This window comes from Sceloporus occidentalis, unplaced genomic scaffold, assembly GCF_023333645.1.
Source record: "Sceloporus occidentalis isolate IW3139 unplaced genomic scaffold, rSceOcc1.0.p SCAF_3, whole genome shotgun sequence".
Lineage (NCBI taxonomy): Eukaryota > Metazoa > Chordata > Lepidosauria > Squamata > Phrynosomatidae > Sceloporus > Sceloporus occidentalis.
In genome coordinates this window covers 67,710,638-67,763,100 of record NW_028316983.1, presented here as the reverse complement: position 1 = coordinate 67,763,100, position 52,463 = coordinate 67,710,638, and the positions used below count along the sequence as shown (strand labels likewise).

Here is a 52,463-nt window from a genome sequence, read left to right as displayed (position 1 = left end):
TTCAAGAGTCCTTGCGGGGGGGGGGGGTGTTGCAGGAGGGGGGGGGACTCTACATATTGAACAGTCTTCCTCTCCATCCCCTGTAAATTAAATAATAAATCAATAATCAGTCAAGTCTTCTTGCAGACCTCAGGTTTTTTCCTCTTACATGCTGTACATGCTGGAAAAACATTCCTTCGGATGCACCATTACTCGAGACTCAAACCAAACACAAATTGATTGTGACTGCATGTTATTTGGAACAGAGTACACTGAGCACTAGTCAGCCACTATGAATAAAGTTTAAGCCATGTTGATTGCACAGAAAAAAAATTAAGCACACATTTAAACTCATTGAAATCTCCCCCATTTAAACGTGTTTTAGTCAATTTATGCCACTTATGAGTAGCATTAAAAGTCTTTCATACTGAAAGTAGTTCTAAATAGAGAAACACATTGGCTAATATAAGCAGACTTCCAGATCAAAATTCCAAAACTAGAGGACTGAAAGAGATCTGGTGTATGCCCTATAAAGTTCACTGAAACTGCTGGATTCTGAAATAGAAAACATCCATCAAGTATTATAGAGCTGTCATATTCTAAAGTATGTCTTTTAGCAGCCATAACAGGAGATAAAATACATCCCAAATTGGGGGGGGGGGAGGGGGGGACAATTGCAGCCTCACCATACCAGCTGTTAATGCACAAAAAAGGGGGAAAATATACTATTTGAGCAACTGCAGAAAATTAGAAGTATACTGCGTTTAATTGAACAAACTTGAATAGTAATATTGTATTATGAAGACGGGCCTGGAAAAGTGGAAAGCAACATCCTGTCTAGTATCTTAATTGCCAGGAAAACAAATGGAGCTCAACTCAACAGGTAAATGTTTTAAATCCTACACCTTTCTGTGGGCTACTAATGCTATTGCCATAAAGCCAAAACAAGTCCTCTAGAAACAGTTATCAAGTTCACTCCCTCTTATACAACTGGACAGTAGAAAAACTAGATTTGCTTTACTTTCTAAAACACAGATTAATTGTGCTTTTAAAATATTACAAAAAAAATTTTTCCACGAATAAAAACCAATAGAAAAATATGTTTATCATCCAACCCATTCTTCCATGTCTAATGCATTCAGATGTCACAACTGTCTTCAGCTTCTTAGCTCATTTACACCGCATGAAAATGAAAGAAAACATGCTTGGAACATGTGCAAATCAGCATGTGTTTGGTGAAACGGCAGTGTCTTTGAAGCAGCTCCAAAAATGATTAATTAAAGTTTGGCAAGTGTATATTTTCTCTACAGTATATGCATTACTTTCTAAACATAGGTGGAAAATGCTCTTCAGTCTAAAGGTATTAGAGCTGCATCACAGAAAACTACAGGTATCCTCTGGAGTTTGGTCCCAGGATCCCCAATCCCCATGGACACCAAACTACGTGGATACTCAAGTCCCATTAAATACAACAGCACAGTAAGATGGCATCCCTTTTATAAAACAGCAAAATTAAGGTTTGCTTTTTGGAATTTATATATTTTTAAAATATTTTTAAACCATGGATGCTTGAATCTGTGGATAAAAAAAATCAGTAGATATGGAAGGCTCAGAAGCAAGCTAGTAAACCTGTTCAGAAATTTGCTTCAAGGAAACTATTAAGCAATGTGCAAATTAGAATTGCAGTTCTGTGTATCCACTTGCAAGGGTAGATGACAGTGAGGACAAGACAATTCAGGATTGCCACTATGGACATGTCAGGACCACATGCATTTGTAGCCTGGAGAAAAGAAGGTTAAGAGGTGATATGATAGCCCTGTTTAAATATTTGAAAGGATGTCATATTGAAGAGGGAGCAAGCTTGTTTTCTGCTGCTCCAGAGAACAGGACCCGGAGCAATGGATGCAAGCTACAGGAAAAGAGATTCCACCTGAACATTAGGAGGAACTTCCTGACAGTAAGGGCTGTTCGACAGTGGAATGCACTTTCTCGGAAGGTGATAAGAGTCTCCTTCCTTGGAGGTCTTTAAACAGAGGCTGGATGGCCATCTGTCAGGGATGCTTTGATTTGGATTTCCTGCATGGCAGGGGGTTGGACTGGATGGCCCTAGTGGTCTCTTCCAACTCTACGATTCTATGATTCTATGATTCTATGATTCTTTACCCTGTCTGCCTCCTTTTGATTGTGAGATGCTAATCTGAAGGTTTCTCTTTTCTACTACCTTTAGCTCCCTCTGAAGAAACTTGCCAGGAAAACCCCACAATAGGGTTGCCATAAGTTGGAAATGACTTAAGGCACATAACAATAACAACAACCCATTTGCCTGCCCATCATGCCACACATTCATTAATCTAGATAAGCCACTGATATGGCACCTCTTCTGTTTTGCAAGTGTCCACTTTTATTATACAGAAATTTAAATGAGGCAGAATGTCATTTAGCTGGAGACGATTACACATTACTCTGTAGTTATTTGACTAAATTACTACTAGCTGAATTCCAGGCAGATATATATTCAAGATCATTTCACACAGAGTAGTAATCCTGTAATGTCTTTAGCCACCATATCACACTGCACATACTCCATTTGTTATATCATTAACTACCTGCCAATCTTACAGACATTAGAATTCTCATCATTCATATGAAGACTTATTTCAAGACAGGTGTTTATTAATTGCTGTCTTGAGCAGTCTCAGTATGTGGATGTATTTTAGAAATGTTGGGTTTATATTTGCATTATTGTTAGGGTGTATTTACTGTTTGCTGCCTTGTGGAGTTTTATCTTCTAGAGAAAGTGGTTTAGAAATCTATACATAAATAAACAAGCATGCAGGTTAGAATGGTGGTGGAAATCCTTTTTTTAAAAAACATTGGGGTGGGGGGAGTTGAGAGAACAAAGTGCTTTTCAGGTATCCAGGACAATGTTTAAGTGTTAAAGGATACCTGAGACCATGCCATAATGATTACTAGAAGAGTCACAGTGCTGAAAGGTGGCAGTCCTGTTTAAAAAAAAAAGAATGATTTTCTCCCCAGAGGAAAAATAAACATATTACACATAAATCCATGCAGTCTTTATCAGTTTCTGAGTGGACTGGATCTTTTCTTGTTCAAGAACACTGCCCTTATCATACTCTCACTAAACTGTTTCTTTATAGTGTACTAAAATGGCAATATCCTAAGTTGTATACTTTAAAAAAAAGACAACACTTTAACTTTCTTAGTTCCAAATATGCAATGTGAGAAAAGGGCAAAGGAAGCAACACTTCACCTGCAAACTTGTATAGAATTCGTTCTCTCCCTACCTACCATTTCCATTCTCCAACTCTTGTTAAAGTGGAAAGAATGTTGATAATTAGAAGCCTGAAACAGGAGCCAAGTAAAGAAGTATAAATCCAGAACAAGAAGGAAGGATGCAAAAGGATGCTGCCTGCTCCTTCTCTCTGTTTGACACCAAATGTCAACTCTTCCTTTGGAACCACAGAAATTTGCCAGGAACACTACACCCCATTTCTGCCCAAAGGGATTTGTTTAGGGAGCAATGCTTTCACCATCCATTAGGATGTCACCTGGCGCGATCTGCACCCACTGTCATCCTCTGAGGCTGAGAGGTCACGCTCTCTCAGCCACAGAGGATGACAATGGCAAACCCTTCTGATAGAACATTGCCAAGAAAACCCTATGATAGTGTCGCTGTAAGTGGGACATGAGGCACACAACAACGACTAGGGAAGGAGAGGAACCCTGTGGGATAGGTCCTCCCTTGGCACTGCAAATGTGGAGGGTCAACTGTATACTGAAGGTAGATGTGATTTATGCTTCTGAATTATAAACACTTGCTTCTGACAATAAACCACACAAGTAAGCAATGCTTGGCAAAATTCAAAGTGTTAGTCTGTGGAATCAGTACATAGAGGGGTCTTGTAACACCTTTGAGACTCACTGAAGGAAAGAAATTGGCAGCATGAGCTTTCATAGATTTCAGTCTACATCTGAGGAAGCAGACTGAACTCTAGGAAAGCTCATGCTGCCCATTTCTTTCTTTCAGTGAGTCTCAAAAGTCAGTGGCGTCCCTAGGATTGAATCACCCGGTGCGGTAACTCATGGTGTCACCCCCCCTCCATTGACCTCCTCCCATTTCACACCATACAGAATCCTTAGTAATCCTTAGCCCTCCTCCGTTTTGGTAGTTGTTTCAGCCCAGGATTTCCTCTGCCCCATCTCGGATTCGCCCCTTTTCACTTGCTGCCCCTCACTCCTGGAACCTTCTTCCCCCACAAGCAAGAGCCATCACTTCTTTAACCAGCTTCAAAACGGAGTTGAAGACCATCCTGTTCTGAGAAGCCTTCCCAGGCATTGTGTGATTATCATTTGCTATTTGATGTTCTTTTTTGTTGCCTGTTTTACTGAACCATTTCCTATATTGCTATGTGTTTTATATGTATTATCCTATTATTTCTTAGATTGTACACCATAGGCAGGCTTACTCTTATATATTTATTGTTTTATGTACAGCGCTTTTTTACACTAATGTCACTTGTAAATCACAATTCCCATATATTGCTGAATGTAATGCTAATAGTTGTGACATAAACAACTAGCAAAATTAAAATTATACCTTCAAATTACAATATCACACGTGGAACCTAAATGTATTTATATATGTGCAGTGAAGATTTGGTTAAAAGGGGATGTTGTCAGAGAAAGTTTAAAAAGAATAAAAATTTCATTTTTTAAAAAAAATTAAGTTTTTAAAATTTGACATTTTAATTTTCAAAAAATTCTGGGGCTACTCCTTTCTCCTGCCACTGAGTCCCCCACCCCACCCCATCCCACTCCATCCCACTCCACTCCCACCATCTCCTAAAGCATGTTAAAGGGAAGCAGATGAAGGCCACAGCTGTTTCTGTCAAAAGGTAGGTGTTTGAGCAGCAATGGTGTCATTCTGCTTCAGGGTGTCACCTGGTGCAGTCCACACACACACTCCTCCAATAGCACTGTCAAAGGTGCTACAAGATCCCTCTATGTAATGCTTGGCAATGTTCCTTTTCTTGGACTACAACCCCCAGAATCCTCCACTGGCACCCCCTTCTCTTCCCTCCTCTCCCTCCCCCTCCCTCCCAGGGCATCCCCTGGCCAGAGATGGGGACTCACTGGTGCCTGGCCTGGAAAGGAGCAGAAAGAAGCCAGCCATGCCCAGAGCCAAGAGGTGGGCCAGGAACCACCAGCCCCTGCGCAGCCACCGCAGACCAAGCCCAGCGCCCCCCGGCATCAGTCGAAAGGCAGCCACTCAGGTGCACACACCTGTCAGGGAGGGGCGGAGCCTGGACAAAGGGGCGGGGCTTGGCTCAGGTGCCACCTGGGGAACTCCTTGGGCGGGGAGGCGGTACAGACATAGAGCATAATAGAAGAATATTTGTCCATAGGGAATCATTGGAGAATACTTGCCCATAGGGAATAATAGGAGAATGCTTGCCGCTAAAGAATATAGAAGCTTGGTTGCTAAACCATTCAACATCAACACCTAAACAGGAATTCTTACATTATTCTCTATGGGCAAGTATGGTTTCCCTATGTATGCGCAAGTACTATCACTTTTTTCACTAGGTCCCATTTTCTTGGCAAGTTGCTTCAGAGGGGGTTTATCTTGGCCATCTTCTGAGGCTGAGAGAGTGGGACTTGCCCAAGGTCAGCCAGTGGGTTTCCATGGGAGAGATGGGATTCGAACCCTGGTCTCCAGTGTCGTAATCCATATAGCAAAGTACAGTAAACAGAGTAATCCACAAAACGGAAAGATCTTTATTCGGATAGCCAAAATGCATAAAAGACATGATGCATCCAAAACATATATCACATATATATATATATATATATATATATATTAAAAATCCACAAAACTGAGGCACCTTTATGTAGATAACTACAATGCTCAAAAGACATGATGCATCGTGCATTTGGTGCATTTTGTTGGTTGGCCAAATAAAGGTGTAGTTGTTTTGTGGATATTATTATTATTATTAATATATCATTGTTGGATGTTATTATACTTTCCAGCTGGGTGGGCCTGTCTTCTGTGAAAGTAATTCCCAAACTTTGGGCTTCTAGGTATTTTGGACCTCAGCACCCAGAATCCCTGAATATCAGCCAAGCTGGCTGGGACTTCTGGGAACTGAAGTCCCAGACACCTCAAGGACCAAACTTTGGGAACCACTGGTTGACATCTAATCTCTTAGCCCTTGAAATAAGTGAAATTACCAAAAGCGGGGGAGAGAAGGTTGGAATATATTCAGAGTTCCTCCCCCAGCACCTCGCCTGGATATTTTTATTGTATGCATGTAAACCCACTGGATGACTTTGGGGAAACACTCTCTCAGCCTCGGAGGGTGGCAAGGGCAAACTTCTCTTTGAAGAAATTTGCCAGGAAAACTCCATGATAGGGTCACCATAAGCTGGAAATGACATGAAGGCACACAACAAGAAGCCGTCATGTCCTTTCCATTCATTGTGACCCTGAGATGAAACCTATCATGGGGTTTTCTGAGAGTGTGACTTTCCCAAGGTCACCCAATAGGTTTCTATGGCCAAGTGGGGCATCAAGCCACTCATCTCAAGTCAAAGTCCAGTGCTCAAACCACTAGACCACATTTCCCACCTTCTTACTAAGGCAATGGCAATAGCAATATTGCTCTTGCTAAGGGGCCTCTAGGAATAGTTGTCAGGGGAGAGGGCATGGCAGTCATCACACACTAGGGACCATATTCAGGGGCAGCCCTGTCAGCCCTATAGCAAAGTACAGTATCACCCAAAATCCACAAAAAAGTGATATCTTAATGGGACCAACCAAAATGCATAATGTTGTATTTTGCAGGCTTTCAAAGCTCCTCTGGCCTCTTCATCAGGCCAAGGTGTTAACCAGACCTTAAGCGCTGGCCCTACAAAAGAGGTGAGGACTGTTCCTCCTGTTTGTGAGCATTTTGGGGGGTTTCATCCAGAGTTTACTTGTGGAACTGAGTAGCTGACATCCTCTTGACCCACCGAGGGTCAGGCTTGGAAGGAGGCATTTGTCACTGTGTTGTTCTTCCAAGTTCATCCACATGAACAAATTGCGAGAGAGGCCCCTTAAAACGCAAACTAAACACATTGTGACCAGTCATCCTCCTTTCCCTGGACATGTCCTAAATTTCAACCTTCAGTCCAGGAGGAATTTTACAATGTCCTCTGTTTGAAGCAAGACTAAAAAGCATTAACTTACATTTCTGTTAATGTTGGTGTTTGGTTCTGTCCTCCATTTTTCTTGAATGTCCTACCTTTTGTGGTGTCTTGTCCTCCTTTGCGGTGAGGGGAACATCTGGTCACCCTGAACTAAACAGATTCCTTCACAGGCCTAACCATCACTTCTAAACAGTGTGCAAGTCTGTGTGTTGTTTGCCTTCAAGTTGCTTCCAACTTATGGCGACCCTAAGATGATCCCATCATGGGGTTTTCTTGGCAAGTTTCTTCAGAGAAGGTTAGCCATTGCCATCCTCTGAGGCTGAGAGTTTGATTTGCCCAAGGTCACCCAGTAGGTTTTCATGGCCAATTGGGGATTTGAATCCTGCTCTCCATAGTCCAATGCTCAACCACTACACCATACAGCTCTAAATATTTAGGTTTTACCATAATACAGTACTTGGGGCTTGGCTGATTCTTTGATACTATTTGATATTTACTTTCCATTCTGAATGCCTGCCAAGTAGCTATATGCACACCAAGGCAAAATATTATTTACGTATATTGTCCGAGTATGACCAGCTGCATTTTCCTGCCATTGGTGACAAATGTGTCACACTCTATAGGAAACAGGGGGGCATTATGGCTCTCCTAATCCACAGATGGCAAACAAAGGACCACCAGATGTTGGGCTACAACTCTCATGAGTGCTCATTAGCAGCTATGCTGCCTAGGGCTGATGGGAGTTATATATTCTGTCTAACCTCTTAACAAAGCAGTACAGATTACTACATAGTCGAAATAGTGCAGCTCTCTAGAAGTAATTGTCCTGCCACTCATAGTATGATTCCCTATTGGCTATGCTGGTTACAGCTGATGGGAGGTCAAGTCCAACATCTCACTCCATCCCCAATATGACATCCCTTCAAATATTTAAACATAGATATCATGTCACCTCTTAACTTTGTCTTCCCCAGTCTAAACATAGGCAGCTCCCTAAGTTGCTCCCTCATTGGGCATGGTTTCCGGACCTTTAACCGTTTTGGTGGTCCTCCTCTGGACATGCTCCAACCTGTCAATATTCCTCTTGGCCAGAATTGGACACAATATTCCAGATGAGGCCTCACTATTACTTCCCTCATTTTAGACACTACACTCCTATTGATGCAACCTTTTGACAGTCTATGCATCCCCAAAGTGGGCTGCAACCTTTGACTCTGCTGGCTGGAATTGTGGAGGGTGAGTGCAACAGCTGTGGAGTGCAACAGCTGGGAGAGCCCCAGGCCCATCACCTCTTGTTCTGTGTTTTGTATGGAGGCTGGATACTGGAAGGCCTTGCTCTCTCTTCTCACCTAGATGTACTATGAAAGGCTAAGAATGAGGACAAAAGCTGTGGTTTCAGACTCTGCAGCACACCACCCAGTGCTGCACAAGAAATGCTTCTCTTTCTTCTACCCTTCAGATCAAGAACCACTTAAAGGCTGAAAACCCAGAGAGAAAAAAGGAGGGACAGTGTGTGAAGCCTTACTGGTGGTTTCAGTGAATGGCAAAGGAAAAGCAACAGGGAAGCAGGCAGGCACCACACAGCAGTTTACCACAAAGCTGTGCTAATACTCATTGACACTCCTAGCAAAGTGGTTGACCTTGTCTCACAAACTAATTGGTACCAGGGTCCCCTTTTCCCAAACTTTGGAATCCTTTTTTAAAAAGTTAAAAACAACCCCAGAAAAAAAATTTAAAAAGAAAAAAAAATCTGTCCTAATTTCATTATGGAGCTACTGATTCTGGCTATTTCATATGCAACAAAATTCACAAACTGGGAATCAGTTGCATTTATATCAGCATTCCTCATGCTCTGTTTCCCTCTTTCCTTTGCCCTGCTCCTTCTCCCCCCACCCACATCCTTTTTTAAATTTAAGCAGAAAAAGAATAGCAGGAGTCTTGAGTTATTTTAGAGGATTTTTTTCTTTTAAAAAAATACTATAAAGTTATAAAAAGCAAAGAGGCTTTGAATCGGGCCCAGGGGTAGAGTTCGCAGACTGCTGGCTCCTTCTGCAGAACGCAGGCACTTGCCGTTAATGCGCTTTTGACTGTAAAGAGAAGAGACAACAGGGTGTCAGTCCAAGTTTGTGTAACACCATTCACAGAAAAGGGGGCTCCATGTCGGCCCATACTGCAACCAGCACCTCTTTGAAATGACAGAAGAAAAAGCAAACAGCCATGTCTGTTCCTTAATACAAAAGCCGTTTATATGACAATCTTCGATTCATCCAAAATGGTCTTTATATAGCAGAGATGGGTGTGTGTGAGTGTGGTGCTCCGCTTATTGTTGAAGTACAATTCCCACAATCCCCTTTTATTTTCTTTGCTGAATGATGCTGATAAGAATCCAACAACCTCTGTAGGACTACAGTTCCCCACCCTTGTTGTACAGGACTGCAAAACACTACACCAACAGAGTGTGTAAGTGCATGTTAGTTGTTGTTGCTGTCCAATGCTGTCATGTCAGGCTTTGTTTCGTGACAGCCTTATGAATGAGAGACCTTTAGTAGATCATTTAGAACTGCGATTCCCAAACTTTGGTCCTTTGGGTGCTTTGGACTTCAGTTCCCAGAAGTCTCAGCAATCAGGAATTTTGGGAGTTGAAGTCCAAAACATCTGGAGCACCAAAGTTTGGAAACCACTGATTTAGGTGTATTAACTTTCTAACAAGAAAAACATGGCAGTTACACCTTCCACCCTCCAGTACAAAGTGAACAGAACCACAGCTGGAACCATACATGAATGGCACCAATATATCCTCCCAAGTTCAAATTTCCATAGGAAAATAAAAGCTGATCCCAGTTAGTGAAAAAGAGATGACTACTCCAGCATAGTCAGGATATACACTAAATTTTCCTTTCTGGCTTTGCATCAGTTGATGGTTTCTAGATAACCTGTGTGTGTAATTTGAATATAAGTCATAGAAAACCACACCACATGCACATGTATATAAAATAAAGTATAACAAGAGTAAACAGAAGCAAGATTTAAATGTATAACACAGATGATCTTGGGATCCAAATCAGAAATAAGAAACTAGGGATGCAGGGGTTGCATCCAGACCACAGGGCCACTACCCCCAAGGCCTAACCCCTTCCTCCTGTGACTTAGGGGGCCTTTCAGAGTACACAGTTATAGTGCTATGATTCCACTCTAACTGCCACAGCAACATCCTAATGAATGCTGGAATGTACAGTGCAGGGAAGCATTTTTTTCGTCTTTGTTGAATTCTCGACCAGAGCTCCAACGCCTCACCAAAAGACAAACCCCAGGTTTCCACATGATGCAGCCCTAGTAATTAAAATAGAACCGTAATGCTATAATGATACAGATCCAAAACACACTGGGTCAGTGCTAGGGAATCCTGGGAATTGTAGTTTATTGTGGCACCAGAGCTCTATAACAGAGAAGGCTAAATGTCTCACAATACTACAGTTCCCAGAATTCCCTAGCATTGAGCCAGAGCAGTCTCAAACAGGATTATTTCTGCATTGTGTTTTGGACCACAGTGTGAGTGAAGTCCTGGTATGGGTTACTGTTGCTCTCAAGTGATCACCAACACTGTGGTTGGTGGAACCTCCTGCATACCACTGCTCTTGGTCAGGATCTGCTCTGCAGTACTTGGGAGTGCTTTGAAGTTGTCATTTCTAGAAGTCTGAGTTCTGTTTGTGCATTTTCAGAAGTGCTATTCCAAGCACTTTTCCTAGAGACACATAACACATTAAAAAGAGAGGGAGAGAGAATTGGAAGCAGGCAGATAAGTGTACTTGCAAAGTGTGGTGGAAGGAGAAAATAGAGATAAATACTGAATATTTGCTGAGCAAGAACAAAGGTGGAAGCAGTACTGTAGTAGTGGTACCTTGTAATTTGCTGGTAAACACAGAGACGATGCAACAGCCCTGGTCTCCAACATAGCTGTTGATTTTCACTCTAACACACTGTGAACTCTATTATGAGACCCAATGAATGCACAATCTGGTAGGCTTTACTGAGATGTAGTGGGATGAAATTCATAATTGGAACACAGCAACCAAAGCATTCAAAAGGAACCAAATGGATTCCCATGCATATGAAGAAGACAAGATTCCCCAGCCCTCCTAAAGGAAAAGTAAAAAAAAAATGTATACATCTGCACAGAAATTCATGCATATGAGACAAGAAGTCCCACTGTAAGTATCTCAGTAAGAACAAAAGGAGAAAGAAACATAAGTGATATTGCTATTGGCAGTCAAGAGACCAGTCAGTCAGCTGGAAGATCTGGATGAAGACTTTCTGAAAATAACTGTAAAACTTTAACAGGTGCAAGCCATAGTAGTTGGTGGGGAGGGATTTCAATGATGCTAACAATCTGTTACAAGTCTAACTCTCCTAGAATGCACACTAAATTATTGATTTGCCTTGTTGTCAACTTCATCTGTCAGAGGATGAATGAAAAGACAATGAGCTCTGCTACCATCGACCTAATTCTGACCAGCAGAAAAGAACTGGTTGATGAAGTGATGACACAAAAACATATGGGGAAAGAAACCATGTTTTATTGGTTTTTGTGATAGCAGAGGGATGTGAACATTGTTGTTGTTGTGTGCCTTCAAGTTGTCTCCAATTTATGGTGACCCTAAAGCAAATCTGTCAAAGAGTTTTCTGGGGCTGTGACTTGCCCAAGGTCAGCCAGTGAGTTTCCATGGCTGAGGGGGGAATTGAACCCTTATCTCCAGAGTCACAGTCCTGTGCTCAAACCACTATGCCATGCTGGCTCCCAATCTGAACATAAGTGAGTATAATCAAACATGTGCCCTGAACTTTAGAAAAACCAATTTCAAAGAACTCAGATAAAAACTGAGTAAGATTCCATGGCTGGAAATTCTGAAAAAGAAAATAGTTCAAGAGAGTCTGAAAAGAGAAAACTAGAAGGCACAACCACTAGCTATTCCACTGGGAAGGAAAAACATGAAGGAGATTTAACGAAGGCTTTGCTGCTTTACAGGGAGCTCTCTGATGAGCTAAGACATGTCTAGGACATGGAATGAGAGACAGGTGACCAAGGCGAAGCACATAAGAGTGGCCCAGAATTTTAAGGCCCAGCACGACAGATGCTAGAAACAACAACAGCAAAGGTTTGTTTGGCTGTGCTTGGTGCAAGAACCAGCAGGAAGGCACAAGCCTGGGGAAGATGGTTTAGCATTAGCAGGTGACAGAAAAAAGGCAAAAATATTTAGCTCCAATTTTGCCTCAGTTTTTTTTATTACAGGACGCTTTCTGTTTATGGGAAAGGAAAACAAATCATACCAAGGACTGACATTTATGTGTGAGTGTATGCATGTGCAGTCTCTAAGATACAAATATCAAGTGAGGGAGATATGGCATGGCAGTAATACACACTAAACAGCTCTGGATGTTTCAATGGATCAGGAGTTGAACATGAGCCAGAACTGCAGTGTGGCTACTAAAAAAAACCACCAGTGCAATTGCTGCTGTGTGTCTTTCTGAGGTATGTTGACCCTAAAGTGCACCAATCCTGGTGTTTTCTTGGCAAGACTTGTTCAGAGGAGGTTGGTCATTGTCTCACTGCTACACTAAGGCCGTGTTCCCACTATGATTTAAAGTGAATTGCTGATCGAGTTATATGACCGTGAATCCCATTTGAAACCGGTTCCGATCCTACTGTGATCAGTTTCAATTGCAATGAAGTGAAGCAAATGCAAAAACCCCGCTCTTTCCTGACACTAGTTCTTTGGCGGTTCTTTTGAATAAAATCAATTCTAAAGCATGTTCAACAAGTGGGAATGATGGATCTGAATCACATCATTTTGGAGGGGAGAGACTAATGGCAGAGGGGTGTTTACCATCCCTCCTCAGTTTTTGGTAGAGCCATCATTTCCCTACCTTTCAGCTCTGCCTTTGTGCTTGTGGTGTGACCTATGAGCATATGATTTTTTTAAAAAAATTGACAGAAGATTCGATTCATTGATTTTACAACTACTTGTAATTACTCGGACGGCAAGCTGGGCGATCGGACCAACGGCAGCTCAGCGAGGCAAGTTGTTGCAAAACCAGTGAATCAAATCTTCTATCAATATTTTTTAAACTATAGTTCCCAAGCCAGGCTGCTGCTTACGTCATTGATGATGTGCAGATGACTGACATGCATTCTGAAGTGGTGCAAACTAGTGGGGACAACAATTGTGCCAAAAAAGAAGTGATTACAAGGGGATAATGAAAACATCCACTTTCATAGTGGGAATGGAACAACGGACCTTTTGGAACTGATTCACCAACAGGGAGCAAAGAAGAATTGCAAACCGGTTTAAATGTAAGTGGGAATGGGGCCTGAGAGTGTGTGATTGGCCCAAGTGGCTTTCCAAGACTGAACAGGGATTCAAACCATGGTCGCCAGAGACTTGTTCCAATCTCTAAATTGTTACACCCTGTCTCTCATCAATCATAGGCTGCATTAAAAGAAGCATTATCATCAAGATCACAAGAAATTACATTTCCATTCTATTCTGTATTGGTCAGGGCACACCTGGAGTACTGCACCCAGTTCTGGGTGCCACATCTCAAGTTCATTGACTAGGTGGAGCATGTCAAGAGACATACATATGACAATGGCAGACACTATGTCTGAAAGTGATGGTGATGGGCTTCTCCCTCAAATAGGATGAATCTGTTGGTGGTACTGTAGCTGCATGCTGCATTTCAAAAGCTGAGAGGGTGCCTTCCAACTGAATGATTCTAACAATGTGACAGACCGATTCATATGTGAGAGTCAAAAGACTGCCATTTTGTCAGTTCAGAAGTGTGTGCCCAGTGCAAGCAAGGATTAATCTAGGAAGCAATAGCCATTTTTAACTTCCAGCCATCCATGCTCTGTTTGTCTTCGGCAATGCACTTCTACTGTTAGTTTTGGAATAGCCAGTCAGAATTTAACTCACACCCATGTGTAAAACCTCTATAATTGGATAGAGCTGCCTTGGATTCTCTATTTATTCTTTTTCATTTTAAAAAGAGACAATTTAGCTCTTTGGAATGCAGAAAGGAATGCAAATTCAAGTGAGCTCTGCCTGATGAAACCAGAAAAGCCAGAGGGCAGAAGGGTCAGGAACTGTTGGTAGTTAAATGGCATCCCGCCTGACACATATCCTTTTTAAACAAATTGAACACATTCACATTGCTCTAACAGCAATCAGTCAGGAAAGTGCAATGGACCTTCCGTGTTCAAAGAGAAAAAGAGAGATTTGTTGATTATTGGATTCTGGATGGGAGGGGGGAAGCTGAGAGAAGTTACTCTTTTGGACCACTTGTTCCCAAAATCCTCCAAACCAACATGGCTACTGGCTATGTGAACCTGAGTCTTGAGGTCCAAAATAGTAACTTTTCCAAACAGTAACAAAAACAAGTATTACTATTTTGCTTACACCTTGGTGGCAAACTCTCTGGGACACCTAGTATTTAACTGAAGAATCTTTGAAAAATGAATTGCTTTTCAAAACTAAAAAAGACAACAAGTAATTATTTAATCAAGGATGGAGAACCATAAGTGTTTTGGGCTTCAGTCCTAGAGGGGATTATGGGAATTACAGTATAACACATCTGGAGGGCCAAAGGTTCCCCACCCTTGTGTTAAATAATGTATGTTCATAACCATTGCAAAATATCTCCCAACTGGAGGCAATGGTCCCTTTCACAAGTTCAAATCCCAAAGCATTGCAATATTTATCAACAACATTTTTCATGTAACCACCAGCAGCATGTTTCACACTGGGATGGTGAATCTGCTTCAAGTTTTAGTCCAAAACCAAAACTTTAAATGAGCCATCCATGGTGCTGAACCTGTTTGAGGGATAGGGCCCATTAGCATGGATAGTTGTTGTTAGCTGCCCTCAAGTCAACCTTAACTCATGGCAACCTTGTGGATGAGACATCTTTATGACCCCCGTTGTGCTGGAGGACCTAGATATTCCTAGGAAAGTGTTCACTTAGGTTAAAAAAGTATTTTTTTAACTTTAATGAGGAGCCCGTGCCCCTAACTCTAGTGAATGTGAAGGACTCACTGTACTTGCATATTTCTGCCTGATATGCAGCTCTCACAGGCACAGAATCTATAGTAAGTAAAAGGATGCATCCTTAGTGCAGGCTAAGTGCCAAGACTGAAGAAACAGGGAGTTTAGTTTTAACCTTTAGAACATTCAGGACTGGACTAATGCTCTATGTAGCTCAGAATTTTGCTTCTAGCATTTTCAACACTAGTTATCTTAGCCCAATAGAAACACAGGCTTACTTAATTACACAGGTCCCAAGGCTTTGAAAAAAGCTAGAACTCTCTACCAACAAAATAATTTTTAATTGAGCACCTGACGTTTCATTAAATAAATACATTTATTTAAATTTAACAGTTGTCAAAATCTCAGTATTATATCCATTCTTTTAAATAAATGAAAGTTATATGAGATAACTACGCAAAGATTTGGCACTGGTTCAGAAATTTAATCTGTACCTTGTAATTTAATAAATTTAATTTAATAAATCAAAGCTAACATTTTTTATTAGGAAAAAACTGTCCTTGAATGTTTTTCATTCTCTTTTACAACAGAATCTAAACAGCCTTAAGTAGATCCTTCTCCCCCTACATTATGTGGGTCATTAATTTACATTGGAAGGGTTATTTTTTGGGCTACAAAAACCCTCTGTCCATGTTGGTTGAGGGATTCTGGAAGCTGGCATCCCAAAAAGTGACATTTCCAATTTCTGGTCCTCAGCTCTTAGACCTACAAATGACAACTGGCCCAATCAATTAATCAGTTCAGACTTTAGGTGACTAATCTATTGAATAAAGCTTTAAAATGCAACTTTAGATATGATGGCAAGAAAGAGAGAGAGAGAGAAAAGGCAATGTTTTCAGGGCATCCTCCTTTGTTGTTCCACTATTTTACAAACATGTGAACAAAAGGAAGCATATCTAACGAAACATCTAAGTTGGCACACTTATTACCAAACACTACTGTATTTTATATTATGTTCCTTGAAATTCTTCTAAAATTCCTCATTACAAACACAGCAGTGGCAGAGTGGTCCTTATAAATTGTTCCTAACTATAAATCCTAGCTTTGAAGGCATAACCAAAGGTGTGTTACAAAATGCTCCATGCCACAGATTTTGTGGCATAATGCTGCCAAGGGAGCAAGAGCAGCTAACATAATCCCCTGGAGTCTCCTTCCTTAGAGGTCTTCAAACAGAGGCTGGATGGCCATCTGTCGGGGATGCTTTGATTGTGATTTCCTGCATGGCATGGAGTTGGACTGGATGGCCCTTGTGGTCTCTTCCAACTCTACGATTCTATGATTCTATGAGGTGGGTGGAAAAGCTGAAACACACAAATGTAGGATGTGCAGGGCAGTAACATACCTTCATTGTGTTCTGCTTCTCCTCAAAGCCCAAGGAGACAACTGGCTTCTTCCTTCGGATGGAGCCACTTAAATCAGATGAGGAAGAGGAAGGCAAGGGAGTTGGGGAGTGCTTGGCTTTCACAGGTCGACAGTAAGTGGCTGTATTCTTGCGTCTCTTAGCCTCCTCATCAGAGATGCAGTTGGCCTGTAATGCTTTGGGCCCATTCAGTGAAGAGGCTCGGTTTTCCAGTTGTGAAGCTTTGCCGGATACATGGCTAGGAGCCCGGCAGTCCAGATGGCTGGTCCTCTTGAATCTGGCACCTGCAGAGGCTGTTCCGTTCAAGGAAAGAGTGGAGGAAGAGATCACAGATGGCTTGGCCTTGGCAGAAGGGTGGGAGACCTGGCAGCCAGCTGCCTTGCTCTTGCCCAGATCCAGGAAACAGGTCTGTTTGTATGGCGGGCTAGCCGGGGCGCTGGGAGACTGCTTGCGCTTCCGGGCCAAGGCCTCTGGCTCCATGCTGCCAGCCGTCTCCTTGGCTTTGGAGGACTTGCTGGCCTTGGTCAAAGGCAACTTGCTGAACGAGGGTGAAGGTGTGTTGGCTGGGAGTGGAGAGGTGATGGACTGGCTCCCACCCATGCAGTCTGACTGGCTACAGGCGGCTGCAGCATGGGGCGAGCCCACTGCATAGTTCATACCGTGGTGGCTGCGGCTGTCCCTGGAAGCCACTGTGGCTGAAGCTGCACAAGACACAGAGGTTCTGCCTGGGATGCTGTGGGGCAGGCTGCAAACCAGGGAGGAACTGCAATTCTGGGACGTACTGGATGCGGAGAAGCCCAGAAGTGTCGGGGATGGGGTGGAAAGGACCTGGTGATCCGCAGCTGGAGGAATCCTTCTGAATGTGCCAATAACAAAGAAGGGAAACATTTAGAAATGGATCCTATCTCCTTCCAGTTCTTCAGCATTCAATCTGCATTGACTCTTTAAATTTTTCAGAATGTTAGAAATTACATAGCCTTCCTCTGTCCCCTTTAACTTTCAGATCCATAAACTGTTCCCTTAGCTGTCCAATTTCAAGGACTTTACAGAGACAAATACACCTACAAATACACCTCCTTCACCACTCCATCACTGCTTCCCCTCCGTCAGCCCCAGGGGGTTCAATTTTCCCTTTGTTCAGATATTGTGTTGCTGGCCATAAAGCATGTACCACCAAAACCTGTAGCCCAGTGCCACCTACTGGTGAAAGTGAGATTGAGAGCCTCAGTAAGACAGCAGGGACTTAAATAGGGGGCAGGAAGGCTTCAGCTTCTGAGAACCATAGAACAGCCTCTGCACACTGACATAAAACATATGTATTTAGAATTCAGTAATCCTGAGTGCATGAATTTGGTTGACTTAATACCTTAACTGAACACAGGTCACAGTCCATCCATCAGAAATTTACTTCCAGCTTTCTTCATTTCAACAGCACAGTGATGGAGTGAGGAAGGACAAGTCATTTTGTTGCTGTTATTTTTAAATAAGTAATCAGGAGTTTGTAATTCCTTATTTGGAATTTTTGCCAATCTACTGAAAACTCCCCAGAGACCTACAAGTAGATTTCCTTCTACCTCAAGGGCATAGTTACAAATAAGAATTATTTCCCTCCCCCCACCCCTTAAATTTTCCTTCAGTCCCCATATTTCTAACATTCTAGCAACTTTTAAAACTTTAGTTTAGCATTTAGAAATAGAGTTTAGGCATCCAGAGAAAAGGAGCAGGCAAAGTTACCAAGGGAACACAAAGACAACAAATGTAAGCATTCTAGGTGTAAACCATTGTCAGTGTCTCACTCCCTGCAATGTTATAGAAGTTTGGACATTGAAGGAACAATTTCACCTGGGGGGGGGGGGGTTAGAATTCTTATATAGGAGGGCATGCCTTCATTTTCCCCCCCAGCCCCCACCTCTGTAGTTATACTCCAACTTTCTATCTACTTTCCTGCCTCCCAATTAATAATAATAATAATAATAAATTTTATTTCTACCCCGCCCTTCCATAGGTATGATCAGGGCGGCTTACAAAAATATTAAAACATGCCAATACAAGTTAAAAAATACAATATAACAGTTAAAAACATTAGTACAAAAATGGAACAGGAAGACGATAAAATATACATGTCAGGGGCAAGAAGAAAAGAGAAGGAATTTACAATGGTCCGGGGTCAAAAGGGAAAAGGAGAGCAGGAAAAAACAGACAGTCTAAGGTGGGAAGGCCAGCCGGAATAGATATGTTTTCAGCTGTGTCTTAAAGACAGCTAATGAGGCGGCGGAGCGAAGCTCTGCAGGGAGCTTATTCCAAAGAGAAGGGGCAGCAATAGTAAAAGCCCTCTGTGAGGTCCGCATCAAGTTAGACCTAGGGACTTCCAACAATTTGGTCCCGGAAGTTCTGAGCGTGCGAGGCGGATTATGTGGGGAGAGGCGGTCCTCCAAGTACCCTGGGCCCAAGCCATTTAGGGCTTTATAGGTCAAAACCAACACCTTGTATTGAGCTCGGAAGCAAATAGGCAGCCAATGAAGATCTTTTAAAATAGGTGTTATATGGTCCGACCTGGAGCTACCAGCGACCAATCTGGCTGCCATGTTCTGCACCAATTGCAGCTTCCGGGTTTGGTACAAGGGTTGCCCCATGTAGAGCGCATTGCAGAAATCTAATCGAGAGGTTACCAAAGCATGTACAACAGACTCAAGGTTCTTTCGGTCCAGGTAGGGACGCAGCTGGCGTATCAGCCGTAGCTGATAACAAGCACTCCTGACCGTCGCATCCACCTGAGAAGTCAGCTGGAGCGACGAATCAAGGAGTACTCCCAAGCTGCGCACCGAGTCCTTCAGGGGGAGCGTGACCCCATTCAGGACCGGGTGACAGATCTCACCACCCGAAACCGGGGAACCTATCACCAGTACTTCCGTTTTCCCTGGATTCACACTGAGTTTGTTCTCCCTCATCCAGCCCATTACCGACGCCAAGCAGGCATCTAGAGGAGAGATGCCATCCTTAGTTACTGCATCAGTCGGAGACATAGAGAAAATTATCTGGGTGTCATCAGCGTACTGATAACACCGCGCCCCATGTCTCCGGATGATCTCTCCCAGCGGCTTCATGTAGATGTTGAATAGCATAGGGGACAAAATCGCTCCCTGAGGGACACCAGATGTCAGGGCCCTCTTGTCGGAGCGACAGTCCCCCAGCTCCACCATCTGGGATCTGCCCGAGAGGTAGGAACGGAACCACTGCAAAGCAGTGCCCCCAATTCCCAACTCCCTCAGGCGTCCCAGAAGGATACCATGGTCGATGGTATCGAAGGCCGCTGAGATGTCCAGAAGCACTAACAGGGACACGCTCCCCCTGTCCATGCCCAGACGGAGGTCATCAACTAAGGCGACCATGGCAGTCTCAACTCCATAGCCAGCCCGGAAGCCGGTTTGAAATGGGTCCAGAAAATCGGTGTCATCCAAGATCGACTGAAGCTGGAAGGCGACTGCTCTCTCGATCACCTTCCCCAAAAAAGGCAGCAGCGAGATGGGTCTATAGTTGTTATGAAGCAGAGGGTCTAAGGAGGGCTTCTTTAGCAGGGGTTTAACCACTGCTGATTTTAATTTAGTTGGAAACTGACCCTCACTTAGAGATGTATTGATTATGCGGTGTAACATAAGTCGCACCGCATCTCCCCCCTGAGCTGCCAGCCATGAGGGACAGGGATCAAGAGAGCAAGTCGTCTTCCTAACACTTCGGAGGATCTTGTCCACTTCATCGGTACTAACAAACTCAAAGTGATCCAGTATAACAGGGACCACGGACGCTTCGGACACCTCTCCTATATGATCTGCATAACTACTGGCGTCGAGATCAGCCCTTATCCGAGAGATTTTATCCGCAAAGAAGTTGTTAAAATCATCGCAGCAGGCTTTAGATGACTCCAAAATAGGGCTCAGGGTGGGAGGAAGCCGAGTTAGCTCCCTCACAACCCTGAACAGCTCTGCCGGACGCGACTCTGCGGACGCAATACGTGCAGCATAGAAAGAATTCTTTGCTGCACGTATTGCCACTCCATAGGCTCTTAAATGAGAGCGAAGGAGTGTCCTGTCAGACAAGTGCTGATGTCTTCGCCATTTGTGCTCTAGTCGTTGCGCGACCCGCTTCCTTTCCCTGAGATCTTCCGTATACCAGGGTTGTTTATTGGAAGCAGGCCGGAAAGGACGCTTGGGAGCGATACTGTGTATAGCCCTAGAGAGATTAGTATCCCAGATGTCAGTTAGGGCATCAACAGAATCGCCGTCAGAGCCAGTCGTATATCCCTCTAGGGCTTCTTGGAACCTTATGGGTTCCATCAGCCTTCGAGGGTGGACCATCCTAATAGGTCCGCCACCCCCGGGGGGGTTAATGGTAGAAGCCTTGATTCTAGCCTCAACCAGGAAATGATCCGTCCATGACAAGGGAGAGACACTAGAGATCTCAACCCACGGAACCTCCATATCCGTACTAAAGATCACATCAAGAGTATTACCAGCACAATGTGTTGGCCCTGAAACTAGTTGAGACAGGCCCATGGCTGTCATGGTAGTCATGAACTCCCGAGCTGCACCTGTTGGGATATCACTGGCCTCGAAAGGGATGTTGAGGTCCCCCAGGACAAGAAGTCTAGGGGACTCCAACACCAGCTCCGAGACCAGCTGTGTCAGCTCGGCCAGGGAGTCTGTTAGCGCACGGGGTGGCCGGTAGACCAACAGAATCCCTAGACTGTCTCTAGCCTTCAGGGACAGGTAAATACATTCGATGTGATCTGTTTTCCGGACTGGGATCCTGGTTAAGGAGAGGGTGTTTTTATGGACCAAGGCAATACCACCCCCCCGCCCACCTAACCTGATCTGGTCCTTGACTGAGTACCCGGCTGGAAGGGCCTGGGCCCACACTGCCTCGCTCTCAGGCCCCAGCCAGGTCTCAGTGATGCACGCCAGGTCGCAGTTTTTATCCTGCAAAAGATCGTACACAATGTGGGTCTTATTTTTTATAGACCTGGCGTTGCATAGGAGCAGAAACAGGGTTTGTGGTACGACTGGGCTGACCCTCAGGCCTCTTTGGTTAGGAAAGTGGAAGGAAGGAGAGATAGGTATCACACATCGATCTCTCCTTCCATTTATACACCTATCCACATTCCTACCGCCATACCTCCCCATGCCCCGCACAATCTCAATTGGGGCTCCCATCACATATGCATCCGCCACCATAGCTGGCCACCCATATCCCATTCCCACCCCCAACTCTAATAATAACAAAAAAACCCCGTAACAGCAAAGGAAGACAGCAAAAGATGTCATTCCTAAAAATACAGACTAATCCAGAAAAAAAAAAAAAAAAAAATTACCCCAATTATAAAAACCTCAGCTCTAGCCGAATAACAATCTGGCGAGCTGATAGAATTCCTGTTCCTCCTATGGAAGGAATGCCCGCAGTTCGCAAAAAAAAAATAAAAAAAAAAAAAATTAAGCAGTCAATTGGCAGAATAAACTATTTCTGTTGCCAGTGGTTAGTGATGATGATGACAAAGCTACAGAACGAGACCCTAATTTTCATGGACTGCTCCTTTTAGCTGAGAAGTTAGCAAGGGCTAAAGATATCTCTACACAGGCATTTTGCATTTATTTGTACAAATATGCTGAACCCAGTGGCAACCGCAGACAAACACTTAGCTTGGAGTAAGTCCCAGTGAACTCAGTTGGGTTTACTTCTGTGTAAACATGCAGAAGATCTAGCTGATATGTCTGTTCTAGACACTTTCTCCCCCAGTAAGATAAGTATGCAGTTGATACTCATTTGTTGCCAAGGATCCAGCTGTTTCTTCTCCTGAAACCACTTTTGTTGAAAAGACTGAGTAACAAGGAAATGCAGTGAATGTACTCTGTCTCAATGCTTTAGCAAGCCCTCTGTGGAATGTGTTTGGTAAAATGATGAACTCATCACTGACAAGTCATCATGGTAAGTCAACAAGTCTCAGCAGTCCTTCACCTCAGCCAAAGCCTCTGTGCACAGGCATGTACACATACACACACACACTTTAAAGGAGTATTACCTCCTTTGTTTAGCTACCTGGCCCTTACAGTCACCGTCTGAGGCCTTCCTCAGGGACATCCATTAAATGAGGCAATCCTAAAGACAGTTCCTTCTACAGAACATCTTCCCCACTTTCCAGAAACTAGTCTCATGCTTATATCATGGTCTCTTTTGGGAATGCAGAAACCCATTTTATTTTCCCAGTTATTTTGAGGGTGTGTGCTCTTTAGATCCCTGCTACTTTCCTTCTCCCCATACCCCACCCCAATTTTTTGGTGCTAGTTGTTTTATTTTACTTTGATCTGACCTGATTCACTGCCATTATTTTATAGTTATTCTGTCTTTTTTGGAATTACTGGGTACCTTAAATATGTAATGAATAAATAAACACTGGTGATATTTGTGGGGTGTTGGAGGTTTGTGTCATTTACACCTCATGTTTGCATTTTCTACCTGTGTCTACTTCCACCTCCACCACAGCAAGATGCTTCAAATATAACAGCCACTCTGCTGGTGTTGCAGAAATGTATCTCAACTGTTTTCTCACAAATAGATCCAACTCCCCTGAAATTTACTTTTAGGTAAGTGTTCAGAGAACTGCAGCCTTAGTTACTCTTCCAACAGGCCTACCATGATGGAAACAACCAAATAAAGCAAAAACAGATAAATTATCCTGGATGCCAGGGATGTCTTTGTAGCACAGGGATGAGCAAGGTACGGCCCTAGACAGTTTTGTGGTCTTCAGGCCCAACGTGGTATTTTTTGCCTCAAAATGCTCTCTACGGGGCATGGGGGTATTTTTTTTTTTTTTGCCATGTTTTGGGTTTCTCTGAGCCATTTTAAGCCCAGAAAAGGACTTTTATTAAAATCAGAAGTAAACTGGAAGTGATTTCCAGTCACCTCTGGTTTTGAAAAAGAGTGTCTTCTGGGCCTAAAGTGGCCCTGGGGCTACAAACATGGCCAAAAATGCCTCCATAGCACCTAAAGGGCATTGAGGGATGTTTTGGGAGGATTTTTTAAAAATGGTTGGGGGTATGACTATTCTCTGGATTGTGTATGATGCAGCCTCTACAGTTGTTCATCCCTGTAACAGCATTTCCCCCCAGGATGGTTAGTGACTTTTTTCCAAGTAAAACTACTAGTTGTGCCCTTTCCCATTCCTCTGCAATTACTTAAAAATGTTCTTACATCCCCCTGAAAAGAAAGCTTACAGATGAATCAAATGCGAATTTTCACCTATTACAAAAAGTGTCCCACTCTCAGATTTAGGGAGTTGGGACTACAAACAAGGGAGAAAGCATTTGGAACATGGCAGCTGCTTTCTCTGCATTGCCTTTGGCTGTTGTAATTATCAGTGTGGTACAGGGGTGTAGCTACAGAGGGGTTAAAATGAAAACAAGAATACCATCCAATGTAATGTTCCTTCAGTTCCCAAATTTCTAGCACTGCAGAGTGAGCCTGAAAAAACACCAACTCTTGTATTTGTAGTGTTTGCATTCCCTTAGGATCTCTGCCTGCACCTTTTCTTTGGATGCCTAAACTGTAAATGCTAGTTAAAGTTCTAAGTTACTACAGTGCTAGAAATGTGGGAACTGAGGGAAAAATTCCATTGGGGGAACAAAATTCTAATTGGACTGGCAGCAAGAAGGAATTTGCATTGAAGCAACTGAAAGGGGCAGTGGGCACGCACAAAAGGATAGCTGTTTGCTTTCAGGGTACATTTGCAAACAAAAAACCCTCCCTTTCAAGCCGAAATTACTGCTTTGCAAACTTTCAGTGCACTCCTGCTAGAATGAAGCAGTTACTTCTTGCGCCAGAAACAAAGGGAAAGTAGAATGTATGCACTACTGCTGGAGGTTTCTGGAGTTCTTTTCCTCTTCTCTAGACAAGCATGAGACACAGCACACAGCAAGAGCAATGAAATCGCTACCTATTTCAGCGTGCATGTAGGACCACACCATTTAGTGATCCAAGAATGACTTCTACCAATACAAGAAGAAACTCCAGCCATCTTCCAGTACATATTCACTTACTTCCACATGTGTGAGCTCAGATGTCTCTCCAGCATAGAACTGAGTGCAGAGCAGAATCGATCCAGCCGTCGACTGAACACGTAACACCCTGGGCTCACCAACCTGCTTCCAAAAGTGCAGAACTGTTTGGTGGGGGTAAGGTGGTAGGCAGGCCGATTGGGAATAAAAACAAGGATGAAAAGTGTTAGGAATATAACACCTTGCAAAAAACAAAAACGATATCGGCAGTCTTACATGGCTGGGAATGGCATGCTGCTAATTCTAAGAAAAGTACAAAACAAATTCCATCCACCCCCAGTTACTAAGTGTAAAAACATCATAGCACTCACAAACTTGGCTCAGACAAAGTTGTTTCCACTTATTTTATCGATCTCAACAACTAAGGGTAACCAAAGTAGTTTGGATGTTTCAGCAGTACAGCAAACACTTTGCCTACTTAAGGCCCTGGGTACAATCCCTGCTTATACCCACTTACAGGGATCACAAAGCTAGAAAAAACCCAGCTCTTTCTTATAGAACTGCTATTAAACATAGAGCTTGAAGATGTTCTTTTTTGGACAACCACTCTCAGTATCCCCCAGCTAGTGGCAATGCTAGAGATTTGGGGACTGAACAAAAATTTCATGCAGAGGGAAGAATTAGGAAAGAGGGCAATATACAGGGCACCTTCATAGGCATATGAATACAACACTTCCTTTCATTCCCAGCAAAGCAACCCCTCTGCAACATTTGATGAAATTCTTTCTCCAAGGATTCATGAAGGGCCCCAGTATCTAGAGCAGCATGAGTCCTCTGCTTACCGCCTGGGGCCGTGGCGACTGTGTTGCATAATGACAATCCAGTTTACGGGAATCCTCCACTGTATCATCTTCACTCTCTTCACTTGAAGCCCGGCCAGTACTCTTGGGCACTGGGAAAGGATAGAGTCGGTGGTCGACTTCACCAGAAGTGTTAGGCAGATCATCAGGATCACTCTCTGAGGAAACCCTAGACCTAAAAATCAACAGATGAAGATAAGGAGCTTAAGTTTTCCAGTGGCAGAATGTCCTGAATCTGTGGTAGACATCTGTCTACTAAGACCAATATTTACACACTCTTTCTGCCAGAAATGGGGAATTCTTTCAGCCCACAGGTAAAAATAAATTCTAGAGATGTTCTTGGCAGCCATATTCTAGTGATTGCTGATGCCAAAGGCAAAAGGATGGAATCCATAATATCAGTGTAATTTCAGCTTAAAGCTCTTACTGCCAGTAGCTAAGCCTCAAGAATGGCATTTCAGCCTGCTAGAATGGGTTGATGATGTCCATACAAAAGCTGAAAAACCACCAAATAATAGCACCATGGGGAACAGGCCATGGGACCCTGAGGTACCCTAGACTTGCCCTTGGGGTCTCAGTCCACACAACAACAACTGTATTGAAAATTTGCAGACAGAACCCAGTCCTGGAAAGTCACGACTCTCTTTTGAGGTACTATTTGCTTTGATAACTTAACAAGGAATCTCTCATGTAGTTGTACATTAAGAACCGCATGGGCACACTGTCAACATGCTTTACCTGGAAAGTGCACAGTGGAAATATGGTTGCTTCATACGGCAGGGTGAAGCACTGGCCAGTGCCACCGAAGCCTGTGGTAGTGAAGAGGAGTCCTGCAAGAGTCGTTCAGATGCCAACTCCTTCCTCACTGGGCTCTTCTCTTTGGGCGGCTCCCCTTTCTTGGCACTGGCCTTCAATTCAGCCACCAAGACATCAAAGTCCTTGGCACGGCCTTGCACCTCACGACGCTGATGTACAGAATGGATCTGGGTCACAGGCAAAAGATAAAAGGCATCAGCTTATGAGCCCATTCACCACTGCACTATGCAGGATCTCACACAGACGCTCATGGATATGTGGCAGAAATGTGGCAATATGTACCCTTTACAAAAAAAAAGAAGTTCTTTGCCAAGCCTCTCTTTATGAAAAAGCAAGCTCACATAAGGGGTTTGATTTTCACATGCAGGTGGCATTCAGATAAAGAAATCTTCATATGAAAACTAGCGTGGTAGACCCTCTATGAAAATATTGTGACACTTTGCATGAATTTTCAGGTGGTTGACTCTCAAGTGCCGGATAGACAATCAGGCAGAAAATAACTACTTACAAAAAATAACTACTTACAAGCACAGGTGGGCAACATCTGGCCCTCCAGATGGTGTTGGACAGTAACTCTCATCATCCCTTATATTGGCTAGATGAGCTGGAGCTGATGAAAGCAACATCTAACAACATCTGGATGATCACAAGTTACTTGTCCTTGGCTTATAACAAAATGAAAAGCATATTAAAACAGGTTTGGCTGCAATAAAACCTATGTTAAAAGACAGAGCAAAGCTGGTTAAAATTGTTTTATTTGAAGCGTCTGCAGCCAAAGCAGGGGTCACCTTGCTAATAGCACTTTTAGCAAAATTCTACTGGATTTCCATTTTGACAGTTACTGTTTGCCTTTGACTATTGGGTTAACAACTAAGTTTGAAGGCCAGAATATCATTTGGCTAATGAAATTGTTGTCTGGCAAATGGATTGGCTGTTGAAATCTCAAATTCTTTGAACCTCCAGGTTTTGGGTTACAACTCCCACACCATCAGCCATGTTGACTGGGGCTGCTGGGCACTGAAGTCCAAAATATTATTGGCCCAGGTCACAGTTTAAGCCACCTTAACATTAAGAAACCATCATTGCAAAGCAAATCAGAAGATGGCAGTTAGAAGAAATCCAATATCTTTAATCCAATTAAGTTTTTGGGATTTTATACTACCCTTTGGATACACCGAGAAAGAAAATGCAGTTATTTTCACATTTCTTGAACCTCTCTCTGCCTGTGCCAGATGTTGGAAGTGTCCTGCACACCACAGGCCCAAGAGGGAGCAGGAGCCACACTCTTATGGGTGCAATTTAACACCAGCCCTATTCATTGTGGGCTGGCAGCACATGAGAACATAATAGCAACGCAGATCCTGGATGAGAACAAACACTCATTAAGTCCAGTATTCTGTTTCCTACAAGGCCCAACTTGATGCCTTCAGGACACCCAAGAGCAGAGCCCGAAGCAAAATCCTTCTTCCACTGTTGCCCCTTGGCAAATGTTATTCAACAGCACTTTGCCTCTGAGTACAGACATTCTGCAGGATTCTATGCCCTAGTGCTCTCTGGATGTGTTGGACAAATCAATTATTGGAGATAAAAGGCTGCAGAAGCATATGAGTTGCCATACACAACAGAGCAAAGACCTGTCCTCTGCTGCCCCAGAGTGCAATATTATGTCTAAATGGCTACAGGAAGGTAGATTTTCATTGAACATGAGGGGAAACTTAACAGTAGTGAGGGCAGTTTGACAATGGGACCAATTATCATGGCAGCAGGAGGGATTTTCCTCTGCTCCAAGTATTTAGGCAGAGAGTAGAGAACCATCTCTTGCTCTGGTTTTCCTGCATATAGGTGGCCTACAAGCAGATGTTGCTGGCTCCATGTCAGAAGGACAGCAAATCCACTCTGGCTTTTAGTCTCAACATCAATTGACTATCCAAGGTGTTGAATCTGTTTTATAGATAGGGTTCAGCACTTGGGATAAATAATTTAAAGTTGGACTAAAACCCAGAATAATGTAACTGCCCTACTAATTTCAAATCATTGCCTATAAGACCTCTTCTTGTCTATAATTCCATAGCACAGGAACACTAGTCTGGTTCCAAATGCAGGAACTTCCCAATAATACCAAGAGCCTTCTTAAGGAGAAGCTAGCCAGCCAACTGAACTCAGGTGCCCAGATGATGCTTGTAGATCAACTTCACCATCCAGTACAGTTCTTAAGTCCACAAAAGGGAACCAGTTATGCAGAAAGTTCTGCTGCACACAGCAAAACTATGGGTGCTCCAGGAAGATGTGTTCAAAAGGAAGCAAGGCAATACAAGGTATGTACACAGTAGCTGGGAGAGCTCCCTCTGCTTTTGAGTGGATGTAACATTTCCTGACATGGAGAAAGTAATGAAGCAGATCTTGTGTGCTTAAGTGCTTGGTCATAACAAAATGAGCAGGGCCAGATGATGAAAAATGGGAACTATACCACTTGACCTCTGTAAGCAGAACGGGATAAATACTTCTCTCCATAGCTTGGGAAAGTCACTTTTTAAGACTATAGCTCCCAGATTGCCCCAGCCAGCATAGCCACTGACATGCTGGTTGTGGTATTCTGGTTTTTAAAATCCAAAAAGTGGCCTTCTGAAGCTGCATTCTTTTTCATATTGTAATGTTTTCTCTGCCCATGCCTGCTCCCACCTTCCTCAATTTCTTCAGACAGCAGGCTCACCATACTGAATCATACCTTGCAGGTCAGTAACCGAGTGCAAACCTTCTTGGTTTCAGGGTTCACCACCCCACACTGCCTGTTTAAGTCACATTCTTTCCCTGTGGGGACAAACATAGAACTAAGTACAAAAGGGAAAACAGCAATTGACCTTCACACAGTCTCCTCTTGTAGCCTGGTGGCAGATTACATGACTACCCTCCCTGTTCTTCAGCTTCACTTTTGTTCTTTTAGGCAGCCCTGCCTCAAAAATTCCATTAAGATCTGATGTTCCAGTTTAGCTATGTAACTCACTGGGTGATGTTGAGCCACTTTCTTTCTTCATAAATTACTTCACATGGCTGTTATGTGGATGACGTGAGGAAAAGGAAGACAACTATATCTGCTACCTTGATGTCAAAGAAGGAAAAGTGGGATACAAATGTAACTAATAAATAAATACTGTGCTGAGAAGACAGTGGGTTGGGGGTTGAAATAGAGAAGAATGAAGAGAGACTAACCCAAATCCAGCTTGAGCAAGCTTCAAGATTCAGATAGTACTTCTGAACCCAATGTCTCTTGTGACCAAGCTTTCTTATTACCAAGAATAAACTCTCATGATTTCTAGGAGCATTAAAGAAAAAAGATCCCTGAAAGTTAGTATACATCATATTCCCCTCCATCCACCCAGTGCTCAAGCCTTAGGAATACCCAGCTATATGGGCCAGGAAAGGGACTGGTCACATCGATCATCCTTGGTTCCTAACTAACTGAGACAAAAGGCCTCTTCTCATGTATAAAGCAGTATACATGAGAATAAGTAGAACAAGTGATAAATATTGACAAGTGAGGCTACAAAATTGGCAATTTAGTTCTCTGTCTAATCAGCCAAGAAAGTATAGAATAGCACAGAGTTTTTGCCTAATTTTGTCTTAACACACACAGGAGGTCACCCCCACCCACCCACCCACCCCCACCCATTTTCCCATGGAACAAAGTCAAGGGACACTGAGTTTTCCTGTGATTTAAAATCTGCTTGGAAAAGTCCCAGAATTCCACAGCAAGCAAGGCCATGAAGAATTCTGGGTGCTGTCATCCAAACACACACACACACACCACTATACTGAATTTCAGCAAACATTTTGCTCTGGTCTCTCAGATAGCTAACTGGGCAGAAATCCCATGCTCTCCTTGTTGAGACTTGACAGAACTCATAATCTGAAGAAGTATGTGTGGGCAGTACTACCTTAGAGACCCATTTTTCCAGAATCTGGGAAATGTCAAATGTGCACAAAAATGCTACATGGTCAGGCCAAATTAGGGTCATTTAGTAACCAAAATAGGACTCACGTGGCATCTTCTTCAGAGGTTTCACAGTGCCAGGCTCCTTCTCCCCCAAGCTGGGAGCATTCTCCAGTTTTCTACTTAAGCCTTCAGCAGGTATAACTGAGCTGCCACCTGCTTTGGCTGATGTTAGGGTTTCCTTTGGTGAGGCTACTAAGGAGGGCTTGACTGGGATCTCTTTTGAGCTGGCAGAAGACTGTCTGGGGATAGTGGAGTCAGAAGACTTTGCAGTAGCCCTGACTCCAACCCCATCTGACTTTGGAAGGCTGGAGATCTTCTCTAAGTTCACAACTGGCACAAACAAGCTGGGTGGGAGAAGGAGGAGAGAAAAGAAACATAAGTCAGAAGCACTGCAAGAATTCATGATGTCCTGCTTCAGTTGACTATGGTTAATTCACCTTTCCATTGTATTGGGTTTGTTTTCATACAAGTTCCTAGGGAAAGACATTTATAAAAAGCAATAGTGCAGTGTGGGATTCTGACCCAAGCATATCCCAGGCACTTTTCCATGAAGAGCTGCTCTGCTTACCAAAGGTTATCTTTTGGCATCTTGTCTGTCCTCTCTGGCATATGCTGAGCTTGACTGAAGGAGCTCTGAGATTTCTCCTGCCAGGTCTTGGTGGATCTGTGACTTCCACTTGTAAGGGACCGCCCATTGATCGCATGGCACTTCTGTAAATTTGAAGATGTCTGTGCCCGGCCATAGAGTTTGTTGAGAGGTCCATGTCGTCTCTCTAAATGGGAATAAAGGCACAGTTAACCAAATGGAGTTCAACCAGCTAGCCAACATAGGTACATTAAGGCAGCTGTTGTGCTGAAATGGTTGGAAATGGCTTTATGGACAGAACTGGCGAGTTTCAACAGCAACCCACTAATCAGGGTTCCTTCTTCTTTAAAAATATTTTGTGTTCCATTGCCAGCCTTTGACATCCTGCATCTGTACACCTGCTGCCTGCAAATATTTAACAAAATCCAATCCTCCTTCATCAGTCATGGGCAAAATATTGAAAGGCAAAATAATAATAATAATAATAATAATAATAATAATAAAAAAAAAATACACAAGGACAAAAATACTGCAAGCAACTTTAACATGCTGTCTGATTTGGCCTACCCAACTCCAGCTCCACCCCCAACCCCAATCTAATTTATACTTCTAAGTAACAGCAAGTCAAGTCAGAACAGTTTATGCATTTTATTCTAATCACAGATCTGGGATCTCTTTAAATCTTTTTACAGCCATTTTAGATCTTTTAAAATGCCATTTCTTGGACTCTGTTGTCTATTGCTTCCATCTAACTCCAACAATTAGACCTCCTGTGTAATAAAGCTCTAGAAATCCTGTCTTTGTATTAGGGTCTATGTAAACCCCATGCCCCCTTTTCACTGGGACCTGCTTAATTTAGTGGGAGCATCCAGCACAGAATGTAGTGGCCCCTAATTCTTCAGGAACTCTCCTAAGCTCCCCAGTTTACCAACCCACACAACATTTTGATGAAACCTTTCAAGGGTACAGCCCAGCACAGTATCAGGCAGCATTCAAATAGCACTTTTCAAGGCCTTTGCCAGATCCAGGAGCCACTCTCATATTTATTTCCCACCTAAAGAGCCCATAGCCTATTCAAAGCCAACCACCAAGGGTGCAGGTGTTGGACCCACTGGGACAGTCAGCACCCACTGAAACAGGATTGCCTTCAGATGCCACCAGCAGCAGCTGTTGTGTGCTGCTATTCTATTCCTCAGGGCATGACTTACAGATCCCAGAAGAAACTTTGCAGATATATAAGGTAAAATCGAATGTGGTTATATCCCAACTTTCTCCTGGAAGATGGAGGTCACAGGATTCCCACACAGACATTGATCAGAGCCTGCAGCAAGGCTGCCTTCAGACCATACCCAACTATGCTAGCCTGTTCCTTTACTTGCAACTCTTGGCCAAAAGGTCAAACTGCAACTTGCACAATAGCTCTGATTCTATCCTGTCTATTCCTCCTGCATCTGTTCAGTGACCCCTTTTAATGGCAGCAGACAGATGGACTCTGATAATCCCAGAGAAATGTTGACTTTCCCCAAGGGCAACAGCCCATAGGAAAAAGTATGGATGCAGACAAATTATTCACAGAAGGTTGCTAACAGAGATTTCCTACATCAGATTTCTCTAGCTGCAGTTTTGAAAACACATAAGGAAAAGCAGCTAGAAAGCAGCCCAACACAGTTGGTCATCAATGAAAGGTCTGAACAATGAGGTGTGTGTGTTGGACAAAAAGGAGAACCATTCAGAACAGGCAAACTGTCCATCCACACCAGCAGCCACTTCCAGTGGCAATGGCTCTTAAGTAGAGGTATTTGCCAACTAACTGAATGGGCATCCTTTAACTAGCCAACTAACTGAATGGGCATCCTTTAAAAAAACCACATGAGGAAACCATAGATGTATCTCCAGATGCTCAAAAGATTATTGTTTTATTAGTGAAAAAGCCTGATGCGTTTTGGCCTGTACACTAATCCCTCCACATTTGCAGCTTTGACTTTTGCAGCTTTGATTACAGTATTCACGGATTTTATTAATATGTTCCATCTATGAATATCTAGAGCCCCCAGTGCAACTCTATGGTCAATTTTAACCAAAAGTCACACTGAAGGACCTAGACGTTGCTAGAGAGAACACTCCACTAGGCATTTGTAGCTCCTCCAGTACAATTCTCTGGTGAATGTCAGGCAAATGTTGACCACAGAGTTGCAGGGGGGACCTAGAGATTCTTAGAGTGGTGCTGTCCCAAGTAAAAACATAGTGTTTTTGTTATTTGTGGTTTTTCCACAATCATGGGGGTCCTCTCCCATGGGTGTACTCTCAAAGCTGTATTCAGAGTCTATATAAAATTATAAATGGACAACACATAAATACACTATATTGCATTACATAAAATTATAATTATACTGGTACATTGCTTGTACATACCTATTTAGAATTAAAGCCCATAGCTTTCTGGATGTTCTCTTGTAAAATCCTTCACAATTTTCTGACAGTCCCTTTCTCTTTAGCCCAATACATCTATGTGTCTTTGGGCCCGTACAGACAGGCCAAAATAAATCTGCTTCGGGTCACTTTGGAGGTATGCTGTTTAAATGATGTTCATAAGACGCCAGAAGCCATGCCAAAGCCACGCTCTAGTCCAAAGGACTGGACCACAGTGTTGGCACAGCTTCTGGCCTCTTAGGATGCATGCATCATTTAAACAGCATACCTCCAATGTGACCTGAAGCAGATTTATTTTGGCTTCTCTGTACGGGCCCTATGAATCCTTTTCTTTCCCTACTATCCTCTCACTCTCTCTCTCTAAGTCAGCCTTTGATGCATGTGTTTTCACACCAGTAAATGCTTTCAGAGTTTCTGAACTCTGAAATATATTAGTCTTTTTACTAATAAAATTACCATATTTTGAGCATTTTGAGATGTGCTCCAGTTTCTTTGTGGATTTTATTGGATGCTCCCCAATTTCTGCTTCTTTTAAACAGAACTAGATATTCTTTAGTGCAAACTTCCCCCAATGAGTCACACTACTAATTCCACCAGCTTGAATCAGCAGGATCAACATGCCCACTGGGGATCTTGGGAGTCTGCAGTCCAACTTGAGGACATGAGGTTGGAGAAGGCTGTACAAGAGCAAAGGAGGGGAACTGTTTTCATCCCAAGGGTCAAATTCAATTTCAGGAATATTTTTAGGGAGAGTGCACTGCAGTATTAAGTAAAGCCAAAGACAAAAGGTTGGGAGCAAAATTACTAGTATAGTTTGGCTTAAAGTTCTTCCTCCTAGTAGTCAGGAGGGACATTTCAATCTTTTTAAATGGTGGAAAAAGTTTACAGTGCAGGGAAATCCCCAGATTATGGCACTTTATGAAACAGGACATGGTGCTCTAGGAAAGCCAATAAGCCAAATTAGGACCCTAGGATGATCAGATTTAGCCCAGGTCCCAAATTCCACAATCAAAGTTCAGTTTGGAAGCTTTTAATTGCAAACAAAGCATGTACCTTACCACTGATGTACAGCCCTTCTCCTTTTGAAATGCACATTGCCTCAGTTCTTATGTATCACCATCCAGGTGTGGATGACCTGGACCATTTTCTAGCTGCTATCATATTGGTGTTCCCAAAATGCCAGTAGAAAGATACAGATATGGGAAGTAGTGCTTACATGACTCCAATGTGCCATTTAGGTTGCTGGCTTCCCATAAGTTTCCTCACTTACTGACCTTCTTCTGATTTTTCAGAAGAACAACAGAAAAAGGGCCTTTCACACAGGCGCTGCCTGAGGCAGCAACAAGCAACCCTACCCACAGCTCTCAGTGAGAGGCCACAGACATTCATCCGGCATGTTAGCTGCCTAGCTTACCGCAGTGCTTCTGAAAGGCTTGAGGTTTGACCACTTGGCCACAATGGTTACACACCACCAGGTAGAACTCATCATGAGCTGGGCAGTGACCAAAGATAGACATGTCTGAAAGGACAAGAGATGCGAGTGATGAGAGTGTGCCCGGGAAGGAGCCCCATGGAACCCTGTCAATTCTTCAGGCTAAGAAACACTTCAATTAAACCTTTTTATTCTGACAAAGATGAAACAAAAAGTACAGCCTCTGCTGGCAGCAGGCATGTAAAAGGGACATGGAACTAAGAAGCACAAGTTGTATTTGCACCATAACTAATGGAGTGGCACAACGCATGCGTAACACAGCTTTCTAGATCTAAACTAGAAATATTTCCAGAGACTCAAGAACAAGGAAATGATGCTTACAAAGTACGTTGTTCATTAATAAAAATACAAGGAGTCATCCATACCAAATCATGCCCGATGATCCATTTAGACAAATAACCTGCATTTCAGCTGGCCATCCAAGATCCTGCAATAAGAGATACTCAGAGCTTTTAAAGTACTTTTTGGACTATAACCTCCAGAATCTCCCAGCCAGCATGGCCAGATATCATGTTGGAGTTGTAGTCCAAAAAATAACTTCCCTGAGTTCTCAAAATGCTAGGAATCAAATCTGGTTCTCTATTGTTGAGTCAAGGTGAGTACATAGGTCTTAACTGGGAGAATCACTTGATTGGCAACCCAATGTTCTGCCATTGAGCTTGTACACAAAAATGTGCACATTTATTGAACACATTATACTAGCATCAAGGCTTACCTTCCCAATGGCCACCTAGAACAGCCACCAAGTAATGCAGCCTCTCAAAGTGAGACCACTGGGTCAGAGATAGTCAATTCCTGCCAAGTCCAAGACTGGGTTTCCATTTTAATCACCAAAAGGTACCTAAACAACTGGGTGGGGGTGGCAGTGGTGGAGACCATCCCATGCTGCCCTCAGCTCAGTAACTTTGGCAGCAGGTAATCCCAATTCCCAGCAGAGCTGGGGGGGGGGGGGGGGAGGAGAAAACAAACAAAGAGACACAGACAAGTTTGAAAACAATGAAAAGAGCAAGGGCAGGGAAGGAAGTGGAGCTGCCAAAATGAAGGGAGGAACAAGGCTCAACTAACTACAGTCTGTTGGAGGGCTAGACTGGCTAGGAGTTGAGTGCAAAAGCACAGCACAAGCTCATTTGAAAACTCTCTGGCTTGGGAATTCTGCAAGACGGACAGGTGGCATCTCACATTTCCAAAGGTCCTGCTAGAAAGAGAGAATCAGAAGAGAGCCATGGAAACAGTTTAGAAAGACCGGTCTGATTTATTAAAAAGAAATGCCACCAAACAGAAAATCACAGGATACTGCAGGTCCTGACATCTTTTCAGGAGTCAAACCATCTTAGCTTCCAGAAGAAGGAGGATTTCCTTCTGAGTTTTCCCTCTCCTCCGAGAATGGAAAGTCCCTTAGGAACCCAAACACACAGCAGAGAGGGACTCTTTGGGTCTCTTGTCTAAATATAATGAAACAGTTACTTTGGGGGTTTCCCTTAATCACTAATACTGAAAAAGACTGGAACAGGCAGACCAAGTACTTCTCCAACCCACTGCTGTCAGGATGTGTTAGATTAGAATATTCATTCATTCCCAGCCAGTTGGCCATTTCTGGGGCTGATGGGACTTGCAATCAACACATCTGCAAGGCTCCGGGTTTGAGAAGGCTAGAATACAGCCTAACCCCCTTCTAGCATCCTTTCACTTGGGAGTTGCCCAATATAACATTCTCTTGGTTGACCTGTCAGGTAGTCTGGCCATGGCTGACATTGGAGATCAGGAAAGAATTTGCACGAGTCATCCGGATCTATTGCTATGTTGGTCTGCTTTCCACAAAATCCACTTCCTTTCTGGAGAGACACCTATGGTCTAGGTCAGTGCTTTTCAGGCTATCTGATGTGCATGGAGAGGCTGCAATATTTTTCATTCTGATGTGGTAGGGATCAGCACCATAGTTGTGCCAATTCTTTTCCTCCTGGGAACTTGCTGGGGCCTTGCAGTTGAAGGTCTATGGACCAGCAGAGGTCCATGGGACATCACTACAATTAGCATTGGTGTAGATCAGTGACCCCCCAAACTGTGCCCTTTAAGAGATTTTGGACTTCAGCTCCCAGAAGCCTCAACCATGTTGGCCAATAGTCTGGGATTCTAGGAGCTGAAGTCCAAAATCCCTTAAAGAACAGAGTTTGGGGACACTGGTGTAGATGATCAGCAGAGAAGTTAAGATGCAGACACCTTTAGCCAAGACATGGTAGGAATAGCAGAGGCCTGTTGATCTGGGTCCTCTCAACTTTGTGTGATTAGAAATCATATGATTTGATCAGTTATTAATAAAGGGCACTTTTCCTAACAATTATGAGAACGCTCCCATGACAAAAATGGAAGCATTCCACTTTAATAGCGCCAGGTGCGATCCCACCAGGAGGCTCCTATCGCATAGGTGATGTTGGGGCGACAGGAACATAGCAGAACTCAAGATGTGTGATAAACTCCGTAGTGAGAAAACCATAACAGGGTCTTTGATGCAAGGTGCACATGCAAACTGTACAGCTTTTGATTATCACAAATCTCTTGTTAAATCACAGCAACAGCATCTGGTTTTGTGGAAGAGCTGCACAATAGTCCATTCATTACTCAAAACAAAGCTCACAAACTCATTCATGTGCCAATGAAGCCACAATTTATTCAAGCCTAAGCTTGGCAGTGTATAAGCATCCTAATGATGTCTGATTTTATTATATGGCTGTAATTTTATTGTATTATGTGTTCCTTAGTATATTTGCTTTTAATTGCTGATAGGCACTGATTGATGTGAACACACCAAAAAGGCAGGATACACTTTTAAAAAAAACCAGTAAATTTTATGGGAGTCCTCCCCTGTATCTCAAATCATGGGCATGCCCAGGTAAAAATAGCTAGGAGCAACTTTAAAAGGGGGTAAAATAGCAAACCTCATTGACATGTGAGAATACAGCTATTACATAGGTGGTTTCTATCACTGCTACCATCTGCAATGTAGCAGAGCAGAGAATAATAGCAATACAGTGGAACCTCGCCATACGTGGGGGATCCGTTCCGGATCCCGCCGCGTATGGCGATTTCTGCCTATGCTCGAGCCCCATTGTAAACAATGGGGCTCGTGCACGGCGGTGCGGAGGTGCGCAGGGCGCAACGGGTGCGCACGCGGCGCAACGGGCACACGCGCCCATTCAACTGAATGGGACGTGCCGCCCCTTCCGCCCCGCGCGCGCGCCGCGGCTTATGCACATATGCTCAAGGCCGCATATGGCGCGCCCGCCTATGGTGAGGTTCCACTGTATAAAATCACAGAGAATCTGTCCCTGCATTGTACATGTGTCCATCCTTCCTAACACACCTCACAACCATCAAAACACAGTAAACTGCACTAGGACTGCTGAGACACTATTCTACTGTACAAGCAGGAGAAACAGCTGCCTTCTTAACAGCAGACTTTGGAAGTCTGTACAGTTTCAATCAAGGGTCACTTGCTGTGTGAGAAGCCAGGGATCATCACGCCAGACATACACAATAGTCTCAGCCATCTCTGATCCTCCCTTCAATGTGGCATTCACAAATGCAGAGCAATACATTCAGAGCAAAGGTCTCAACATGTCAGGGGAGAGCAGATGGTTCTCTCCATTCTTACCTTCTTTAATGAGGGTCATTGCATCCAGCTTCTTGCTCCCATTCCGATTGTTTTCTTCCAAGTCAGACCCTAATAGAAGAGGGGGGAGATCTCATCAACACTTTGCAGAGCCATCGTCCACCAAAACTGATGTGAACACATGACTTCCAGACACATTAAGATGAATCCATCTTCCCTTACCACAGAGGTAAGAGTCACACAGCCCTCCAAGATGTTGTTGGACTACAAGTGCCAGCTAGCCAGCAAAAATGCTGGGAACTGCAATTCAACAACATCTGGAGGACTGCACAACTACCATCACCACATGGTAGGGAGCATGCATTTGTTGTTGTGTACTGTCAAGTGATTTTTGTCTTAAAGCGACCCTAAGGTGACCCTATCATAGGGTTCTCTTGGCAGAGGGGGCTTGCCTTTGCCTCTGAGTCTGAGACAGTGTGACTTGCCTACATCCAGCAGGTTTCCATTGCTGAGTGGGGATTTACACCCTGGTCACCCTGTCCACTAGTCCAACATTCAAATCACTACATCACACTGGCTCGAAATTCACAATGTGTGAATATACCATGACCCAGCAAGGTAGAATCATTTGAATATTCAGTACTAAGATTCTGAGAGACCAGGATTCAAATTCCCTCCAGTCATGGAAACCCACAGGGGAAACTTGGGCAAGTCACACTCTCTCAGCCTGAGGAAGGCAATGGCACTCCTCCTCTGAACAAATCTTGTAAAGAAAACCCTCCAACAGATTAACCTTAGGGTCCCTGTAAATCAGAAACAACTTGAAAGCACAGAACAACATGCATAATAGGAGTTTCTAGGAAGTATGCATGCTTTGTGTTGCAGCCTATAGTGTCCTTTTGAAGAGCTCAAAAGCAAGAGAGAGGAATGTGTGCTGTCTCTCGCCACTAGCCATGTGGGCTAGGACTGGTGGAAACTGCAATTCATTAACTGCCATCTGGAGAGACCCACTTTGCCCACTTATTCTATCCCACTTTCCCCACATTTGCCATAGTCTGCTACACCAACTACTATGGTCCAACACTAACTAGACTGTTCTGGAAGCTACAGAAAGGCAAACCAACACAGAGATTGGTTTTTTCCACTCTTTGAACTGCTGAAAAAAGGCACACCGCACAAGTGAAATATATTATTTAATGACAATTATTATTATATTTACATCCCACCCCTCCTCCAGCTGAGCATGGGAGGGGATGGATGTGCCAATTCTCCTAATTTTTATCCTCACAACAATATGATGAAAGGGGTTAGACTGAGTATGTGACTTGCCCAAGGTGACCTAGTAAGCACTGTAGGAAACCATGCAAATCACTCCTGCCTTTCCAGGTCACACAATATATATACCCAACTCTTTTCCAGGCAAGCATTCTCTGAAGATGCCAGCCACAGATGCTGGCAATACGTCAGGAAGAAACTCTTCTAGAACATGGCCACATAGCCCGAAAAACCTACAAAAAACTATGGCTGCCGGCCATGAAAGCCTTCGGACTTCACATACAGTAGTGGACTTGCTGAATCTCAGACTCCACTGCCTGCTGCTTCAGCAGAATTGTTCTGCCAATCTGTATCAATCAAGAGGTGTTTGCAAGACAATGACAGGCATACAGCACCATCCATGGACTGCTTTGCAAATTACAGAGATGTGCCCACAGGGTCTCTTTTCCATGCTCCCTCTCTGTCTCTCTCTCTCCCTATAGAGAGTGAGCACTTCAAAACACTTATTTTTCATTTCAAAGGGTAACTTTCAAATACCTACAGTCCAGCAGAATTTCATATGGGCATTTACACATGCAGGAGGGTACACTTGCATGACAATACATCTCTCTCTCTCTGCTCTATGCACCTTTTACATAAGTACCTCTGTTCTGTTAGTTGTGAACACAAAGCTTCAGACAGAGATACCCTGAGATGAGCTTCAAAAGGAAACCCCAAAATTCCTAATTAAACTGTTAAATGCTGGATTAGTGTGAAATCAAACCCTTACAGATGCCAAATTACCAATTATGCCATGATCTGAACCAGCATAGCTTGCCCTAGAAACATGTTAATATTTATAAGCATTTCATTACAATAGAAACCTTTTCTTACTATGCTGTGTATATAAGCCACTGCTAAGAATAATATGGCCTGTAACCTAATCCAAACATATATACAAAAAAATCAAGCATATGGTTTCAGAGCTAATCTTTCCTCTAATTCTTCCCACCTGGGCATCTCCTTGCACCACACAGACATTTGTGAAATGCAGGTCAGAAGCTGTAAATGGAGGGAAATAAGGCCCGGGGAACCAATTTGACTCAAAATTATACAGTACAACCAAGTAGCAGAGCTAGTTCCCAAAATCTTGACTCCCTTGCTTTAACCCCTGCTTTACTCCTTTTGCATCTAATTGAATTTCACACCACATGGTGCCCTCACAAAGACAGGATGTACCTGTTACAATGCATCAACTGCTTCAGCGTCAAAACACAAGGAATAAATACAAAATAGTTGAGTTTTATTTGAAGTTTTGCATTGATATGAAGGACAGAAATACTGATTTTGCAACAATCTTACAGGATTAAACAGACACACACATACAACAATACCACACTGAACCGTAAGGAGGGGGGCAATAAAAGGCAAAAAGCAAGCAAGGTTTCCCTATCTATGGAACTGCTAAGGATTTCAAAACTATAAGCAACAAATAAATAAAACAACCCATTTAGACTGCAATAAGAAGCAGTTTGCAAAGGAAAATTTACAACCTGCCTCTAAATCCCTGAAAACACCAGAGTCATTATGCAAACTCTGCTGGAGATGGAAGTAGATCAGGAAACATACGAAGCACTAAACTATATCAAGTGCAATGGGAAGATAATGGAGGGGGAAGGGAGAAACTCAACAATATAAAAAGCATCACCAGGGACAGCTCTATTGAGTCTCACCGCCCCTTCTGGAATCTGCTGTCAGGCTGCACTTGAGAAAGTCAAACATTTAGGGAGGTGCTCCTAAATGATCGCTGGGATTGCAAGAACAATAATTGCAAGGGGCCTATACTGCCAGTCACCCTCTTCATGCATACACACATATACACACCTACTTTGTAAGGGAGGGCAAACACAGCAAGGGAGTGGGAAAAGCCTGGGGAAGAAGCATGCAGACAATGAATAAGAATGCAAGTAGTTTTGTAGGAGAAAATGGGAAACTCTAGTGGGTGAGAAATTCTAAGGGCCAGGTCAGCAGTGCAAAATGAGCTTAGTAGAAAAGATAGGAATGAAGGTGCAAGGAACGCAAAGCAGTTGGATGGGCGGAGACCAGTGGCCTAGGCAAAGATCTGAATAGAAATGGAACAACTTGAAAAGAAGGAAATCCAGATGCACAACACAGCTGGGGAAGCACAGCAAATGCTGAGTGTTGAGAAACACTTTAAAGGAATTGGTTGAGTCCAAAGAAAACTGGGTTGGAATTTAAAGATCAAAACCAAGGGGGAAATGGAGGTGCTAAAGGGCAAACATAAGTGTTTGGGAGGTGGCCACAGAAAAAGAAATGTGACCCTTGAGAAGATGATCCAGAATAGCCAAGAATTTCAAGAGAAACCAAGAAATCAGAGAAGGTGAGTAAGGCTTGTGGTCTACATGTCTCACAATGGCACCTCAAAATACTGCATGGCTTATTTGAAGAAAACTGGAAAAAACTAAATGCAGGAGAGAGAAACAGGACACTTTGTGAAATGGAGGCAGATGACATGAATTCAAGGATCATACCAGGTCAAGACTATCAGACGCGAGGGATCCTGGTGAAAACAATAACAGTTATATATATAAAGCCAGCCACATTTAATACAGACCACTTAAGGCAGGGTTCAAAAGAAGAGATCAGAAACTGGGGCAGGGGGAATCTTGTTGATGTAGCTTAACAAATGATGCTCATGTGATACAGGGTCTAAACAGGGGCAAGCAGCCACATAACCACACAGGAATTGGGAGTACAGGTGGGATCCACCGAGGGCAAACATGGGCTAAGCATGCTCACAGGGTGCATCCTTTCCAGGATAACCAGAAGTCCTCCTTTCCCAGGACATGTCCGACACTTCATCCTTCTGTCCAGGAGGAATTCCACAACATCCTCCATACTGAGCATGATTAAGAAGCATGAATTTATATTTGCAGGAGTGGTTTTTAGCTTTTCTTTAGTCAAGTCCATTTTTCTTGAATATTGTCCATTTCGAGGTGCCTTGCCCTCCTTTGTGGTTACTACATTTGGTCACCCTGCCCTCAGCCTAATCAGGTTGGGAAATATAGACTCATTTGGGGACTTGGGACAGGGTGACCACATGTCCTAACCACAAAGGAGGACAAAGCAGCATAAAATGTAGGACATTTAAGGAAAATGTCAGATATGACCAAATGAAAAGCTAAAAATGTTGATATAGATATAAATTAATGCTTCTTCGTCATGCTCAGAATGGAGAACCTGGACAGAAGGCTGAAATGTAGGACAGGTCCTGGAAAAGGAGGATGTCTGGTCAGCCTGGACCTGGAGCAACAAATGAAGAAGGTCAAGGAGGAAAGCACAAACACACATACATACACACCCCTGCAATCTCCAGACAGACCCCAACAAAGACCTGGAGAGGGTGACCAGAGACCCCAAACACAAAGGAGGACAAGGCATCCCAAAATGGAGGACCTTCAAGGAAAATGGAGGACCTGGCCAAATAAGAAGCTAAAAAATCCCCACTCCTATCAATATAAATTCATGTTTCTTAGTCCTGCTCAGAATGGAGGACATTTTGGGATTCTTCCTGGACAAAAGTTGATGAAATGTAGGGACATGTCCAGGAAAAGGAGGCCCAAGTCTGGTCACCCTGGACCTGGATTCCAATCTGTCCCCCCTCCCCCCCCAAAAAAGTACTGTATTAAAAACCACTCCTATCAATATAAACCCATGCTTCTTAAGTTCACAATGGAGGATATTGAAATATAGGGACAAGTTGTGGAAAAGGAGGCCCAAGTCTGGTCACCCAGGACCTGGATTCAAATCTGTTTTTAAAAAAAAGCTTTAAAAAACCCTACTCCTTTCAATATAAACCCATGCTTTAGTCCTGCTCATAATGGAGGATATTTGGGGATTCCTCCTGGACAGAAGATAATGAAATATAGGGACATGTCCTGGAAAAGGAGGACCAAGGGTGGTCACCCTGGGTAAAGGTAAAGCTATTCCTCCTATCAATATAGTAAATCCATCAATTACTCCTATCAATATAAACCCATGCTTCCTAGTCAGGCTCATAATGGTGGATACGTGGGGCCATTAAATGTAAGGGCAGGCCCTGGCAAAGGAGGGCCAGGTCTGGCCACCCTGGACCTGGGGGATCCTGGGGAACCTGGCTTGGCATTCCAGAAGGAAAGACCCAGCAGGCAGGAGGGAACTCGGCGGCGCTAGGACCCGGCGCCGCCTTTGTTTCGGGAGGGAGGAGGGAGGGGGAGGAGGAGGAGGAGGAGGAGGGAGGAAGCGCGGCGGCGGCGGCGGCAGAAACGGCGACGGAGCGTCCCCCGCTTCCCCCTCCGCCGCGGCCGCCTCTTCCTCCCCCGCGGGGCTCCCTGGCTGGGCAGGCGGGCTCACCTGTCTCGGTGGCGGCGGCGGGCGGCCCGGCTCTCTCCACCCAGGCGCTCCAGCTCTGCCCCGCGAAGTCATCGAGACTCGGCAGCCGCCGCTCCACAGCAGCCATTGCTGCTGCTACTGCCGCCGCCGCCGCGCGTCCACGCACCGCCATCACCGCACGGGGACGCGCAGCCCCAGTCGCCGCTCTGCGCAGGCGCCGCGCCCTCGGTGCACCACGGGAAGTGTAGTTCGAAGGCGCTGTGGCCGAGGCGCCGCTCTGCGCATGCTCTAGGGGAAAAAAGGGCAAGAGAGCGGGGATCGTGGTGGCGGAGGATTTTTTCCAGACTCTTTTCAACCCCCCTCCCTCTCAGCGTGACCGGACGTCCTCTTTTCCCGGACGCCGTCCTACATTTTCAGCCTTAAATTAAATTTAAAAAATACTTTAATACATAAATAATGAATAATAAATAGTAAAGTAATTAAAAAGCATACAAAGATTTGATTTATAGATAAATATACAAATATTTAATTAATAAATAATAAATAGTAAATTAATTTATAAATAAAAACCACACAAAATTTAATTTATAAATAATGGATAATAAATAGTAAACTAATCTATAAATAAAAGGGAAAATACCATACAAAGATACATATATGCATGACTACGGCAACATAAAATACAATTGATACAACACAAAAACACTAGGCATTACATGGGTCCAAAACACACTGCAGAAATAATCCAGTTTGAGACCACTTTGACTGCCCTGGCTCAGTGCTAGGGAATCCTGGGAGCTGTGCTTTATTGTGGCACCAGACCTCCCTGACTGATGGCTAAATGTCTCACAAAACTACAGTCCCCAGAATTCCCTAGCCTTGAGCCAGGGCAGTTAAAGTGGTCTCCAACTGGGTTGTTTCTGCAGTGTGTTTTGGGCCATTACTATCAATAATAATTTCCACACGCCTTCATGCATTGCATCCTTACTCCGTGCATTACTTCCTCTTCTCCAGCCATTAGTGCTTTATCCTTAGTTTTGAGGGTTTGCTGTCTTGTTAAAATTTGGATGTTCATCCTACAGTTTTAAATATATCTTCCACTGAATTTTCCAGTTTGTTTCTAAGCCTGAATGTTAACATAATTAGATATTACAGTGCAATGATTAAACCTCTACATGCAGCAAATCTTTTGCATTCTTTTAATTGTGTTATATATAAAACATTATTTATAATGTTATTTATATAGCATTATACACTCATACTTCCAAATATTGATATGGAATCTCTTTCCTGTAGTTTGAATCGATTGCTCCATGCCCTATTCTCTGGAGCGGCAGAACACAGGTTTTCTCCATCCTCAATATGACACACCTTCAAATACTTAAACAGGGCTATCATATCATCATCTCTTCTCCAGGCTAGACATACCCAACTCCCTAAGTCTCTTGTCATAAGATATGAAGGAACAAGCTTTGGTCCCACTGTTATTCCCACAGCAGGTATTCAAAGATATACTGACTCTGAATATGGATGTTCCACATAGAAATCATGACCGTAGACTTTTGAGAGTAAGCCATCTAAACTAACCAGCATCTTTACATCTTACAGCTATAAATTCCACACTGGGTTGCTTTTGTTTGGCCTGAACAGAGTATATGGCCATTTCTAACCATAGGTTGTGTGTCATTTCCCACTTCAAATTGTTGACCCTAAGGCAAACCTATCATGGGGTTTTCTTGGCAAGATTTGTTCAGAGGAGGTTTGCCATTGCCTTGTTGCATGACCTCAGGTTCTAGCAAGATTGCTAGTAGTGGCTGGAGTAGGAGTTGGAAGGTGTTGGTTCAAATCCCCACTTTGCCATGAAACCCACTGATAGGTTATGACTCTGTGCATCTGAGGGGTTACTAAAATGGTGAAAATAATCCAGGATGAATCTGGGTTGAATCTCCATTGTTCACATGCATCCCGAATGCACTCAATTAAATTGGGGGGGGGGGGGGCGCTACCAAAACTCCACTTAATCCAGGATAATAACAATTCCACCCCTCCCGAGTTTTAAAAAAAGATTTGCATTGTTGGCAGTGTGAATAACTGATGTGAATAGAATTGGGATTAAACTGTGCATGCCTTGAATGCATTTTGAATACATTCATATCACTGATTCCATGTTTATTCAAGTGCTTGCACATGTGAACAACCGAACTCCCAGAGATGCGGTTCCATAGTGTGAATAACAAACCTGGAATGCCTGAGGGAAGTAACTGACATTGTTCTACTAAAAACAACAACACCTGAATGACCCCTGAGGAAGCAGACCAAATATAAAAAATGGTACAATTCAAAGACCTAGCCGTATTAGTCTGGAAAATCAGTATGCAAAGGGATCTCGCAACACCTTTCAGACTAACTAAAAGAGAAAAAGCAGGAGCTTTCATAGACTTGAGCCTACTTCCTCAGATGCATTTGGTGGAGTGGAAAGCCGCCCAGGAACAGACCTGTATTGCAGCCTCTGTATGAGAAGGTCTACAGAAATGCAAAACTTTGTGGCTTTAATGACAATTTCAGTTTTGCCTAGTCCCCCAAAAATGAAATTGTCACCTCATCTCCACACCAACAAAGTTCTTCATTCCTATGGATGTTCTCTCACACAGGCTGCTATATAGGTCTGTCCCTGGGCTTTCCACTCCACCACATGCATCTGAGAAAGTAGGCCCAAGTCTACAAACGCTCATGCTACCAACTTCTATCTTTTAGTTAGCCTCAAAAGTGCTACAAGCTCCCATTGCATACTGATTTTCCGGACTAACAAGACTGTGTTTTTGAATTCTACAACACAAACAATACACTCTGAAGGCACGTTCTGCTGCTTTGATGCATACTTGTGCAAAAGTCACTGCACATGGCAAGATAACGTTTAATAGGCAACTGTGGTGGTGGGAGCAGAGAGAGTGGAAAACAGAGAAATAATAATGACCCCAGATCAAGGCACTTATTAAAATCCCAGCTGTATGTACACTTCCTTCAAGGAAAGCCTTGTGCATTTAAATACAGCTTACTTCAGCATCACTTATGTGCGATTGCAGCCTGAGTGTCTGCCAAGCAAGGCACATGGGTCCTAGATCCACTGCTCCTCCTTACCCTATGGCTAGTGGAGGAGAAAGAAGCTCTGTAGGGAAACAGGCCAGACATTATGTTTGAGGTAATGCTAGGCCAACACAGCTGGGTCTGGATCTTCTGCCATGGTGACAGAAGACTCCCTTGGGTTTGAGAAGAATTGCAAGCCAGGGAGCCCTCTGCATCCCTGAAAGGTTTTCTGCTGCTCCGCCAATCCCCCTCCTCCATGCGAAGATCAATATCTTGTGTGCCAGCCAGCATCCTCCCGTCCAGCTTGCACAATGAATTCATCCATCACTTTGCTCTTTTCCTAATGAATATTTTCTCCCTTGTAAGAGCTGTTGCTAAAGTCTCTGAACGGCAATATTTCTCCTTCAAGATGTCACTCTGCTTAGCAGGCTGTGGTGGAGTTTAATAACAGGGTTCATTTCTGCCTCTTCTTAGAGAAATCTTCCTAGTCTCCTGTACCATCTTCGCTGCCCTTGCAAACAAGATTGATTAATAATAATAAGGGGAGCAACAACAATAACGATACAACCTTATGATATTTTCTGCTAGGATGATACTGAATCAAGGTGGTTTTCAAAATGAGGTGAAACTCGAGCATGCGGCTGTGCAGCTTTCCAGCTTTTTTGCTTACATCTCTTGGTTAGGCTCTTCACTCCAGGTGCTGCTCTGGATTCTCACCAGCTTGTCTCATTAAGAATGTGCCATTCTGTATCTTGTGCTACAGCATGGAATTCAACAGATGACACGGGGCAGTATAGATTTCTCGTTTCATTTATTTGCAGAGGCGATATCTGTAGTTACCATAAGAAGGTCCCAGCTGCCTACCTAGTCCAGCATATTGTTCTGACTTAGCCCACCAGATGTATAAGGAAAGTCCTCAGCAAACAGGATATGAGTCCAAGAGTGCCTTCCCACTCCTGTTCCCCAGCAACTGTTATGCAGAAACCTTGGAAGCAGCAGTGGGAGGGAAGGTAACCCAAGTTGTATTAAGACACATGCCACCTGCCAACCTCACACCAAGAACGGGTGAAAACTAATCCTAAAGCATATCTACAGTCTAAGCAGTGGCATCCAAAGCCCTGCCTACAGCCCTCGATACTTAAAGTGTGAATTTAGAAGCTTGGGTGGTTTTCTCTCACTTAAGGTCACTAAAAGCAGGGCTGTGGTAATGTAGTTTATACTTTTATGCCTAGCATAAAAGAAGTGGGTAGAATTTGACTCATTGTTACCAAGTGAAATTGTCTGGCAAATGGTTCATAAAAGAATAGGGAACACTGCTCTTTACACAGTACAAAAGAAACTTGTGGGATTTGCCACCACGTGGTGAGATGATGGCTTTAAAATATAACTTTACAAATGGTATAAGTCACCACCATTAAACAGAGCCTCCATATTCCAAAGCAGTATACCTCTGCACACCAGGAAGAGGATTATTGCCTTTTTACTCTCTTTATGGGCTTCAAGGAAACATCATTGGTGAAAATAGGAGACCAGAGTAGGCAGACATTTGATCTGATCTGGCAGGGCTCCTCTTCTGTTTCTTATGTTTAGCAGGTTGTGACAGACAGATCAGCTGCACTTCCTAATAAACAATAGGAAAGTTGTGCATTCTGCATGTCCTTTCTTTGAAGACATGGTAGAAATTTCACTTGGTACAAATGCAGCTGCCAGGGCTTAACTGGACTATGTAGGGCAGCACATACTATTCAGTGTTATGCCATCTATGTTGTTTACCAATTTGTTATAGGGCTCAGTTCAAGTTGGTGATCTAGATCAGAATGTAGCTCACCAGCTAATAACCTGGGATTTGTATCTGAAGAACAGAGCTTGGAAGTAACAAATAATGTACTAACTAGTTATTTGGAATAAAAGTATGAAAATTTACATTTAAGAAGCAGTGAACAGGAAAAAACTAACTGTACTTTACTGGTATAGTGCATTTCAGCATTTTTAGGGCATTTTAAGACAGGGATTTTTCAAGTTTTATGCAATTCTCTTATGAATCCTATACCTTTATTCCATTAAAATTTTAAAAAGTAGCCTGTAATGTGACAAGTTAGCCATCCATCATGGTTAACAGTAACAAAAACAGGTTACTTCCCAAACACAGTAATGTGTAATGGGAACAAAGTACAAGAAGTAACTTTCCAAGCTCTCCTTAAGAATTAACTCTTACATCTCTATGTGAAGCTGCACAGGAACTGTAATCTTTTGCAGTACTTTCCTCAGCCTCCATCCTCACTGGTGATGCATAATGGATAGGTACAAGGGACAGGACATTTTGGATGCTGGTGCCCAGAAATTTGGTACAGCCTCAAAGTAGGGGTCTACCTGCCCTCATCCCTGCTTATTTCTTTTATTTCTTTGCAAGCAGAAAAGACTAATTTCAGTGAGATTTACTAGCTACTGAGTGCTGCTGTTTTTGATCTTCTGATTTGTAAATTTATTGGTCATATAAAATTCATATTTAATTCATGTTTTCATGGATTATGCACATTCTGTTTTTCGTTGCCTTGATTGTACACTATTTTTTGGTAATGGTACAGGAAATAAATACATGAAATAAATACGGTAGCAAGAAATTCAGGTTAACCAGGAAGGTTCTTAACTTGGGGAAATTGCTATGGGCTATTAAGAAAGAGAATGATACTAAACAAAACTGCAATGTTATAATGTCTTTATAAAAATCTAGTGACATTTGAAATATTATGTTTCTTTTTTCTAGAATGCACGGGGAGGCCACTGAAATCCAATTATGTTTGTTTCTGAAAGCATTTGTGAAGGGATTCTGGTCATTCCTCCTTAAAAGTAACCACTACCTCCAGACTTGGTGTAGAGCAGAAGATGGCAAGCAAAATTATTCTGCAGTTTTTATTGTTGTATTTTACAGCTGGTGTTATTTGTTGTTAGCTGCAAGCCTCACAGGTGGGGTGAGGGTGCACATAATTTGGCACAAGACAAATGCTAAAATGTCTGGAGTTCTGTATAGGAGAAAAAAAGTGACCTGCAGTGGCAGCCTAACTTTTTCTTGCTGATGGCTGGAGGGGATTGGTTTATGAAGGAGGTGGCCCTCCAGCAGCATCACCCACCAGAAAGAAACTTCAGCAGCACTCCTGAGCCCAGACAGAACATCCACTTCAACATCATTTGAACATGTAATAATCTCCCTCTACCCTTAGTGAGGGCAAACCACTATAACTGTAAAAATAATTGTAAAAGAAACTACAGCTGGTCCTCTACATTTGTGCCTTTGACTTTTGTGGATTTGATTATTTGCAGTTTGGATTAGTATGTTCTGTTTAGGAATCTCTAGGTCCTCCAGCACAGCTCTGCCAGAAGTTGACCATATAGAGTTGTGCTGGAGAACCTAGAGGTTCCTAGAGAAAACACTTCCTTAGCATTTGTCATCTCCAGCATGATCAACGTCTGGGAGACATTGACCATAGAGCTGCACTGGAAGACCTGGAGATTTGCAGAGGTGTTCTCTTAGGTAAAAAGGATAGCACTTTTTAAGTTGTGGTTTTCCCACATTCATGGGGGTCCTAAACCCCTAACCACAGCGAATGTGGAGGGACCACTGTAAAACATTATAGTCACACCTTAAAAAGAATGTTACTTGTTGTTAAGGTGTGTTTATAATTTAATGTTATGATTTTGATGATGGAAAACCTGCTTAGAAGTTATTTCCATGCTCCAGTTCAGAGTGAGTATGCTACTGAAAACCAGTTGCTAGAGACAACAAGATAAAAGGGTTAAAACTTCCTTCAGTCTTTGCTCAAGCACTTCCAGAGGCATCTGCTTGGCAACTGTAGAAAGTAGGGTGCCCTAGCTCAGTGGGTTGTTGGTCTGATGCTACTGGACTTTTCTTTCTTTTTAAATATTTATTTAAAAAGGGACATGTATGCACATATATACATTATCCATAAATTGAACATAAAAACATCCACATGACTTCCTAATCTTGTCTGAACTGGTGTATCTTAACCTCAAAACTTTCTTTCTTTTTCATTTTATTTTAAATAGGCTCAATTTCTTTTCTCCTATACTTGGATATTTCCTCTCGATTCTATATAGCATCAATATCTATTTCTATACCTATATTTATATTCTTTCTCTAAATTTTCAAACTATATAACCACAGATTTTCTTTACAAAAGCTTATTTCTGTCCACTCCTCCTCTGACTTGGATATTTTCCCTTCTTTAATCAACATTGTTAAATTATCTAGGACAATCATATCATATAATTTTAACAACCAGTCCTCTACCTTAGGTATATTTTTTGTTTTTTCCATTTAGAGGCATGTACTAGTCTCACTGCAGTAACCTATATAATAATATTTTTAAGTCCTTTTTTTCTGATTTAGTTTCAATCATATGTAGCATATTCAACAGAAACAGTTCTGGACAAAGTAGAGTTTTTATATTCAAAATTTTTAAGATAACCTTGTAAATAGACAACCAAAATGTTTTAGCTCTGGGATATGTCCACCACATGTGGTAAAAAGGGCCAGTAGTTTCTCCACATTTCGAACACTTTGGATCTAAATCCACAGGACTTTTCTGCAGTTCATCTGCTAAATTGGTTCAAGCTTTGTTACACTTCAAAATTGTAGAAGCCTTTATCTTGTTGCCAGATTTTACTGATCTTTGATCTAAATATTTTCTACCATTCTCTGTGGCCTTAAACTAAATGGACTGGGGAACCTGTATGTTCTGGATATAAAGTTGACATATTCACAACTGTCACATGTAGGCATTGGCCTGAGGTTTCTCAGATGCATGAAAACAATAGAAAAACACCCCATTGTGTCATTGCTCTAGTTTCCGATTTCCTGTTGTTGTCATTTCATTCTTTTTCACTTTGCATCTTACTATAACTGACACAGAAGCTCATTAAACAAACAGGAAAATTCTATGCACCTCATCTGCTTTAAAAGGACTGGTGTATACTGTTCAGAAATATTTGCATTTCGCAATGTTTTCTTCCAGGTTTAAGGAGACAGTGAGCAAGGTGATTTTCATTATACTTTAGAGTGGATAAGGCAGGGGTAGGCAACCTTTTTGAGCCGGGGGCCGGGTTGCTGTCCCTCAGACAACTGGAGGGCCGAAGCCAAAAAAAAAATTATTAAATAATTTTTAAACAATTTAAATAAATAAATAAACCGGGACAAATGTAGGACAAAATTTTCAAGTTGTGTACACTTTTTTTAAAAAAAGT

The 52,463-nt window shown here is 43.0% G+C and overlaps 1 protein-coding gene across 3 annotated transcripts; it reads right to left on the bottom strand.

Annotated features, from left to right (window-relative positions):
* Positions 1 to 9,153: 9,153 nt before the first annotated feature.
* ATXN7L2 (ataxin 7 like 2) lies at positions 9,154 to 44,307 on the bottom strand. Of its 3 annotated transcripts, none has more exons than XM_089514847.1 (11): positions 44,142 to 44,307; positions 38,517 to 38,585; positions 34,790 to 34,894; positions 30,928 to 31,132; positions 30,405 to 30,703; positions 29,094 to 29,176; positions 26,291 to 26,535; positions 25,535 to 25,727; positions 24,735 to 24,856; positions 16,633 to 17,506; positions 9,154 to 9,278 (listed from the first exon to the last, which is right to left on the bottom strand). In XM_089514847.1, exons 1-11 carry the CDS (start codon positions 44,290 to 44,292, stop codon positions 9,264 to 9,266), a joined length of 2,361 nt encoding a protein of 786 aa, XP_089370973.1. In that variant the 5' UTR covers positions 44,293 to 44,307; the 3' UTR covers positions 9,154 to 9,263. The 3 variants fall into 3 exon arrangements, with proteins under 3 accessions (XP_089370973.1, XP_089370972.1, XP_089370971.1); XM_089514846.1 differs by lacking the exon at positions 44,142 to 44,307 and adding an exon at positions 40,741 to 40,761; XM_089514845.1 differs by lacking the exon at positions 34,790 to 34,894 and having other exon boundaries at positions 44,142 to 44,264.
* Positions 44,308 to 52,463: the final 8,156 nt, after the last annotated feature.

Excerpts from the sequence above, each read along its gene's own strand:
- ATXN7L2 (XM_089514847.1), bottom strand. The coding sequence starts at position 44,292 with ATGGCGGTGCGTGGACGCGCGGCGGCGGCGGCAGTAGCAGCAGCAATG. Across the intron at positions 31,133-34,789 it reads AGCCTTTCAGAAGCACTGCG|AGAGACGACATGGACCTCTC; the intron begins GTAAGCTAGGCA and ends ATTCCCATTTAG. Across the intron at positions 25,728-26,290 it reads TTCCACTGTGCACTTTCCAG|GTCTAGGGTTTCCTCAGAGA; the intron begins GTAAAGCATGTT and ends GTTGATTTTTAG.